The sequence below is a fragment of the Camellia sinensis genome, chromosome 1 (genome assembly GCF_055761805.1).
Source record: "Camellia sinensis isolate YWXY chromosome 1, ASM5576180v1, whole genome shotgun sequence".
Classification (NCBI taxonomy): Eukaryota; Viridiplantae; Streptophyta; class Magnoliopsida; order Ericales; family Theaceae; genus Camellia; species Camellia sinensis.
The window spans coordinates 77,973,059-78,034,203 of NC_138961.1; the positions used below are offsets into that span (position 1 = coordinate 77,973,059).

Sequence of the window (61,145 nt, forward strand, 5' to 3'; positions counted from 1 at the left end):
AATGGCGCGAAATCCATTTTGTTCATTAAGCTACTACAATTTGAACTCAATGTCACAGTTCTGAATCTAATCTCGCAAAGTGCAATGCAAGACCAATAAATCACCAAAGAGTGCAAATCCGGCAAATCGTTTTGGAAAATTGATTTTTATAAAGAAGTGCCAAACATGGACTGCTTTTCCAGATACAAAGTCGCCACCTAAATGTTTTATTTTGGGAAATTTAAGAAACCCTGACTCGTGCCTATGGCCACGTGTCAGACATCACCAAAGTTGCCTCAGCTTGAGAACTTGGGTACGAGAGGGGAAGGTCATGCAATGAGCACACCCGCTCGCCCGATCAAAGATCGACTTTTACTAACATGATATATTGTTTTTGAAAATACATATGTTATTATTCCGGTTTATTAATCTATCATTACTACGTGATGCGCACAGCATACAAGTATAGACTAAATCGCCTAAGTTGGAACAAAACATCTCATGTTTGTTTGAAAATGGTTTGAAGGTGCTACTCGCAAGTAGGCTAACACGTGGATTTGTCACCCTCGAGTGGGCTTAGAAAACATTATTTTGCCACCTCAAGTGGGCTTAAAACTCGCATTTCGATGAATTGTTCCAATTCAAGCAATCCAATCTTCATCCATAGGCATTCATGCAATTAAACACTTAAGCAGTTAGCCTCATGGAAAAAATGCTATCATGGCAACACTCACATTCATGCAAGATGCTAAAGCATAAACACTTACAGTGTACTCCGAGCCAAAACAGAGAACTAGTTAGAAATCATGCATGATCCTAGTTCATGTTAAGATGGCTAATGCAACACATGCAAAATGCAACTAGAAATAGGCTCGGCTATTCTAAGATGGCATATGAGATACAACTTGATAACATGCTGTTGAACACGTATTCAAGTAAATGTATTAAAATACAATGCGGTTTGTATGATGCGCCGAGCCCGGTGCATGCAAGGCAGATGAATGGATGCACGCATGCGAAGGATAGAGATGCTAATTGAAATATGCCCTAAACTAACCATCAAAAGCTGGTAAATAAAAGGGAGAAAGACGTGGGGTTGGAAGACATTCACACACTCATGCACACTTATTACAAAATTCGCCCTCTCGACGGAGGGTCCGAATAAATCAACTAGCTAGCTACACTACACTAATTAATTTTTACAAAACCTTAACTAATTAAGCAAATTAATTAAGTTACAAAACCAACTAAGTAAGAAAAGAAAGAAGTTGAATCAAGCTGCCATAGCTCTGCCTCGAAATGATGAATGATGCATGCTCGGTCGCGTCCTCCCGGAAATCCGTTACCATGCCTCATGTTGCCTCTGTTTGCACTGTTTTAGACTTCTAAAAATTGTGCAAATCTCCAAAACACCTCTGCTCCACTCCATGGACATGCTGAGAGGTCATCAGCTAAGAGGTATGGCCATCGGCCAAGGGATAGAGGTCATCGACCAATTTTGAGGCTATCGGCCAAATATTTATAGCCGATCGGCACACCAGATAGCCGATCGGCCATCTCTTCCTACAAACTCTCCTTTCTGCTACAACAGATCACAAACAAAGGCATGGCAATGTATTTGCAAGAAATGTTGTGCTACTACACCCCTTATCATGTCTAAGGCTCAAAGGTGTATAGTGCTCGGCTCTCAAGCCATCAATCACGTATCTCGATGCATGATAGCCAAAGAGGCCGAGTCGGACAAGTCAATAGCAAATGAATGCACAGAAACACATAAATGCCTTAACCTCTATCATGCATGCTCAAGAGGGTCGGCGGCAGAGGATTGAGGCACGTTTCATCACTTCAAGTATGAAACGTCCCTCGTTCCTCGTGTTTGGACTAACACTATATCCAAACAAAATGCAATGTAATGCATGCATAGCTTAACAAAGCTAATGGCAAGCAAACGATGCTAATGCAATATGAGCATGCAAGTACCATGCAATGCAACATGATTGACTTATCAAAGCGAAAGGCATGCCAACTCAATGCAATGCGACCTAAGCATGCTAACTAAGCTAATGCAACATGAGCATGCCAACAACTATGTAAATAGAAGGTATGCAAACAACATGTAATGCCAGCAAGCATGCAAGATGGACTTAAACTGGATATGGACAGACCTCAGCCATGCCCAAAACAGTGGCCAAAATGTTGAAATGATGGCATGAAATGCAAGACAATGCATCCGCATGCTCTAGCCCACCAACCAAGCATAACTTTCAAAAGTGCTCAAGGAGTGACAAATGTAAGAGTATAGCAACACTATAAGCACTGAAATAAGGTATGAAATGATGCCAAATCATTCAATCAATACAAGCATGGCATGCCAGGGTCCTTAAAGCATAAAACTACCAAAGGGGACTACAAAGAGGCATGCAATACATGGTACAAAGGCATGAACCAAACATGGACAGAGTTCAAATAGGTCTAAGCAAAGACCAAAATATGCTAAGATTGAGGCACAAATGCCTAGGCATGCATGCATACACACTAAGCCACAAACAAGGTAACAAATGCACAACCCTTAGAGGCACTCAAAGGGTGAATGAAGTGGGAACATGGCAATGCCACATGCACCGAAATGTCACGTGGAATGATGCCAAATCATGTACATGATACAAATGAAGCATGCTAAGGTGCCCAAAGCTTAAGCCTAGCAAGGCACTTGCACTACAACTATGCAAAACATGAAGCATATGGAAAGGGTAACCCAAAACAGTCCTAAAACATGTTAAAATGAGTCTAAAACATGCATGGAAGGAAGCCAAAATATGTAGCATGAAGGGCATAAGGCATGATGGATGCAACGCAAATAAGGTGGATTACACTACACCTATCAAGGCCAAGCATGAGATGGCTTTGCCAACAAAAATCAGAGTTATATCATGGCAAAATAACCCCAAATACACATTGAAATGATAGCTCGCAAGCTTAGGCATGAAGGCATACGCAAAGGCTCATGTTCAAGGCATAAAGGACCAACCCTTCAACGCATTGAAAATGTAAAAGATGTGAGTGCATGGCAATGAAACATGCTCTGAAATCACATAACAAATGATGCCACATCATTCAAATAGGTCAAGCAATGCATGCTAGTGGACTTGATGCACAAAGCTAACAAGCTAGGATGAACCATAGCTACACAAATCATGGCATGCATGGCCAAAACAACAAAAATTAGAGCTTAAGCATGCTAAAACATGACCAAAAGCTTCTTAGAGTTAAGCCAAAATCATGCTAGAATGACATGTTAAAGCATGATACACATTAGGCTAATTCATGGAATTGTACTACAAGTACATGGAGAGTGCAAGGGCCAACCAAACCAAACCTTAATAGAGGTATGACATGGAAAAAATCACGAAAAATATGCTGAAATAGAATCAAATCATGCTAGAAAGACATGCTACTTCATGAAGCATACAAGACTAGTTTGTGAGAAATACACTACAAGTGTATAAACCATGCAAGGAGCGAGTCCGCCAATCAAAATCAGAGTTATAACATGTCAAAATAACGCCAAAAACATGCTTGAACTAAGCTAATTCGAACCACAAAAGCATGCTACTTTGTAAGGCTAACAAGGTTAGCAAAGAGGATTTACACTACAAGTGCAATAAGCATGCAAGAGGTGACCAAGACAACCAAAAACAGAGTTATGTAAGGTCTGATAAGTCACAAAAATGAGCCTAAACAAAGCCATAAAGAAGTAAAAACACATGCTCATTTGGTTGGCCATCAACACTAGCAAGCAAGACAAGAGGAGAAGGGACCACCCTCTCCTATTTGGGCCCTCAAAACAGGGTTTTTACCACTGAAAATCCTCTAGATTTCAGTGGTTCTAAGGCCAAAAATAATTTGATTGAAAAGTTTGAAAGTTAGCTCACAAGGCCTTACAAGCCAAGGAGCAAAAGGGAGGACAACCCCCTAGCCAACCAAGGCACAAACCAAGACTTTTAGGACTGAAAAATTGAGGAAAAAACAGAGTTTTTTGTAGTTCAACACCACCCCAAAAAACAGCCCCAAAGTAGTTGAAAACTATGGCAAAGCTAGTATGCAAAACAAGCTAAAAGGGGTGGGTGATTACCTTTGGAGCACAGCAGCAAAATGGCCTCTTTCTTAGCTCAAATGACCTTTTATCAGCCCAAAAATAAGCTCCAAGGGACCTCAGCCCATAGATATGCAACTTTGATGAAGGATGCCTAGGCAAAATAGAAGTATTTCTCTACTTCTATGCACTTCTATACACCAAACTCTACTTCTATGCACTTCTATACACCAAACTCTACTTCTATGCACTTCTATGCACCAAAGAGCAAGAGAGAGAGGAAACTAGAGAGAGGCAGGGATTTAGCTCTGGAAATTCTAGAGAGAGAGAGAGATTTTTGTGTGAGAAGCTCCCAAACTTGTTCAAGAAGTTCTAACCCTTTGAATATGTGATATAAGGCTTCATATATAGCAAAATAAGAGCTTTTGGTCGAAAATATCTAAGTTGGGACAATTGGAGCATGCTGGAAACAGCAGGAGATGAAATATCTTCAAAAAATATGAGTTTGGGTCACTCTTGGCCGATCGGCCATCTTTTGTGCCGATCTACTACTTATCTGTTACTTTTTTGGCCGATCGGCCAACAAAATCTGCTTTTCAGGCCCAACTTCAAATGGGCATAACTCCTTCATATGAACTCCTTTTTAGTCATTCTTTTCTCCAAATTGAAGCCTCGGAAGTAAGATTTCAAATGGCGGAATCCTTGCATCAAAATTCCAACTGTGCAAAAAGTTATTTATGTTTTCGTGAAGCTGCTCAGTTTCGGTCCAATTAGAATGATGCCCAACTTCAACCAACCATATCTCCCCCATCCAGACTCGGCTTTAGGAGATTCTTGAGTGAAAAATGAAGCCCCGGAAGTCTTCTTTCCAACAGTGGTGGCCTCATAGATTAAATCCAAGTATTCAAAAGGATAGGCCTGATTTAGTGAGGGCTGCTCGACTCTCTCTTAGCGATTCATGCCCATCTTCTTCTCCAACTTGGTTTCTTCCCTCTTCTCCTCTTTTCTTCAACTCCAAACCCCTAAACAAGGTTTTTTGAAAGATTTTTCAATGATTTCATCTCTCTTTCATTCATTTCCACTTTTTTCTTGCTCGGTTTACCGAAAAGCACAACATTTAACGAAATACGAGCCTCAAAACATCGTAGGAACTTTATTTCAAAAATATTTTGAAAAAGAGGGTTTTAAGGTCTAAAATCTTTTGATCAAGATTGTTTTGGTCCAAAAGGGGTATGAAGTTGGGATTTGACTCTCCTCTTGCCGAAGAAATCAAACCTTTGCCCTTCACATTTTTCATCACCAAAGAAACCATCAGTAGCGCCCAAGTTTTAAGGGCGGTCAAAAATTGGGTGTCTACACTACGCCGTAATTGTGAGAAGTGGAATACACTCTAACCATGCTGAAATCATGAGAGAAGGAAAAACACATTCCAAACACGCTAGAATCGTGTAAGAAAGGACACGCTCTAACCACACTATAATAGTGAGAAGAGGAACACACTCCAACCACGTTGAAATCATGAGAGGAGGAATAGACTCCAACCATGCTGTGATCATGAGAAAAGGAACTGTGATGACCAAATAGTGACAAGCTTGAACATGTTTCACGTGTAAAGGATACATACAAAGGGAATGTGATGTAACAAATGCACAAGAACAATGTGATGATGAGATGGATATACGAGGATCTGTGTGATTATGCGATAGATGCAAAGAGTATAATGAAAATGCACGATAGATGCACATGAACGATCAAATTATACAATCAATGCATATGAACGGTCTGATTGTGCGATCGATTCACAAAGATGGTTTGATGGATGCAACGAAATTATGTCCATTTTCTTTTCTTCTTTTTGAAATTATTTTGTATTATTTTGTATTTTTATTTTTTACATTTTTGAAAGCTTCTTTTTGATTTTTTTTTCTTTTGATTTTTTTTTATTTTTCTTTTTTTTGTATATACATATACATACAAACGATATACAAAATAAACATTACATACATATACATATACATACAAAATATATAATACATATAGATATACGAATACATTATACAACCAGACATACAAATACACATACTATATACATACGATATACATATACATACATCTATACTTATATACACAGAGACATATACATATTATATACATACGATATACATGTACTCTCTCCCTCATTCGTCTCCTTCGAACGCCGCGTCTGGCGCGCAATTTAACAATCACAACGCCTCACTGATATAGCCAAACCAACCCTTGATTCGTCAACAATCGCCTCGGCCTTCCCCCTCATTTGGCTTCTTCACCTCCTTCATCTCCTCCATTCTCTTCTTAATGATGGTCTGCAAGAGAGAAGTAGAGTAGAAAAAAAAAAAACTGCAAAAAATCACTCTACAAACTCTCTTTATGGCATTATAGATGGCCTATTCTCGTCGTCCTCTTACTTTCTTTCCTGACCTCAATGATTCCCCTACTGAGATTGTTGATACCAGCTCTGTTGAGCCTTGACAAAGAACCTTTGCCCTGCCCCGATTTTTAGTTTTCCAGTGATGTGAATCGAGCAGCTGATGGCAGCGCAATCTGACATTGAGGCCAACTCTTAGATATTGAAGTCTTGTGTAGAGACCGTGACCGTAATCTCCAATTTGTCTCGTCGGCTGCAGAGCAGGACAAATGAGGTACATCGGTTAAATGGACAACTCTCTCTATTCCAGCGTATGTACCAAGATGCCCAAAAGGAGATTAGCCAACTGAAAAAATGAAATACAGAGCTAAAAAAGAAGATGACCTCCGTAGCCTGATTTGAAGCTCCTTGGTGCTCTTTATTTGATGGATGGCAGAGAGTAATCTCTTTTGGAAGTTTTGCAAATATTGAGGCAAAGTCTGCAAGGGCTTCCCGAGAGTAAAGATGTGGCGAGGAACAATGGAAGCAGGTGGTGAAACTAAGGCGTCAGCCTAAATTTTTTGCTGCTAGAAACACAAGTTGCCAAAACCGAGAAAAATGCTTGCATTCTCCTTTTTTTTTTCATTGTATTTTTGTTTTCGCTTATGAAGGAGCACCAATGCTTCAAATTTCTCTTTTGTTTTTGAAATTTTCTTCTCTTTGAAGCTGTAATCGGGACTTCATCCCAAATTTTAACAAAATGAGTTTTCTCTGCATATCATGGCTTGAATGAAGCATCACTTTGAGAATGAAAATATTTTTTATGAACTTGATTGAATTTCAATGAGTTCTGAATTGGACATTAAGCCCTCAACTGACCAGAAATCAAAAATGACTCAATTGAAGAAAAAAACAATGTAAAAACAATCCAAACACACCTATTGACACTTGTTGGAATAGAAAGGACACAAAATTTCAATGTAGGCGCCATTATAAACACCATAGGAGCGATCAAGTAGAACAATTGCGGGCGTGATTTATAATATCGCAGGTACGAAAATTGCGAGCACAGTTTAGAATATCATGGACGCAAACAAAAAGACACCGCCGGGCCAACGGGTCGACTAAAGGGTTCTGTTACATTGTCGGAGACAACTATTACACACTTTCTAGCAAGTGATTGACAATGTAAATGAAGGCTTTTGAGAATACAGGGAAAATATAAAAAACTTGACTCGACTGTGCCCCTAGTTCATCGCTTTGGCTATTTTTTTATGCCAAAAAGATTTTGATCAATATAAGAGTTAGATTAGCATGCTTATTCCACTGTCTGTTTTGAAATCATGTAAGTCCAGGTGTGAGCTCTGAATTTTTTTCCTTTTTTTGGGTCTAATGAATGGTCTGGTTTTGCCAAAAATTTTGAGAAAATTAGTCGACTTTATTAAAAGTCCTCAAAACCTATTTTTGCAAATGGCCACTACCCGACCAACATAGAATCAACCCCTGAGATGTACAACCTCAAAATCAAATAGCTCAAGCATGATGCATCACTTGATCTATCTTGCAACTAAGCCTTCCATGAAGAAGAGATAAAACAATTGAATTAGATGAAGATAACTCAATTGAACATGGATAGGATAACCAAATTTAATAAGGATAAACCAATCCAACATTGATGAGACAAGCAAGTTGCAAATGGTTGGGACCAAACTTTAGGATGAACCTGCCTACGTATCCTAAATATAGGAACCAAGCCTTACGTAGTTCTCGGGGATAAGGCTCACTCAGGTATTAACACTCTTCTTTTGTGCTCTAACTTTTGCCAAAGCCACCTTCTGGGCTTTCGACCATGCGAGCTTTTTTCATTTTTCATTTTTTTTTTCATTTTTTTTTTCATTTTTCATTTTTTTTTAAATTTTTCCTTCATTTCTTTTATTCATGCTCCAACTTTTGCTTAGGTTGCCCTTTTTGATTTTCGGCTCAACGAGCCCTTCATGGATAGTATTTTTTTAACTTGTCCATGTTGATTGGTTGTGAGATCTCTAGGCCATCTAAATCCACGAAAATGATTGCTCCTTCTGACTAGATAAACTTGATGATGTAGGAACCCGTCTAATTGGGTGTGAATTTTCCCCTAGGGTTGTGGATAGGAACTTGATTACCCTTCAGCATTAAATCTTCTTCTCTCGAATTTTGAGATTTGACTTTCTTTTCGGTCTCCATTGGCTTGAGAAGCTATCCAATTTGAATCTGTGATCACATCCAATCTTATTGCCCCTGGTTCTAAGGTTGTTTCCAATTAAGCTATGCAAGCTTTATACTCTGGCTGATTATCCAACACTCAGAATCAAAGTTTGAAAGCAAGGGCGGTCAGGCCTCAGGTTGAGAGGGATTCTATGTTGTACAATCTCATAATCAATTCCAGGCATATCTTCGTAAGACAACGCACAAATCTGGACCAAGCAAGGATCCTTCTTAGTACCCACATTAACAGAAATGATCTTATCCATTAAGGACTTAGCACACTTCTATTCCTCCCAGTTGATCAAATTTTGCAAAGCCCAAGGAATTTCTTCCTCTTCATTTTTATCAAAGTTTTGAAAATTTTGGTCAATGCAATGAACTAATGGCACAAAGAAGTAGGTGGAATCTATGACACTTTTATTCAAAAGAAACTCTAACTCAGTGATGACAACAAACTCAAAAGAAAACAATAAAGAAGACCTAGACAGGACAGAGATGTCTGGGTTAGCACTCCTGAAATCAATAGACTTTAACTGACTAGATTGACTTGAGTCTGATTCCGACTCTACATACTCAGTGGAATCAGACTTCGACTTAACATCCTACTCATCGAAATGAAACCATTCTCAAATTGCCGGTTTAAGTGCGGGCTATCCACCGCGTTCAAAATAAAGCTCGTGCACTCAACATGTGGTCAGTTCCCCATCATAGAAATGGTTTAATATCTTGCAAGTTCTAGGGATTTACACTGGTAGACTTTATGGGATATCAGACTTTTCTAAAACTATGGTGCTACAATGGCTTAGCAAAAAAAAAAAAAAAAACCCAAAAACAAAACCCCCAATTAGAATTTTGGTAGCCCTTCAGCTCAATTCGCACAACCGATCACTATCTGCCCCACTGAAAAACTGAACTCGACCTCACAAACCTCCTCAAACTAATATGCTTGAACCACTTATCTAAATTTGAGAACCTCTATAAAGATCCCATGCATAGCACATAACAAGAAAGAGAACAAACACCCCTATGGAGGGTAGGGTGATCCTGTCCTAACTTTGAAATGATTTAGGTTTTCATTATTCAAACAAGCGGTATCATACATCCTACAAATGGGAGAGCATCATATCCTAAGTTGGGAAGATACTATAGCTCACTATATATACAAGGTCAGCTTTACTGTAACGCCCTGATGTCCATACCATATAATTTGTTACCAAGCCATTATTATTGTCCAATTTCATGACATTCATATAAACAATAAATAAACGTAAATGATTCAACAAATTGAAATCTGCCATACTCTCATAGATCTCCTTTCAAGTTCATTGTAATAATTTACAACGCATTGTAATATTAAATACAAATAAAAAATTTCTATAAGGGCTTACACCTTTCAAGACTAACAGTCTTGATTTCAACCAATAAAATCCTTACTCGACAAATAAGCTCAGTAACTGTAGGCAAACGACATCAAAAAGAAGCTTCAGTGCTCCATGTTGAAGTCCATCCACTTTTCAACAATATCAAGGTTCATCTTCATCACTTGGAATTTTAGGATGTCCAGCCCATAAAAAGGGAGTGAGCTTTTATGCCCAGTAGGAAGTAAACTTAACATAACCAAATGTGATTAATAGGCGTATGATCAATATGATTATGCTATGCAATCTCATGCCATGCTTATGACTTAACTCTCTTTGGAAATCAAATTCTAAAATACATGATTTGTAACCCATGTTGACTTACCCCAATGGGAAACCCTCGAGTATTTGGTGATACTTCATATTCAAAATAAGTTAACCACTTTATGCTCTTCCACAAACAACAAAATATATCGATAGTATCATCTACCAAATGTAAATAAGACACAAAGACATTATTCCCTCCCATCACGAAGTCATCCAGCAATGCCCTCTCCTTAGCCATGTCAATATATAGATAGTGACATTTTTTTAAGCTTCAATATTGTTCCTATATCAGTTTATATGGAAAAAAAAAAAAAAAAAATTGACAGGAAGCCATCATGTGAAAGGCATACAATGTTCAAACTAATGTATTATTTATTTTTAAAATTTTGATAACATTTTCACTCTCTAAATTTTATTCATGTTTCACTTGCTTTCTAGTTTCATTTTGACTTCTAAATCATTGATACAAAATTTTAAATCAAGGGGAACAAAATTGCACTGTATTAAGCATTTTCAACACTTTGTGATAAGTTAGTTATAGTGGAAAAATTATTTAGTAAGAATTGATCCCTTAACCTCTTACATTGATGGAAAAAATTGAAACATGAGAAATGTAAATTAGATCTATTTCGAGGGTAACCCACACCACCCAGAAAAAAAAAACTTACTCCATGCATTTGCATTTTGAACATTTATTGAATATTTTTTCAAAGTATATAACATTTAGGCTTTGAAAAGCTTAGTGGAAAATGTGGCTAAAAAATGAGTCTTTTGGCTAACATATAATAAAAATGCCACACTTCCCAAAGTATTTTTGGTAAAATAATGGAATTTTTTTTTTTATTTGCAGTTTGAAAATATCTAAAATTTTATGTTTTATAAGAGACTTCACAAAATTGAACCTTGATAAAAAATAAAAAATAAAAAATAAAAATTGATTGTGGTTTCTCATTTGGAATAGAAAAGAAAAGAAAATATTATATTTCCTTACTATCACGTTTGGATGGATAAGAAAGTAAAACATGTGAGAGAGGGATATGAGGAAATAAAAAATAAAAAATTCTTATTTGTATTTTAATGGGCAATCTCAGTATTATGAGAATTTTATAACCAGTCAATTTTTTTTCCACCAAAACTCACCACTTTTGGTGAGAAATTAAATATAAAAACTAAGAGAGTTCTCTTTCTCACAATTTCTAGTCATTTCTCACAAAATTTATAACCGAACATGAGAAAGAAATCTCTTTCTTTTCATTTCTCGCCAAATCAACCCATCCAAATAGACTGCATGTACTGAAAGAAGAGCAATTGATGAATAAAGATAGGAAGGAAAACATTTGAAATAACAGAAAACATTTCTCACGGCAAACTAGAAAATAAACTAATTTGGACAAAAAACGTTTTCCACTTTTAAAATATAGAATACGTTTTATAGGCTAGCGTTCTACAAACACAACCACCCCATCACCAACACTGCCGCCACAACCACAGCCACCATCACCACCACTACCATCATCACTACCACAACCACCATCATCACCACTACCACCATCACTCCACTACTGCCACTGTCACCGCCACCATTGCTGCCACACCATCACCACTCTATCACCCACCACCAACACCATTGCCTATCACCGCCACTACCACCCTGCACGCACATTAATTTTTGAGGTCATAAACCAACAAAAGAAAATTTCTATTGAAAACTCATTTTGAAGACATTTTGTTCTGTAGGAAAATGTTTTCCGCTGAAACAACAGAGCATTAAGTAATTAATGGTCTGAAACAGTCTAATTAGAAGTCAGACAGATCAATGTGAGTCCAGTTCCTATGACTGGTCTCTGCTTTAATTTTATAGTATCTAGCATGAAATATATCCAAAAAGAACGAATAAGAACCAAAGTAAAGGAAAGTAGCATAGAGTTTTCATCCATAAATAGTTTCCAAATTGGTTGATCAAACACCCAAAACATTCAACAGATCCACATAAAGAAAAGCAATATTAGGTTCAAACTCCAAACAAAGATAATAAAATAGGTTTATCTCAAATTCAGCTGCAAACCAGTCTTTATTTATTCCATTGTCTCTCACTCTCTCTCTCTCTCTCTCTCTCTCTCTCTCTCTCTCTCTTCTCCACAAGGCATCATTGAAGGACTAAACGATTGATTCCTGAAACTGAAGTTGTTCTGCTCCAAGCACCACTACCTCATGCTGCAGAATGTGCCCTAGAAAGATGAGATAATTAGAACACAGAGAAATCTATAAGTACATCTTATAACAGTTTTTGAAATTAAATATTTTCAAACATCCAACCAATATAACAGATTAAAATGTGACATAGTAATATGCTTGGAAGAAAAATGAGAATGAATAATTGATACGATACTCGGTATATATTCTTGCTAGTGGTCCAGATTATATGTGATCTGCAAAACCAACTGAAGAAATTTTCAAGAAGGAACATTGTGAAAAGAACAATCAGGAGCACTCAGAAAACGCCATTGCGGACCAAGAAAAACATAAAAAACACAAAAACAAAAACAAAAACAAAAGCTAAAGCTAAAAAATTTGAATATAAACTTCAATTTAAATGGCCAAACACCAGCTATAATGGGAAACAGATCAGTTTTTCCGCTAGTTGAAACAAAAAGCCACCAATAGCAACAAAAATTTTAAAAATAATATGCCGCACTTCTGTAGATTGCAAATGAAAAGGCCACAAAATGGCCAAGAAAATGCATTAGTTGTTCCAACTGGGTTCACTCAAACAATGTTGTGTAGGCAATCAGGCAAACATTTTTTCCTCTGAAAACAAAATAAAGTAAATAAGCTATCAACATCTAATAAACAATTATCACATGTCTACCCTGTTAACTCTGCTACTTTTACATGTGGGCAATAAACCATAGATGAATTAAAGAGATAAGACTTGTTGAAATTTCATTTATAAGATGGTTTTCTGGGTGAAAAAAGAATAAAATCGAAAATAATTTAGGACTTTGTATATTTAGCCCAAAAATAAATAAATAAAATTGGACTTTATTGGGATTGTAGAATTTTGAAAGCTCTTGGCATCATGAACATTTCATTGCAAGATCACTTTTTTTTCTTTTTCTTTTTCCAAGTTCCTTAAGAAGGGTCAGAATACAAACCTATACTACTGGGTAGTCCCCTTAGGGACCATTGAAAGATATGAATGGGATATGAAAAAAGTGAAAAAGGTATGGGACCAGTCACAAGAAGATTTAGGGGCAGTGGTGCTTAAGCACTAGTATGATGGACAAAATCCTTAGAGAACTAGTGACTTGAATAATCACAAAAGAACCTAAAACCTTGGTGTAGCTACCGTAGTAAAGTTATAACTTATAACCACTTAGACATAAGCTGGGAGTTCACCAAACTTTGGAATAATGACACATCTGTAGAAGATTTAAGCTTAGTGATCCCACTTCAATCCTAATTTGAATATCACAACCTAGATCAAGCTTGAGGTGAAATTATTGGCAAACCTAGAACCATGGTTACCAACGGTTGCACACAAAGAGAGAGAGTTATGTTTCATTATACAAACTCTGCATATGTCTATTAATGCAATTCTAGATATTAATTGATCTAATAGATTCATCATTACCCTTCATAGTATTTTCATACCTGATCCAAAAACCAATAATCTTTTAATGTTTCATCTTGACAAAATGTAAAATTCAGTCTATCAACATCGTTTCCCAACTTAGGAATGATGAAGATTAATTACCATTTGATTGGACTGATGCCCATGCCTATGAACCAGATTGGACTTGGTAGAGATCCCTATGAAGAACTTTCAAAATCCATGCCAAAACAAACCAAGAGGAATGACAACAATTAGAAATAACTAATCACAAATAAACAATTTACACCATTCAGAAACAGGGAGCCTATAGGCATGCGCAAGATAGATTATGAAAAAATCCATTACATTATACAAGATAGGGAACAATTGGTAAAGGGCATATGCCAGTCCAAATACTTTGCAATAGTTGTGACAAACCAAGTTGTGCATAACATTCATGCATCCATTCATGTTAAGAAATTCTTTGATTTAATTGCATTATACATGTGATACGTTTTGCTAGAAAGCAACATAGAATTGTTGTGCATGAAGAGAAGTCTAAGCGAAAAAGTTCCTTTTTATGCTTCATAGCCTGAAAAAAAATTCAACCAAAATAAAAAGAAAGAAAAAGAAGACATACATACACCAATTCAAGGTGGAGAAAAACTTGCACAACATCACGTAAATATCAAAATGACACTAATGTTAAGAAATTCACATTACTGACACCACCAAATAGCATGGAGTAACATCAACCCAACAAAAATATAGAAGTCACTCAAGCCTATTCAACTAAACCATCATCCTTTCCACATGCATCTTGATAAATACCTACTGCCATTCAGGATCTCAAATAGCCTGGTGGCTGTCTGTCCATGCCATTCTACAGGATGAAACTATCACTCTTGGAACTGGATGGCTCACTCATCCAACCTATATCTCTTTGCCTTTGACAAATCCGCTTTATTCTTGGCTTCACATGCTTCCATCTGTGCTTGGAGGGACCTAATAGGAACAAAAGAAACACTTTCATTCAGGAAACAAAATGAAAAAGGAAATTCACAATGATTCGGGTAAGTTGCAGATTTTTTTTTTTTTTTAAATTATGCTTAGTTACTTGCATGTATCCCTATGGTTAGTTTGCTTCAAAAAATGTATAACTGGAAGAATAAATGAAAGTGCAAATGAAATCATAACAAAATGTCATAATGGATTTTTATTCAAGAAAAAATAAATAAATAAATAATTATGCGTATAAACGTTCACAACTTTGCAAAAAAAAAAATATATATATATATATAAAACATGTTGTCTCAACTCCACCACGAGCCTTTGGGCATCTGTAGTTTTCAATGAATTCAAGAACCAACAAAAAAAAAAAAAAATCATTTTTCTTTTTTTTAATCACCTTCAGGAAACTTTCCCGGAAAATATTGATGTAGTGTCTTTGTCACATCGTTACTGTTTTCAAAAGCCTTTAAAGCATCACATCCTGACCAACAGAATCATATAGGACATATATTATTGGGAGAAATGCCAAACAGTGATTCTTTGGAAAAAAAAATTACAAAATCATAAAAAAGTTTAAAATTTTAATTGTTAACATTTATAAGATTTACCATTGATTTGTAATAATTCTTTGAAAACACCACTGATGTGATATTTCCCGTATATTATTTGAAGTTAGAAAGAATTTATTTTTTTATTTTTTTTTTTTTGATAAATAGGTGTTAGAAAGAAATATATGAGATGAAAAGAAAGACTAACAAAATGAAGAATGATAATATCAATCATCTTAAGAAACTAAACAACTATGCCACATGGTATGACAGATTCATTTGCAATTGACCAAAAACAAATAACAAAATGGACCTTAGAGGTTACCCAAGCAATCAAACAAAAAAGAGAGAACAATGCAGTGAGATAGACATATAGAAGTAAAATGGAATGATAAAAAATAGGTTATGCTCATTTCAATCATGTTACCTATCCAGGAGTAATCTTTTATGCGATGATTGGTATTAGTATTATTACCACTTGATCATATTGCTGCAATTGGGTGAAACAAGGCTCTCCACATAAGTTCCTGCTTCAAATTGAGATGGACTGCTTCGAACCACTAGCTCCCTACGTTTTTCTTCTTGAGGATCAAAGAGCATTAGCTTATTTCTTCTCCTGTCGAAACAAAACTTGGCTAGTCCTTGAAAAACACAAGGATTTTGAATGATAAGAACAAGTATAACCGATTGTGATTTTGGTCTAGGAATGTCTCACACCATACTCTTTCATCACCCAAACATCTTGGCAACCATTACTGAGAGGAACAAGCACACAAAGGCACCCACCAAGGGCACCAAGCCGAAGCTTATGACGGTGAGCATACTGCAGAGTTGGCAATGGCATAATCTGGAAATTTTCATCTGCCAAATGAAATGTAGCAATAACATCCAACTTATTCGAATCCGTGGTTAACCAATGGACAGAGCCACTAACAAAAATAACCGATGGGCATTCAAATATAAAAGGGTTACCCAGATAAGAATAATCCTCAATCCTTCTCCATGAATTGGTACTTTTTGTATACACACTGACTATAATACTATCAGTACAATCAGATATACAGAAATAATAAGAAATTCTCGCAACTTTGTAGTCATCATTGGGTGAATCATAGCCAAGTCCATAACTATCACAAAAAAAATTTATAAAAAATATGAAGACTTTTTAGAAAAAGGTGAATTAGGTATATTTCTAGACTGTCTAGTAGATGGGTTAATTAAAAAGCAACAGCGATTGTTATGGAGCATCAGCGATTGTTATGGAGCATCAGTAACAAGCCATTACACGAAACACGCAAAGACCATCGACCATGATTAGGGTATTGATTTGGTGGGAATTTTAGGTGCAGAGCAGCCAATGAATAGTGACTGAATTGGGATGATTTGAGAAGGACGAAGTAGAAATCGAGAGAGCTGGATAGGAGGATGAGTTGGTCGTGTTCAATGGTGTTGCGATTCAGGTGGGTTTTGATGAAGTGAGGGTTGGAGATTAGAGAAACCATGGTTTCGAAACAAACCTGAATTGGCAGAGAGTGGTGATAGGGAGTTTGAGAGTATTTCGATGATAATCTCTTCGGAAAGGTTCGCCATTGTCGTATTGTGAGAGCTTCAGAGGTGTTGAGAGACATGATAGTCTGTTTCCTTCCCAATTGTTCAATCTTGTACATGCATTTAAGTCAAGGTTATTGCATTGTCCTCCTCAATCTGAGACTCTGGGAGCCACGAGATTGGGATGAAGCTAACGGGTAATTTTGGGTAATTTAAATAAATATATTTTTAAATTTTTTATATAAAAAAAATTGTGTTCAAAAGTAGAGAGATGATATGTGTATTTATCTAATAGCATCCTCACCAGCTTACCTAAATTTCATCCTAAAATATTATTAAAAAATGCGTTTCTTATTTTAAGAATCACTTTTTCATCTACCTTCCCAACAAACTCCCTATCGTTTTTCTATTCTATTAAAATAATATTTTTAGTTGTTTTTAAATTTGAATATTTTTTTAATAATAAAATAATTAAACATTATAAAATAAAGTAAAAAATGGAGGCTCAAAGGCAACTCCATGTTTCTTGCTATAAAGTCAAATAATTACAGAAGAAAGCAACAGAAGCCATGGGCTGGACGTTCTGGAGATCGACCGGCCAGATGTTCGGTTGGACGACCGGCGAAGCAAGTTTTGCCCAGATCATTTCATCTAGGACATCCGAGTGGACGACCACTGTCAGATATAAGGGGGCTACAGTGACTGTAGCAACCCTAAATTTAAAAGGTTGTGTAAGGGATCTGGTGGAGAAGGATTTTTAAAGAATCAACCTCCCACCACTTTCCTGCAGTCATGACCGGGCTAGCATCAGGTTCTATCTGAAGCATGTTAACATCAAGCACCCCATCATCATACCATTTTTCCTTCACCACAGTCTTGGTTTCTGCATCTCGATATTTTTTGAGCTTTCTTAGCATCATTTTCCGGTCACTGGGCTCTTATTCGACCTTTTTGGTAGTTTGGACATCATCCATTATTTTCTCGGGTTCTTCTTTCTCTTTTCCTTTTCCCTGTTCTAGAGCTATCTTCGTCTGGATCTCTTCTATCCTTTCCCTTTGAAATTGTTCCAGTGCTTGTTCTTTCTAGTCAGAGGTGCAACCTCAGCCTTGCCACTAGCACCAATTTCTTCTTCATTCCTAGTCTCCCCCATTTGTTCCTCCATATTAGACTCCTTATCACTTAACCACACATTGCTTGTTTCCGACTGGATCGGATCCCACCATCCCAGTTGCACACAGCTTGTATCCTCTTCTTCAAAGAAGTAGAGATTATCTAGATCCTCTTCCAACTCGGTCAGGTCTTATTCCTGTTCGGCCAAATCATTTAGGCGCTGTTCTTGCCAATCATTCTGATTCTGCCCTAACTAGCCTTTCCCAATAACGTTAATGCTGAGAAAGTCTGGCAATATGACTACTAGCTTTGGTTGATCGACGGCCAAGATGTATAAGCTAGGGTCGTGCTCCTCTACGAGTGAGGCCCATTTTTCTATGACTTGGGCATTAGGCAAGCCCTTATCTAGTGCATTCTCCTCTTTCTCCATTTTTACTGCCATGAGCCTGGATTGGGTTTGGGGTGTTTGATCCATCATGCACATGTCTGTGCCTTCTAGAATAACCACCTCTGATTTTTGTAGGTGTTGATGTTGGTTTGGTTGTAATATGTTGGTGGGTGAGTGTTGTGTGGGATGTATGCAGTTGCTGGGTGTGGGATGTGGGATAGGAGTGTGCGTCATTGGGGATTGGCACGTGTTTGGTAATTTGTATGTTAGTAGTATGTATCGTCAAATGTGGTGTGTTGATAGGTGATGTCGTTGGGGGTATTGTTTGGTGTGGGTTATATGATAGATGGAGTTGTAGCAAGTGTGGGGTACGATGTGAAGTGGTGGTGGGCTGGTAATGATGTGCATGTTTCTGGGGGGGAGGCGAAGGGGATGTGTGTGTGTGGTTGTGTTGGACATCAGAGTGATGTGGTGGTTATGTTGTTGTTAGTGGCTGTTTGATGCCGCGTTGCACGCGTTTGTGGTGTAGGCAATTTAGTTTTGAGACGTGGGTGTCTGGTAGTATTTATTTAGGTTTATTTGTATTTTGTGGAGGTATAAAGGGCGGTTGACATGAAGGGGGTAGTTTGGTAGGATGTATTGATTGAATCGTGGTAATTTGGGTGTAGGTATAACATGTCCGGCGCGAAGTGTATGTGTTATTTTTCGACAATTATAAACTGTACATGCTAGTGTGTTATGTTACGATGTTTGCCATGTAGCGTGCATATTAAGTAAGAGCTTGGGGGATTAGGAACAAAAAAATGTGGGTCGTATCCAACTGTTGTTGGGGTTAATGTATCAGTGTTTTCAGCTTGCATAGATTGTGATTGATGGGGCTCTGAATATGGGCTTTGATGTATTTTGTGTTGATGTTTGGTTTGATTATAATGTGTTGGTGGGTGAGTGTTGTGCGGGTTGTATGCACAATTCTATCGTGGCAACACGTGATGTGGCCGGGTGTGAGATGTAGGATATGGTAGTCATCATTTGGTTGGCGCTTGTTTGGAAATTTTTGTAGCAGCAGTATGTATCGTTGAATGCGGTGTGGTAATGGGTGATGTTGTCAGGGGTATTTGTATAGTGGGGTTTGTGTGACAGTTGGGGTTGTCGTCGGTGTGGAAATGTTGCTTGTTGTGATTGGAAGTGGTGTGTTGTTTGTTCAATAGTGATTGGAGAGTGGTGTGCTATTTGTAACTTTATTTTCTTTTACCCTCTTCGAGGACGTATTGTCTTTGCTTATACTTTCTTTTTTCGTTTTGGTTAATATTAATTTATTTCATTGTTGATAAAAAGTATAAATTTAACTATTAAAATTCGTTCAATCAAACTAGTTTGCTTGATTTTTTTGTCCACTTCATGCGATATTGTACAATGACATGACAATTTTGGTTTTGGTGGAACCTAGTATAGTAGAGAGAAACTATACAGGACCCAAGCCAACTCACACATGGGTGTCAATATGACATGAGTTACAGGTGGATGTTTGCTCAACAAACAACTAATCCCTAAACCTGATTGGCTACTTCCAGGTGTCATCCTTTGGCAATTGCTACCGTAGGATTTAAGCCAATGTCACCCAGTTAGATTCCCACTTTCCTTTTCGCTACCAATTCTTTCCCTTTATATTCGAGATTTCAAAATAAAACCCCAAATCCGAAAACCTAGATCACTTTCACCCATCGCCATTGCCATCGCAATCGCATTTAACCCAACAATCACCTAAAGGAACTCAAGAAAAACAACTAGTAATCACTCTAGATGGAAATTCACTCAAATTGCCTAAACTCCCTCTAGAACTCATCCTTGAAATTCTATTACGATTACCTGTCAAGTCTTTGCTTCGGTTCAGAAGTGCATCCAAGTCTTGGTGCACCATGATATCTGGGCCACAATTTGTGAAAAAACACCTCAGTCTCGTAACTAAGGATGACACCATCAATCCATTAAGGATCATGATTTGATATCTGTTTCATAAGATAAAATCATGTTCTCTGGACTCATTTTTAGACGGGCCATATGGCTATGCAGTGAATCTCAATTATCCATTAAAGACTCGACGCCTAAATGTTGGGATTGTGGGCTCATGTGATGGGTTGGTATGTGTTTAGTTTGTCAAAAATTGTGATGACATCATTTATATATGGAATACAATAACTGGAAAACGCAAAATTTTGCCAACTTTTGGGAAAGGATTTATTCTTGCCACTTCTTATGGGTTTGGATATGACTCCTCCAATGATGATTACAAGGTGGTTAGGATCAGTAATTTTAATGATTCACTTGAAGTTAAGATTTATTCCTTAAAGAGTGAATCATGGAGGAAGATTCAAGATTTCCTTAGCAATATAATTGGTTTTCATTCTATGGATTCAGTTAAGCTTGTGAATGGATCACTCAATTGGGTTGGAATCAATCCTAGTGATCACTCTTGGGTTATCATAGCTCTTGATTTAGCGGAGGAGACATAAAGAGAAATTCCACAACCTAATTATGGGAAGGAGTTTTCTAGGTTATTAGTTTGGGCTTTGAAAGGAAATCTCTGTGTTGTTTGTGAGGAAACTTTTACTTTTTCTAATGTGTGGGTAATGAATGAATATGGAAGAAAGAGTCATGGACTAAACTGCTCAGTATGACATACTTGCCACAACAAAGGCCTGTTATGCGGTCACAACCTTTGTGGTATTTGAAGTGTCACGCCCCTGAACCCGCCCCTAAAAGTTTGGGCATGACCACTTCGGAAACAGACCAAAGACCCGATATGTATAACTTATGGGGCCTGAATGGAAGCATTAAACAACACAAAATAACATCCATTGAGCTAATACTACATGCCAGGATCATACACATAATATCGATAGTTCATCACATAATAATCACACACATAGCTATATATATATATATATATATATAAACAGATATACAGACCCATCCCCGAGTCTGGGGATGTAACAAAATTAGGTTAAGAGAAGTTAATCATGTTTTACAAAGTCCGACAAAAGGTTCAGTACACGAAACCAAAAGCTCTGCAAGGATTCCACAAAATGAATGAGCCTCGTCTAAGGGTTTGGTTGTGGTGTAATAGCAAAAGACAAGTGATCCAAGTTGGATTAGGACTGACTCCAAACTGAGTACCTACAGAACAGACATAACACAGAGTGAGCGAAGCTCAGCAAATAATAATACGTAGACAATTCAATGATTAGCTTGAACTACCATGTATAAAAGTGCAGAGAACTTATGGTTAACCTTATCCTGTAATTATTCCCAAAACGGCCTTGGACCCAGTCTTTAAACAGAGTGGCTTTAAGCCCAACAATATACAAAATGGCCTTATGCCTAATAGATTTTACAGATCGGCCTCTGGCCTAACAGACTTTACAGATTGGCCTCTGGCCAGATATTAACAGAGTAGAGTAATTCCAGAGTGATGCGGATGTACACTGTTATCCCAGATAGGCAACCCAAGAGGGGGTGAATTGGGTTATTAAAAATTTCACAATATTAAAAATAACACAATATTCAGAATTTTAATAAATAAAAAAAACAGAATAATAATTATCAATATAAAAGTAGAAGAGATAGAGAGAGAAAATCAAACACTGCGATTTATAGTGGTTCGGCACGCCAGGCCTACGTCCACTCCCCAAGGAACCTCCTTGAGAATTTCTTTACTATCAATTGAATAAATACACCACCAAGCTTGTGGATTTGGCACAAGACTTACTCTTATCTATTGAGCCTCACTCAACAATAAATGCCTTACCCTTACAAAATCTCTCACAAAAATAAGGAATAAGAATAAGTGGTAATTGAACCCACTTTTACAATAATTCTCTCACAAAGAGTAGATATGAAAGTGTAAGAACAAAAGCTAGACTTAGATCTGAAAGTGAAAGAGCAGAATACTCAGAATTTTGGAGCTCACAGAAATATTTTCTCTTCAAGTTCTTGATTTTTTCTCCACATCCAACACCTCTATTTATACACAAAAATATACCCGTTGGACGCTCCTTGCTGACGTCATGGCTTACATAAGCACGCTCCTGACGTCATCGCTTACATAAGCACGCTCCTGATGTCATCGCTTACATAAGCAGGCTCTTGATGTCATTACTTACATAAGCACACTCCTTAAATTTAAATAGTCAGCAAATGATAAGAATTAAAAAAATAAAAATAAGATTGATTTTTTTCTTCTTGTTTTTTTTCAAACATGGAGCCACCGTTTTTGTAGACAATTTAATACAAAGTTCACAACTTTCAAACAAACAAATAATTTTCTCCATCTAGTTTATAATATATATATATATATATATATACATATATACATAACTCCATCTTTTTCTTCTTGTTTGATTATAATATAATATAATCAATGTAGTGTAAAAAATTTAATAGCGCACGTGATGTATTCTGCATATAATGTTATATAAGTTCTAATCAAAATTTTGCATACAGAAAAATCTCTATAAATAATATTTATGATGGATCTGAAAATATATGTCCTCTTTAAAATATTGTATATGTTGTAAAGATTTTATACTAAATATTTTACCACTCCATATTAATTTTGTCAAAATAAGACAACCCATAAATATCAAATTTGTCAAAATAATACAACCAATCAATCATTTTTGTCAAAATAATATAATTAATCGATTTGTCAAAAGATGAATAGTAATTAACCCTATTTTTCAAAAAGTGAATAGTAAAGTTTTTGAAAATATTTAAAATAATCATTTTTGTCAAAATAATATAATTAATCGATTTGTCAAAAGATGAATAGTAATTAACCCTATTTTTCAAAAAGTGAATAGTAAAGTTTTTGAAAATATTTAAAATAATATTTAACATATATATTTTTAAAAGATAATATTATTTTATTTAAATAATATTTAACAAATATATATATTTTAAAAAGATAATAATTTGTGTCAAATAATATGTATATTAACTAATATATTTTAGACATCATCAAAATTAAATAATATGATTAGCAATCTCCCCCTTTTTGATGATGGCAATATTTGTATGGATTTGACACAAAATAAATTTGACAAAATATTTGACAACCCTGCGGCATATAATTTTGATAATGGTAACCCTGCAACATATAATTTTCAAAATCATATTTTTTCTCCCCCTTTGACATCATCAAAATAAAGATGAAGATAAGAAACAAACATAGTGGATACAATAATTTGGGTGGCCAAAAATAAAATAAGGGGCCGGCTGTCTTGTCGGAATCATTGTGGGGATTTTGGAGCATCTCGAGCGCAGGAAGTATGGACAAACAAAAGATTTGAGCAGAGATAGCAGATATGCATCGAGGAATGGAGCAATGGAGTGTATAAAAAGTGACACAGATCAGAGGCAAAGATACAAAATCATCAAGTGTTTTGAGAGAAAAATTTGTTTTAGCTTCTTTTGTAATCATGTCATTCCTTACCTTGGCTATCAATGAGTCGGACCTGCATGAGGTGCCTGTAATGCAGGCAAATGAGAGAGTACCAGTGACGCAGGCACATGCTATGCCTGTAAATGAGGGTTCTAGTGGTATTGGCAATCGAAATGATTTCGATGCTATTAATCACACTGTGGCTCTTAGTACACAGGCCATGACTGCAGTTTCCAATATGGTGCGACGATTACAAGCAAGAGTACAAGAAAATCAGCAATGGAGAGATGAGGTGTGCTTGTTAAAACAACAAGTAGTGAATATGTGTAAGGAGAAGAAAGAGCTAAAAAGAAAAAATGCACAGTTGGAGAATGCAGTGCAGTATTATGCAACGGTGATAATGCCAAGACTCACAGAAATCGAAAATAGAGAGAGGCATGTAACAGAGGCTCATGAAAAATTGTTGAGAGAAGTGAAAAAGAAAAAATCTGTGAAACCTTCTGAAAATTTACCTGTAATCGAGTAATATTTTCTTTTTCTGAAATAAAATTGTGAGCATTTCTTCCTTTATTTATTTATTATTATTCTTATTATTATTTTTTTTTTAAATTTTGACTTTGCACAAAAAAATTGTTTGTTGGTGCAGATAAGGAGTATGGCAGATAAGAAAAAAAAAATGTATATATATACTCCTCCTAAAATTATGCACAGAATATACACATGCCCTTTTTTATATATATATATATATATATATTTTTATAATGATTGTTAATCTCAAAATATGAGTCTCCCCCTGAGTTAATGCACTAGAAATTTCATAAAATTGAAGAAATAAATTACCAATCTATGACACCAAAGGCCCTTAAGATCTGGCCATAAACAACTACACCAAGTGCACTAGCAAAAAAGGAGAAAATAAAAATAAAAACAAATACTTCAATCAAGGTAGAAGCAACCAATATTAAATCCAAGAAAATTTGGAGCACATATAACAAGTAAAAAAATACAACACAGTGCAACAAAAATTTTAACATGTTGATCGGTGATAACCTTGATGAACGGAAGAAATTGAGACGATTGGGTAGATCGGTGACGAATTTTTGTAGATCGGCAATGGATCTTGATGGATCAGTCACGGATCTTGATGGATCGGTGATGGAACTTGATGAATCGGTGAAGATGGTGATGCAGATTTCGGGTGGAGAAGTGATGGAGTTTGGAAGATTAGTGAGGGATTTGGATGGATGGTGATAGTGATGAAAGTGATCGATGATTTTGTGGATGGTGGAGTTGGTTGTAGGCTATGGTGATGGTGGAGATGGAGTCGGCTAAGGGTAGAGGAAGAAGGGGAGAGCGAGACAGCAAGAGAAGGAGAAAAAGAAAGAGTAAGGGAGAGAGTGGGTGAGAGATAGAGACGGAACGGAAGAGAGAGAGAGAAAAATTATATATATAAATATATGTATATTATTATTATGGTTATTATTTTTTATAATAATAATTATTATTACAATATTTATTTTATTTAATTATTAAAAAATTATTTTTTAATATAAACATTATATTGGAGTATTCATCATACCAAGTTCTGTTCTAATATAACAAAATTGTTCTTCATTTAGAGGCTTAGTAAATATGTCAGCTAATTGACAATTTGTAGGCACAAATTCGAGTTCAATGTCACCTTTGAGTACATGATCTCTCAGAAAATGATGCCTTATTTCAATGTGTTTAGTGCGTGAGTGCTGAATAGGATTTTTTGAAAGGTTAATGGCACTTGTGTTGTCACATTTTATAGGAATATGATCATAGTGAAGTCCAAAATCTTGAAGTTGTTGTTTCATCCAAAGCAATTATGCACAACACCCAGCGGCGGCAATGTATTCTGCTTCAGCAGTTGACAAAGCCACTGAGTTTTGTTTTTTTGCAAAACCAAGAGGTGAGTGAGTGTCCAAGAAAATGACAAGTGCCACTAGTGCTTTTTCGGTCAAGTCTACATCCCGCAAAGTCGGCATCTGAGTAACCAAAAATTTCAAAGGTGGTTCCCTTAGGATACCATAATCCCAAATTTTGAGTGCCGACAAGATATCTGAAAATGCGTTTGACTGCGATGATGTGTGACTCTTTCGGTGCGGATTGAAAACGTGCACACATACAAACACTAAACATTATGTCGGGCCTACTTGCAGTAAGATAAAGTAAAGAACCAATCATACCTCGATATTTCTTCTCATCTACGGGTTTACCTTGCTCATCTTTGTCGATTTTTATTGATGTGCTCATTGGAGTTGCTGCAGGCTTTGATGATTCCATTTCAAACCTTTTGAGTAGATCTTTGATATATTTCGTTTGATTTAAATGGATTCCATCATTAGTTTGTTTAATTTGTAGACCAAGGAAGTAATTTAATTCCCCCATCATACTCATTTCAAACTCACTCTGCATGTCTTTAGCAAACTCTTTGCACAAATTTTCATTAGTAGCACCAAAAATGATATCATCAACATAAATTTGAACGATTAGCATATCTTCCTTTTTGATTTTTATAAAAAGTGTTGTATCAATTTTTCCTCTACAAAAACCTTTGTCAAGTAGAAAATTACTCAATCTTTCATACCATGCTCTAGGAGCTTGTTTCAAGCCATATAAGGCTTTTGAAAGTTTGAAAACATGATCCGGGTATTTATGATTTTCAAAACCGGGAGGTTGTTCAACATAGACTTCCTCCGAAATGTACCCATTTAAAAAAGCACTTTTAACATCCATTTGATATAATTTAAAATCTTTAAAACACGCAAAAGCAAGTAACATTCTAATAGCTTCAAGTCTAGCAACTGGTGCAAAAGTTTCATCAAAATCAATTCCCTCTTCTTGATTATAGCCTTGAGCTACTAATCTAGCTTTATTTCTAGTAACAACTCCAGATTCGTCCATTTTATTTCGAAAAACCCATTTTGTACCAATAACGGGATGATCCTTAGGTCGAGGGGTCAAAAACCAAACTTCATTTCTTTCAAATTGATTTAATTCTTCTTGCATTGCTAAAATCCAGTTTTCATCATTTTCAGCTTCTAAAAATGATTTTGGTTCAATTTGTGAAACAAATGCCAAGTTACCACAAATATTTCTAACAGAGGAACGAGTTTTTATACCTTCCGCCGCATCACCTATGATGAGGTCTTTGGGGTGGCCATGAGCATACTTCCATTCTTTTGGTAGATTTGAGTCATTTTCTGGAAGAGCATATATTTCTTGAAGATTCTCCATTGTCATTTCTTCGTCATGTTTGCGTAATGGATTTTCTTCATTTTCCTTTTTATAAATACTCTCCATGCTTGGTTGATTTTCTACAATATCATTACTTAAAAGATTCTTGGAAATAATATCGTTAGATTCATCAAAAACAACATGCACAGATTCTTCAACAAGTAGAGTTCTTTTATTAAATACTCTATAAGCTTTACTAGACATAGAATAACCAAGAAATATAGTTTCATCCGATTTAGCATCAAATTTTCCTAAATTATCTTTATTGTTATTTAATACAAAGCATTTACAACCAAAAGCACGCAAGTGACTAATATTAGGTTTTCTACCTTTCCAAAGTTCGTAAGGAGTTTTCTTAAGAATAGGTCTAATCATGGCACGGTTTATAACATAGCATGCAGTGTTTACAGCTTCCGCCCAAAAATATTTAGGCAAATTATTTTCACAATAGTACGAGCCATTTCTTCAAGAGTTCTATTTTTTCTTTCAACCACACCGTTTTGTTGAGGAGTCCTAGGGGCTGAGAAATTATGATCTATTCCTAAGTCATCACAAAACTTAATAAAATCATCATTTTCAAATTCTCTACCATGGTCACTTCTAATACTACAAATATTAAGATTTTTCTCATTTTGAATTCTTTTACAAAGTTTTGAGAAATTATAAAAAGCTTCATTTTTGTGTGTTAAAAATAATACCCATGTATATCTAGTGTAATCATCAACACAAACAAGGGCATAAGATTTTCCTCCTAAACTTAATGTTCTAGATGGTCCGAATAGATCAATATGCAAGAGTTGAAGCGGTCTAGTAGTTGAAACGATATTTTTGGATTTAAAAGAAATTCTAGTTTGTTTTCCAAATTGACATGCATCACAAAGTTTATCTTTTTCAAAAACAATTTTTGGTAAACCTATGACTAACTCATTTTTTGAAAGTTTGGAAATTAAATCAAAATGAGCATGTCCTAATCTTCTATGCCAAAGCCAACCATTATCATTTATAGCAGATAAACATTTAATGTTAAAATGAGAAGATAAATCATGTAAATCAAACACATATACATTCTCATGTCTATAACCTACAAATAAAGTTTTGTTTTCTAAGGTATTTTCAATAGTGCAATGAGTTTTCTCAAAAATAACTCTATAACCTTTATCACATAATTGACTAATACTAAGCAAGTTATGTTTTAAACCTTCAACAAATAAAACATTTTCAATAATAGGAGAGGGATTTTTACCAATACTTCCTACACCAATGATTTTACCCTTGCTATTGTCGCCAAAAGTCACATATCCGCCATCCTTTGGTTGGAGTGTGGCGAACATAGCTTTATTTCCAGTCATGTGCCTCGAACATGCACTGTCGAGATACCATCTATCGTTACTGGATTTTGTCTTGAAACATACCTACAAAAATTTGATTTATCTATTGGTACCCATTTTTTCTTGGGTCCATAAAAGTTAGAATTTGATATCCTTGAGATATCCTTAGGAACCCACATCTTTTTTATTTTAGCAAAAGGATTTCTTTTAATAGGACATGAAGGTGAAATATGACCTTTTGTTCCACAAAAATGACATGTGAGATGAGAGTGATTAGAAGATGCATATACAAAACCATTTTTGGCAGTTTTTACTTTTGAAAAAGGTTTATATCCAATTCCGGCTCTACCAAAAGTACGGTTTTGATTTTTAAGAATTTTATCTAAAGTCTCTCTACCTTGAGTGAACTTTGAAAGAGTAGTTTTCAAGTCTTCAATATTTTCTTTTAAAATAATTTGCTCATTTTTTAAAGACTCGTTTTCTTTTTGCAATACAACTAAATGTTTTTCAGAAATTGAAGACTCTTTTTGAGTTAAAATCGCATTTTCCTTTTTCATTTTCATGGCTTCATTTTCTAAAACATTTATCTTGGAAGTCAATGATTCATTTTCTTTTGATAAACTTGAAATTACTTTCTTTTGACAATTATTTTTCAAACTAAGTTTCTTAAATTCTGCATGTAATTCATCAAAAGCTAATTGTAATTCATCAAATGTAAAGGATTCGTCATTTACCTCATTTTCATTTCCAAGTGCCATTAAACATAGGTTAGCAACCTCGTTTTTGCAAACTTCGGTTTCTGTGTCGCTTTCATCACTATCTTCTCCCCATGCTGCAATCATAGCTTTCTTTTTGTCCTTCTTGAATTTTTTCTTAAGTTCTGGACATTCTGATTTGTAGTGTCCAGGTTTGTTGCATTCATAGCAGGTTACTTCAGATTTTTTGTGATTTTCTCCTCTTTGAAAATCCCTGTTGTTGAAGTCTTTTCTGAAAAAATTTCGTACACCTTGTTTCTTTCTCACAAACCTTTGGAACTTTCTAGTGATGAATGCCATTTCCTCATCCTCATCTGAATCATCTTCCTTATCCTCTTGATGTTTCGAGGTGGATTTGAAAGCTATTCCTTTCTTCTTGTTGTTGTCATCCTCTTCCTTCCCTTCTTGCATTATGAGCTCATGAGTTAATAGAGATCCCATTAACTCATCTAGACTTAGCTTTGATAAATCCTTGGCTTCGGTAATGGCAATGACTTTTGTCTCCCAACTTTTTGGCAATGACCTAAGCACTTTTCTTACAATTTCAGCATTAGTATATATTTTGCCAAGAGAAGTTAAACCATTAATAATATCAGTAAAACGAGTAAACATTTGAGGAATAGTTTCATCAGGCTTCATTTTAAAAAGTTCATAATTATGGACTAGCAAACTGACTCTAGATTCTTTAACTTGTTCGGTTCCCTCATGAGTCACTATAAGCTTGTCCCAAATTTCTTTAGCGGTTTTACATGTGGAAATTCTATTGAACTCGTTGGCATCTAAAGCACAGTACAACATGTTTGTAGCTTTGACATTAATTTGGGCCATTCTAGTATCTGATTCATCCCACTCATCTTCAGGTTTTGGTACCCTAAGTCCATCTATAGTTTTGGTAGGAATTTTTGGACCATTACAAATAATTTTCCAACATTCATAATCATTAGATTGAATATGTATGGTCATCCTAGTTTTCCAATAACTAAAATTTGTGCCGCTAAATAGAGGTGGCCTATTAGATGCTTGTCCCTCGGGTAAGGAATAACTAGGGGTTGCCATGATCTACTCTGAGACGGTTAAGTCACAAAAACTAGAGTCTAGGCTCTGATACCAATTGTTATCCCAGATAGGCAACCCAAGAGGGGGGGTGAATTGGGTTATTAAAAATTTCACAATATTAAAAATAACACAATATTCAGAATTTTAATAAATAAAAAAAACAGAATAATAATTATCGATATAAAAGTAGAAGAGATAGAGAGAGAAAATCAAACACTGCGATTTATAGTGGTTCGGCACGCCAGGCCTACGTCCACTCCCCAAGGAACCTCCTTGAGAATTTCTTTACTATCAATTGAATAAATACACCACCAAGCTTGTGGATTTGGCACAAGACTTACTCTTATCTATTGAGCCTCACTCAACAATAAATGCCTTACCCTTACAAAATCTCTCACAAAAATAAGGAATAAGAATAAGTGGTAATTGAACCCACTTTTATAATAATTCTCTCACAAAGAGTAGATATGAAAGTGTAAGAACAAAAGCTAGACTTAGATCTGAAAGTGAAAGAGCAGAATACTCAGAATTTTGGAGCTCACAGAAATATTTTCTCTTCAAGTTCTTGATTTTTTCTCCACATCCAACACCTCTATTTATACACAAAAATATACCCGTTGGACGCTCCTTGCTGACGTCATGGCTTACATAAGCACGCTCCTGACGTCATCGCTTACATAAGCATGCTCCTGTTGTCATCGCTTACATAAGCAGGCTCTTGATGTCATTGCTTACATAAGCACACTCCTTAAATTTAAATAGTCAGCAAATGATAAGAATTAAAAAGATAAAAATAAGATTGATTTTTTTCTTCTTGTTTTTTTTCAAACATGGAGCCACCGTTTTTGTAGACAATTTAATACAAAGTTCACAACTTTCAAACAAACAAATAATTTTCTCCATCTAGTTTATAATATATATATATATATATACATATATACATAACTCCATCTTTTTCTTCTTGTTTGATTATAATATAATATAATCAATGTAGTGTAAAAAATTTAATAGCGCACGTGATGTATTCTGCATATAATGTTATATAAGTTCTAATCAAAATTTTGCATACAGAAAAATCTCTATAAATAATATTTATGATGGATCTGAAAATATATGTCCTCTTTAAAATATTGTATATGTTGTAAAGATTTTATACTAAATATTTTACCACTCCATATTAATTTTGTCAAAATAAGACAACCCATAAATATCAAATTTGTCAAAATAATACAACCAATCAATCATTTTTGTCAAAATAATATAATTAATCGATTTGTCAAAAGATGAATAGTAATTAACCCTATTTTTCAAAAAGTGAATAGTAAAGTTTTTGAAAATATTTAAAATAATCATTTTTGTCAAAATAATATAATTAATCGATTTGTCAAAAGATGAATAGTAATTAACCCTATTTTTCAAAAAGTGAATAGTAAAGTTTTTGAAAATATTTAAAATAATATTTAACATATATATTTTTAAAAGATAATATTATTTTATTTAAATAATATTTAACAAATATATATATTTTAAAAAGATAATAATTTGTGTCAAATAATATGTATATTAACTAATATATTTTAGACATCATCAAAATTAAATAATATGATTAACATACACAAATTCTTTCAACGTTCACATAAGTTCACATCGATTTCCAATCAATATAAATGTTAACGTTATTACTTGCGACGCACTGAGCGTTAATAATAATGATTATTAATGGTAAGTAAATGTACATCTACGGTACTATTACTCACAGTGTTGTGGTGGAGCGACAGCCCCTTCCGGTATATTCCCTACATACACGCACAGTTCAGAGATTAGTTTATTTTTTGTTTAAAACAATATATGATTCGTTGAACTTCAACCGAATTTATAAACATTGAGGAGGCATCAAATACTGATTTTAATAATACTAGAGGGCTAAACAGATAAAACGGAGCAGACAAAAATTTCTAGCATGGGCCGCACGTGCGGCTGTGAGCCCCGTACGTGTGGCAGTAAAGCTCGCACGTGCCTTTTTTCCAGTAGCCAATGACCCAAAATGCTATGTTTTCCGCACGTGTGGCCATGACCCCCGCACGTGCAGTTGCCCTGTTTTGTGCAGTCCAAAATACAACACATCCCCACCAAGGCTAATGCAATACAAAGTCTAAATTGGAGGAATTTGGGACATTATGAAGGCATAACATTATTTTTAACATGAATCAAACACAACCAACTCTTTCCTCCTTCAAAGTTACAATTACAACTCAATTCTCTTTAACATATCACATTATATATATGCAAAATTATGTGGCTCAACATACAAACCAAACAATAGGATGTAGTCCCTTTGTATAACGCCAAACTAGTTCCCAACACACTCAAGTAATAAAATATATTCCAAGTTAAGTAGTGATCACACACTAAATTGCCATTACAATCCCTAAGTCACATGATTGTGAGGAAAACTCACTCAAATTCAAAAGAAGAGTTGTAGGAGATGAATAAATTTACATCAAGCTTAAGTCTCTCAAATTCCCAACCTTCTTCTTGAAGAACTTCTCCCCCTTCCTCTCAAACCCTCCTCTTATCTAATCCTTTCTCTCAGGAGATATTTTTAAGTAAGGCTTCTAAGTCAAATATGTAAGGAACATAAATATATATATATATATATATATCTAAAGGTGAATAAAGACAAAATTTAATTAGTTTAATCATTCTGAATCAAAATTTTACAGAAAAGCATACTATGGTCTAAAAATTATGCTGACCTCAAATATAAGGTCAATTTTAGATAATTAAGCTTCTAAGGTTTCCAATTTCTGATCCAAACATTATAATTGTAACAGATTTTTCTCTTATGTAATAGATATGATTCTCTAATCATAAAATTCACCCACTTAAATTAAATTTCACATAAAATTTCACAATAAGCATATCAATGCACAGGGTAAGGGACTAAAAGCATACCAGAAAACATATACGAGGGTCGGGTTATTACATGAAGGATGGTGAAATTTTGGTGAATTTTGGTGGGGCACTGTTCTTTTATTACACTCTCCCCCCCCCCCCCCCCCTAAATAAGTTTGGTCCCTCAAACTTGTTTTACCTTAGGATAGGAACAGATGCAGATACTGGTGTTGCATTTCCCCTTCTTTTTCCCAAGTAGCTTTGGTTCCGTAATGTTCTTGCCACTCAACTTTTACCATTGGAATCTCTCGACTCCGTAACTGTTTCACTTGTCGATCCAGAATCTGAATTGGTTTCTCATCATATGTCAACTTATCATCCAGAATGATTTGGTGGTAATCAGTGACACGAGACGGATCCGGGAGATACCCTCGAAGCATAGACACATGGAATACATTATGCACTTGGCTCATACTTGGTGAAAGAGCAACTCGGTAAGCTACCGAACCCACTTTTTCCAGAACTTGGAATGGGCCAACATATCAGGGTGTTAACTTACCCCTTTTGCCGAACCTTGGATGCCCCTTCATCGGAGTAACTTTCACAAAAATATGATTACCAACTTCAAATTCCAAATATCTTCGTCGGTTGTCCGCATAACTCTTTTGTCTACTTTGGGTGGTTTTCAGTCTTTCTCGAATAGTCTTAATCTTTTCAGTTGTCAGTTGGATAAGTTCAGGCCCTAATAGTGTTCTATCTCCAACTTCAGCCCAGTATACGGGGAAACGACATGGTCTGCCATATAGAGCTTCGTAGGGTGCCATCCCAATACTCGAATGGTAACTATTATTGTACATGAACTCTACCAACGGTAGATGAGCTTCCCAACTTTCCTGATAATCTAAAACATACATTCGGAGCATATCTTCCAATGTCTGTATCGTTCTCTCGGATTGTCCGTCTGTCTGAGGGTGGAAAGCTGTGCTAAACTTTAATTTTGTACCCATTGCTTCCTGCAGACTTTGCCCGAATCTCGAAACAAATTTTGGATCCCCGTCTGACACAATTGAGACCGAAACACCATGGAGTCTTACAATTTCATTCACATAAATTGCAGCAAGTTTATCTGCATTATACTGAGTCTTCACATGTAGGAAGTGAGCGGACTTAGTTAATCGGTCCACAATAACCCATATAGAATTCATACCCCGAGGAATCCGTGGTAACCCTACAACAAAATCCATGGTCAGATGTTCCCATTTCCATTCTGGGATTGGAAAGGGTTGCAACAATCCTGCTGGTCTCTGATGCTCCGCCTTTACTTGCTGACATTGCAAACATGTAGAGACGAACTCCGCGATCTCCTTTTTCATACTTGGCCACCATAAATTCTGTTTCAAATCCTGGTACATTTTAGCACTTACCGAATGCATTGAAAATCTCGAGGCATGTGCTTCTTCCATCAATTTTCGTTTAAGTTCCAACACATTGGGGACACATATTCAGTTTTCAAATTTGAGTACTGAATCCACCAAATTGAATCCCGGTTTCGGTTTTGTCTCTAACTCATCACATATCTTCCTTAAAGTTTCATTTTCCATTTGACGTAGTTTGATCTCTTCAAGTAATGTCGGTTGGGCCATTACTGCTGCTACCATGGCCTCTTGTCCATACATCACAAGGTCTACCTTTATTTTATCCAATTCAATCACTAACCCTTTTTTCCCCGTAAACAAATTCGCCAAATTTCCCATATTTTTCCGACTAAATGCATCTAAAACCGTATTGGCTTTACCAAGATGGTAATGGATCTGCAAATCATAGTCTTTAATAAGCTCTAACCATTGCCACTGTCGCATATTCAACTCTTTCTGGGTGAAAAGATACTTGAGGCTCTTTTGGTCTGTGTAGGCTTCGCAAGTAGTGCCATACAGATAGTGTCGCCATATCTTCAAAGCGAAAACTACTGCTGCTAGCTCAAGATCATGTGTGGGATAATTCTTTTCATGGGGTTTAAGTTGTCCGGAAGCATAAGCAATAACTCTTCCATTTTGCATAAGTACACATCTAAGTCCTTTATGAGATGCATCACTGTAGATCACAAATCCTTCAGTACCAGATGGCAAGTTAAGGACTGGAGCTGTAGTTAACTTCATTTTTAATTCCCGAAAAGCAGATTCTCGCTGGTCTGACCATTCAAATACGACTCCCTTTTGAGTCAGTTGAGTAAGCGGTACAGCGATTTTGGAGAAATCTTGAACAAACCTCCTATAGTACCCTGGCTAACCCCAAGAAACAATGCACTTCAATTACATTAGTAGGAGTCGGCCAACGTATAATTGCCTTAATCTTATACGAATCCACAGATACACCTTCCTTCGTTATCACATGCCCCAAGAACGCTACTTCATGTAGCCAGAATTCACGTTTCTTCAGCTTTGCATACAACTTCTTTTCTCGGAGTGTTTGAAGGATTAAACGAAGATGATTCTCATGAGCTTTTGCATTCTTCGAGTAAATAAGGATGTCATCGATAAATACCACCACAAACTCATCCAGATAGGGCTTGAAGACACAATTCATCAAATCCATAAATACTGCTGGTGCGTTAGTAACTCCAAAGGGCATAACCAAAAATTGATAATGACCGTATCAAGTTCGGAAAGTCGTTTTCTCAACATCATCAGTTTTGACCTTTAGTTGATGGTATCCGGACCGTAGATCAATATTTGAAAAGACCTGTGCCCCTTGTAGCTGGTCAAACAAATCATCAATCCGAGGCAATGGGTATTTATTCTTGATTGTCACCTTATTAAGTTCCCTGTAATCTATACACAATCAGAGTGTTGTCGTCTTTCTTTTTCACAAACAGAATTGGTGCACCCCAAGGAGAGACACTTGGGCAAATGAATCCCTTATCAAGTAAATCTTGCAACTGAACCTTTAATTCCTTTATCTCAACCAGTGACATTCTATACGGAGTCTTAGAAATGGGTTGAGTTCCCGGCACCACTTCAATTGTAAACTCAATTTCATGGTCTACTAACTCCCCCGGTAATTCTTCCGGAAAAACATCCGAAAACTCACAGACAACTAGAATCATGTCAGTACGCCCATACATCACTTGCCCCTCCGAAACATTGCATTAATACCCCTGACACCCCTTCTGAATTAATTTATGGGCTTTGACCGCAGAAATCAAATAAGGTGGAGAAGTCACTCCACATCGCTGAAAGGTAGATTCCAATTGTCCTGTAGGGTGGAAACTGATTTGCTTAGTCAAACAGTTAATAGTTGCACAATATTCACTCAGCCAGTCCATTCCCAGAATAACATCGAAGTGAGTCATGTTAAGAGGCAATAAGTTGGCATATACCCAGATATCCCCAATTAGGAGTTCACAAGCAAAATATACAGAAGTACAGATCATAGAATCCCCCAAAGGTGAGGACACACATAACATATAGGATAATACTTCTTCGGGTCTATCTAAATTTTGAGCAAATAGTTTTGTCACAAAAGAATGGGTAGAGCCAGAATCAAACAATACATGAGCAAAATGACCGTGAACAATAAATGTACCTGACACCACTGTTGCAGCGTTTTGCACATCTCCCGGGACCAATGCAAACACCCTGCCTTGTCTTGTGGTGTCTTTATTGTTAACAGGCTTAGCAGCTGACTTGGTGTTAGGTGCTGGTGTAGACCCTGCTGAACTTGTGGCAACCTTATTACCATTTTATTGATTCCATTGAGGACAATCCTTTACCAGATGACCCGTTTTACCACACCTAAAACATGCTCCAGACAACCGATAATAAGTCCCACGGTGCTTCTTTCCACATTCTGAACAAACGGGAGTTAAATCTGAAGCAAAGGTGGAAGTACTAAAAGCCCATGAATTCTGTTTCTTGTTTGGTGGAGTGATTGACCCTTTTGACAATTGATTGTTTTGCCTTTTCCCTTTCCACTCGGAAATCCGATTTTGAGCAGCAATGTTTCCCTCTGTTATAACAGCTCTTTCCAACACATCAACATAGGTGGGTAGCTTCAACATGTTGACTCAGTCAAGGATGGCATTCCGAAGTCCGCCCTCAAATTTTTGCGCTTTCTTGTAGTCCGTATCCACCATATGAGGTGCAAACCGAGCTAGTTCTGCTAATTGGGCATCATATTCCGTAACGGTTTTGTTTCCTTGCCTGAGGGTTTCAAATTCTGTCACCTTTTTGTCTCGCATACTTTGAGGAAAGTACTTGTCATAAAACAGTTCCAAAAATCTATCCCATGTTAAGCCATGATGCACAGTTCTCGTAAGCATCCACCACCTTCGTGCTTCGTTTTCAAGAGTGAAGGCAGCAAGTTGCACTTTCTGGGCTTTGGTACAAGGAAATACTTCGAACAGCTTTTCTATCCCTAACACCCATGTTTTAGCTTTCATCGGTTCCATTCCTCCCTTGAATGAGGGTGGCTTCATCTTCTTAAATTCCCTCGTAAGCGTGATAGTTCGGTCCTCAGCATTAAAATCTTGTCCCACAGGTGGAGGTACCGGTGGCGGTGATGGTTGTGGTTATGGCTGCTGCTGTTGTTGCCGTAAAGTCTCCGCCATTTCCATGATCATTCTTTCCACTCTGTCCAACCGTACAGAAGTAGCATCTTCCGGGTCTTCTGTCCTTGTTCTCACCATATTCTACATAACAATCAATTACAACGTACACAAGGAATATACAATAAACATGGATCATAATCGTTAACGTTAGCAGATTACAGTTAACGTTGCCATCAATCTTTCCATATGCATTCAGAATATTATGCATGATGCCTTAGTCTTTTCTAGACATCCTAAGGCTCAATGGATTCGTGTGTGAGATAGCAACTCGTGCTCTAATACCACTTGTCACACCCTTGAACACGCTCCTAAAACTTTGGGCATGACCACTTCGGAAACAGGCATAAGACCCGATATATATAACTTATGGGGCCTGAACGGAAGCATTAAACAACAGAAAATAACATCCATTGAGCTAATACTAACATGCCAAGATCATACACTTAATATCGATAGTTCATCGCATAATAATCACACACATAGCTATATATATATATATAAACAGATATACAGACCCATCCCCGAGTCTGGGGATGTAACAAAATTAGGTTAAGAGAAGTTAATCATGTTTTACAAAATCCGAAAAAAGGTTCAGTACACGAAGCCAAAAGCTCTGCAAGGATTCCACAAAATGAATGAGCTTCGTCTAAGGGTTTGGTTGTGGTGTAATAGCAAAAGACAAGTGATCCAGGTTGCACTAGGACTGACCTCGAGATTGAGTACCTACAGAACAGACATAACACAGAGTGAGCGAAGCTTAGTGAATAATAATACGTAGATAATTCAATGATTAGCTTGAACTACAATGTATAAAAGTGCAGAGAACTTATGGTTAACCTTATCATGTAATTATTCCCAGAACGGCCTTGGGCCCAGTCTTTAAACAGAGTGGCTTTAAGCCCAGTAATATACAGAATGACCTTAGGCCTAATAGATTTTACCGATCGGCCTCTGGCCTAACAGACTTTACAAGTCGGCCTCTGGCCTAACAGACTTTACAGATTGGCCTCTGGCCAGATATTAGCAGAGTAGAGTAATTCCAGAGTGATACGAATGTACACAGATTCTTTCAACGTTCAGATAAGTTCACACCGATTTCCAATCAATATAAATGTTAACGTTATTACTTGCGAAGAACAGAGCGTTAATAACAATGATTATTAACGGTAAGTAAATGTACATCTACGGTACTATTACTCACAATGTTGTGGTGGAGCGACAGTCCCTTCTGGTATATTCCCTACATACACGCACAGTTCAGACATTAGTTTATTTTTCGTTTAAAACAATATCTGATTCGTTGAACTTCAACCGAATTTATAAACATTGAGGAGGCATCAAATACGGATTTTAATATTACCAGAGGGCTAAACAGATAAAACGGAGTAGACAAAAATTTCCAACATGGGCCGCATGTGCAGCTGTGAGCCCCTCACGTGCGGTAGTTGGTCTTGCACGTGCGGCAATGAAGCCCCGCACGTGCTTTTTTTCCAATAGCCAAAGACCCAAAATGATCCGTTTTCCGCACGTGCGGCCATGACCGCCGCACGTGTGGCAATTTGCCCTGTTTTCTGCAGTCCAAAATACAACACATCCCCACCAAGGCTAATGCAATACAAAGTCTAAATTGGAGGAATTTGGGACATTATGAAGGCATAACATTACTTTTAACATGAATCAAACACAACCAACTCTTTCCTCCTTCAAAGTTACAATTACAACTCAATTCTCTTTAACATATCACATTATATATATGCAAAATTATGTGGCTCAACATACAAACCAAACAATAGGATGTAGTCCTTTTGTATAACGCCAAACTAGTTCCCAACACACTCAAGTAATAAAATATATTCCAAGTTAAGTAGTGATCACACACTAAATTGCCATTACAATCCCTAAGTCACATGATTGTGAGGAAAACTCACTCAAATTCAAAAGAAGAGTTGTAGGAGATGAATAAATTTACCTTAAGCTCAAGTCTCAAATTTCCAACCTTCTTCTTGAAGAACTTCTCCCCCTTCCACTCAAACCCTCCTCTTATCTAATCCTTTCTCTCAGGAGATATTTTTAAGTAAGGCTTCTAAGTCAAATATGTAAGGAACATAAATATATATATATATATATATATCTAAAGGTGAATAAAGACAAAATTTAATCAGTTTAATCGTTCTGAATCAAAATTTTACAAAAAAGCATACTATGGTCTAAAAATTATGCTGACCTCAAATATAAGGTCAATTTCAGATAATTAAGCTTCTAAGGCTTCCAATTTCTGATCCAAACATTATAATTGTAATAGATTTTTTTCTCTTATGTAACAGATATGATTCTTTAATCATAAAATTCACCCAGTTAAATTTAATTTCACATAAAATTTCACAATAAGCATATCAATACACAGGGTAAGGGACTGAAAGCATACCAGAAAACATATACGAGGGTCGGGTTATGACATGAAGGATGGTGAAATTTTGGTAAATTTTGGTGGGCATTGTTCCTTTATGATCTCATAAAACATACACTCACGTATCGTTCCATTTATGGCGTTCCTGATTTTCCCGAAGTGGAGATCTATCAAAAGAGCTTAGTTTGACCTGATGATTTTATGAAGGTGCCAATTGACCTTAATAATTAAGGAATGAGAAGAAAAGGTAATACAAATTCCAATTATATCTTTTGCTATTTCAAAGTTTCTTTCTTTTATATACAATATCTTTAATTATTTCCATGTTCATTGTGCTCTTCTATTCATTGAAGTTGGAACTATAATTCGAAGCGCACTAATCTATGTTCTTTAAGCTTTCCGAAGTTTGTCTTTCTATAGAATACTTTGTCAAATTTCAAACGATAAAAGAGTTAGTAATCAATAGTATTGAACTTGCCAAAAAAAGTAATCAATAGTAATATATTTCATTCACATATGTTTTGAATAATGCGTTATAACACAAAAGCCATAAATAAAAAAATAAAAAAAAAGAAATATGAAAAAACTAGAAAAAAAAAACACTATCAATTTGCTAGAAAATTCCATATGCTTTCTTTTCCCTTCATCTTCTAGGTATTTAAGTGGAACATAATAAAAACCAAATAAGTGGGAAGGGAAACTACTAAACACGGATTTGATGGCTCACATAACAAGAGATTAATTTATGGTTCCTTAAAGTGTACCTTTCACATCTTAGAATAAAGAACTAGGGCTTCAGTTTCTATGATTGTGTTTATCTAGAAAAATTTTCCTTTGAACCATAAAGTGCATGTGTAGACACCCCATTTTTGACCGCCTTTAAGACTTAGGTGCAACTGATGGTTTTGGAAGTTGCGCAGGGGAAAGGTTCAGTTTCTTCGGCAAGGAGAGAGTCAAATCTCAACTTCATACCCCTTTTGGACCAAAACACTCTTGATCAAAAGATTTTAGACCTTAAAACCCTCTCTTTCAAAACATTTTTGAAATAAAGTTTTTACGATATTCCGAGGCTCGCATTTTGTCAAATGTTGCGCTTTTCGGTAAATCGAGCAAGGACAAAGTGGAAATGAATGAAAGAGAGATGAAATCTTTGAAAAAAATTTCAAAACACCTTGTCTAGGGGCTTGGAGTTGAAGAAAAGAGGAGAAGAGAGAGGAAAACTAGTTTGGGAGAAGTTCAGCATAAATCCGGGTAGGACTGAAACTGCGCGACTCCACCGAAACGGGCATAACTCTTTGCACAGGGGAAATTTTGATGCATGGTTGGTGCCATTGGAAAGCTAAATTCTGAGGCTTCAATGTGGCCACATGGCTGACCAGAAAATCTGATGGAAGGCCAGAAAAATCAGGTGGTCAAAAGTGGTTCGCCATGAATCCGGGAGGACCAAAACTGCGCGGCTTCACCGAAATGGGCATAACTCTTCGTACAGGAGGAATTCAGATGTAAGGCCATTTCCATTGGAAAGGATACTTCCGGGGCTTCATTTTGCACTCAAAAATCTCCTAAAGCCAAGTCCAGGTGGGGGAGATATGGTTGGTTGAAGTCTGGTTGGACTGAATCTGCGCGGCTTCACCAAAACTGGCATAACTTTTTGCACAGGAGGAATTTTAATGCAAGGTTTGTGGTATTGGAAAGCTAAGGGATTCCTGGCTGACCAGTTTTAGGCCTTGAACCTTTTGAACCCTGGTTGGCCGACCAGGGCAAGTGTTCGGATGACCACTTGAATTGGTCGGCCAGCTACCCTCTGTTTTGTCTCTCTGAGTGTGTTCCAGCTGTGCCAGCTGTGAAGCAATTGACCCACTGTCCGAGATTTGAGCCCTTTGTTTCTCTTCTTAAGAAAGCTTTGGTCCCTTTGCTTAGCTTCTAAGAGAAGCTTGACCCTTTGGCCAAGCTTGTTGAGGAAGCTTGACCCTTTTGGTTAGCTTCCTTTAGAAGCTTGCACCCTTTACTTGAGGCTTCCTAGAGAAGCCATGGCCCTTTGTCTTCTATAAGACAAGCTCTCAACTCCATTTTGCAGGGTTAGAAAGTTTTGGCTGGAGCATACATACAACTCCCTCTATCTCTATACTTCAAGCCTCCAAACCCTAATATTCTTGGCCATTTTACACTACACCTCATAGCCTACCACCTCCACTATCCATTCTAGCACCTTGGAGGTCATTTGTAGAGGTGAAGAGCTCACATTCTTGGTCCAGAAGTTGCTGCATTGCTATGCTATAAGGATAAGTCTTCATTTATGCCTTTTTTGCACTATTTTGCTCTGTACTTTAGCTCCATTTGAAAGCATTTTCGAGCTTTGGAATGAGCTGAAAAGTGTCTTATTTTGAGTCCCTCTTGAACTTTGTTTCAGGACACTTTTCTGTTTGAGGCCATCTACCTTCTTGTTTGCTCCATCTCTCTTTTAAGGCTTATTTTGCTTCAAATCTTAGCCCTATTTGTGAGCATTTTTGGACTTCAACCTAAACTGAAGAAAGTCTTGTTTTGACCTCCTCTTTAAGTTTGATTAGTTCATTTTTCTGTTTGGAGTCATCTTCTTCCTTGCATGCTTCATTTCCTCATGCTTTGAGCCATGCATTTGAGCATTTGCATTGGCCTTGTTTTGGCCTCTTAGCCACTGAAATCCAGTGGATTTTCAGTGGCTTTGACGTGTCTTTGAGCTCCAAAATCATAGAGGGGTGACCCTCTCACCCCTCATTCTTTTTACTAGCTTTGTTGGCCTTCCAAAGGAGCTCCATTTTGCATATTGTGAAGCCACATTCCAAGACTTATTTTGTGAGTTTTATGGTCTGCATTAGCTCTGTCCGGAGCCCATTTTTCCATATTTTATGTCTATGACGTATGTGTAGAGCAATCCTATTCAAGGCCTTTCAAAGGGACCTTTCATTGCATGCTTCCTAGACCAATTCTGGGGCCTATTTAGTGAGTTTTAAGGTTGTCATAACTCATTTCTAGAGGTGGTTTTGACCTTTTATGTGTCCATCATATAGGTGTAGAGTAACCCCTTGCATGGCCTCCCAAAAGAGCTCATCATTTTTGCATACATTGACTGAGTTTCAGTGGTTATTTGGGCATATTTTGGCATGGCATACATCTTTTTTTCACTGGTTTAATGAGCTTTCATATGCTTTATATAGTTGTAGAACAACTCATGGTTCACTAGCTTTGTTTGCATGCTTTGTGGGCCCTTGATTTTAGCACTTTTTGGCCATGTCATAAACTGATATTATGCTTATTTTGGACTTCCCTAGCTCTGTTTTTGGGTCTCATGATTGAATGATGTTTGTTTTGCATGCTTGTAGTTCAATACCCATGCTTAACTTTGAGATTTGAGGTCCATTGCATGCATGTGCTGAGGCGTGTTCATGTTTTGAGGCCATTTTACATCACATTTCAGAGCCTATATGAATGCCATATTGCTATGTTTTCATCTCTTTAAGTGTGCTTGAGAGTTGGGCTTGAATGCCTTGTATACCGACCATTGAATGAGCTTCATTTTCAAGCTTGTTGAGCCATCATTTTAGGCCAATTTTCCACTGTTTCAGACCTACCTAGGGTCTGTTTGGGGTTGGTTTTGCCTTTGGCGCATTGGTTTGGGTACCTCTAGTGTAACACACTTCACTAGTTTCGGTACCCGGGCCCCCTAGCTTGTATTGTGCGCCATGTTTGCATGATTCGAGACCATTGAGCGTCATATTTCAGAGCTGTAAATTGTATGTTTGTATGCCATCTTTCATCCCTTGCCATGCTTTGGTAGAGTGGTATTTCATGCCTTAGGTTCGGTCCTAGGCATTCGTGCATGTGTGCATGCATTTCGATTCTCTCATTTTCATCACATGGCCACTGATATGAGTGTGGTTGAGGTCCACTCACATTGGTATAAGTCCATCTTGCATCGAGCATGCCATGTAGTTCATGTTGTTGCATGTTTAGCTTTTGCATTGCGTATGCTAGGTTGTTAGGAGCATTGTGCATGCCATGATATGTCATTCCTCGCATTGTGTATGCTAGGTTGATAGTCGCATTGAGTATGCCTTAGTTCACGAGCATTGTGCATGCCATGCAGTGTTAGCATTGTATATACTAGGTGCATGTTTGCATTTTATGCCTTGCATGCTTGCATCACTTGGTTGCATTACACTTAGGATTGCATGCTAGTCGCATTTGCACGTGCCATGCATTGCTTGTTGCATTGTGCTGGGTGTAGGGTTTAGTCCAAGCATGGGAAACGAGGGATGTTTCGTACTCCAAGTGAAGAAACGTGCCTCGATTCTCAGTCGCCAACATTCCGAATTTCCCATGATGGAGTTTAGGCCTTAAGTGTATATTTGTGCATTCATGTCACATTAAAACGTGCAATTCGACTCCTCGGCCATCATGCATTGAGATGCGTGGTTGATGGCCCGAGGACCGAGGGCCACACTCCCTAGAGCTTGTGCAAGGACGGGGAGGAGTGGTCGCGCACACATATGTTGAAAATACCTTGCTTTCTCTCCTTCTTGCCTTTGTTGTAGAAGAACCAGAGTCCAGGGGCAGAAAGTGGTCGGCCGACCAGGTTTCCTGGTAGGCTGACCACCTTTTTTGGTTTCCACCAAAAGGGGTGGTCGGCAAGGGTTTTCCAAGCCAATACCTGGTCGGTGGCTTTCCCAAGGTGGAGTTTCAGCCTTCTGGAGCTTTGTGTAAGTTTCTGAAATCAGCTGGAAACAAAGGCGAGACGAGGCATCGCAATGGAATTTACCGACAAAGTGCATCGAGCATGCATGCATCCATTATCATCCAAAACAGAGCCGAGGCGGCCACATTCATTTAATTTATTTGCTTACTTAGCTCATTTGTTAATTAGTTGGTGGTTGTGTAATAATTAATTGTAATTTGTTATTCATTCGGACTGTATATTATTTATTCGGACCCTCCGAGCGAGGGCAATGTTGTAATAAGTGTGCGTGCGTGTGATGTATGTCTTCCAACCCCACGTCTTTCTCCCTTTTATTTACCAGCTTATGATGGTTAGATTAGGGCATGTTTCAATTAGCATACTTATGCTCGCATGTTTGCATTCATTCATCTATGTTGCATGCACCGGGCTCGGCGCATCATACTAACTGCATTTGTATTTCAATTCCAAATTGAATACGTGTTAGCTGTAGCATCATCATATGCCATGTTTGGAATAGCCGAGCCTATTGTAGTTGCATTTTTGCATGTGTTGCATTAGGCATTTCTGTATAGTTAGGATCATGCATGGATTTCTAACATAGCTTCTGTTTTGGCTTGGAGTACTCGGTAAGTGTTTATGCTTTAGCATCCTTACATGTGTGTGAGTGACTACCATGATAGCATGCTTACCATAAGGCTAATTGCTTATGTGATATAACTGCTTGAACGCCTGTGGGTGAAGGTTGGGTTATTTGGATTGGAACAATTCATTAAATTTGAGTTTTAAGCCCACTTGAGAGTGGCAAAATTATTTTTTCTAAGCCCACCTGGGGGTGGCAAATCCACGTCTTAGCCTATTTACGAGTAGCACCATCAGACCATTTTCAAATAAACAAACATGAGATGTTTTGTTCCAATTCAAGCGATTCAGTCTATACTTGTATGCTGTGCGCATCACATAGTAAATCTAGGCTAATAACCGGAATAAGAACGCATAATATTTTCAAAACTAGATATCATGGTTAGTAGAGGCCGATCTTTGATCGGGCGAGCGGGGGTGCTCACGAAGTGACCTTCCCCAATCGTACCCAAGTTCTCGAGCCGAGACAACTTTGGTGATGACGGACACGTGGCCTTAGGCAACGAGTCAGGATTTCCTAAATTCCCCTAAAATAAATATTTAGGTGGCGACTCTGTATCTGGCAAAGCAGTCCATGTTTGGCACTTCTTTCAAAAAATCTGTTCTAAAAAATGATTTGTCGGATTTGGACTCTTTGGTGATTTATCAATCTCACATTGCACATTGTGAGATCAGATTAAGAACTGACACAAATCGAGTCCGAACTGTAGCATGGGGCCCGAGGGCGCGTCTACAGTTTCTGGCGACTCTGCTGGGGAGTTAGAGAACTTGACTCAAACTCATGATATCTTGTTTTGACTACACTTATGTGTTTCTTTGCATTGCATTTGCATTGGTGCGCCTAGGACACCGTGTTTGCCGTATGCTATTCCTGAACGATTTACCGGAGGTTCGCTTTGAGAAGCGTGCCATAAGGCTGACCGGTTGCGGGCTCTGCCACGACGTGAACACAAACCCCAGGTTTCACCGGGGCCCCCCCTTTTGACCATTCGGCCTAGTGCATATCGAAATCCGTAGTGACCATTCCAAACTTGGATAGGTTGCTTACCCGATTTTAGGTTGTTTGAAACCGCTGCGTGCGTAGTGAAACCCTAGCTCCTGACAAAATAGGACAGGGAAACCCTACCCCAACATAGGGGTGTATTGGCTCTCACTTGCTTGTTATGTGCTGTTAGAGTGTGCCTCTACAGGAATGCATGTATCAGTTTGCAAGTCTAGGTATCAGGCCTGCAGGCATCAGTATGTGGAGAATCAGTTTTACCTGAGGGTATCAGTTTATAGGCGGACTTTTGAGCAGAATTTGGTAGAGAGCACGGTCATTCAGCTACGCTCATATCTGTTTTGGCGAATTGGACTAAGATGCTGCCTATTTTCTCTTTTGCTAGGTAGTCTTGGAATCATAACTTCAGAAGGTTCCAATATCCCCTGGGTACACTGGACTTGTATTAATAGACTTTTTCAGGTCAGAGATTCAGTTGAAGGGAAAATCAGTGTTCCTTCGCCAGAGACAGGGTAAAAAGGCCAGTCAAGCACAGATCACCAGTTCAACAGTGTCCAGCTCAACGATCATTATCCACCTCACCTGTGCGCAGTTGGGGCTGAGATATCTGCTTCCACTTCAGAGAGGGAATACAAACCTGTCCAGCAAAATCCGCAGTTTTCACTTAATATGGAGGACATGATGCGTCAGCTCCAAGAAACCATGCAGGCTATGCAACAGGATGCTGCCCGCCAGGCTGAAGTGGCTGCACGTCAAGCAGAAGTAGTGGCCCAACAGGCAGAGTTAATTGCCAGGCTGCAACAGCAAACCAGAGCATCTGCTTCGCACCAAGCCCCTCCCCCACCAGGAGTTCCAGCACCGAGGAGACAGCAAATGTCCAGGAAGATACGGACATTCCAACAGGGCCAGCTCCGTCCCCGATCCCACCTCAGCTATCCAAGGCATAGATCAACCCACCGAATTCTCCCTTTGAGTTCGAGATGGACGCCACGGCACTAAAAGTAAGCAAGCTTGAAAAGTTATTCAAGAAATCTCAGGGTGTGAAGTTCATTCCGGACATTGAGGATGGGTATACCGATTCGGTCGTGACTCTGCCGAACCGATTCAAAATGCCGCATATCGACCACTTCGACAGCTTTGGAGACCCAAGGGTACACCTCCACCTGTTTTTTGATATCTTGAGGCCAATGGGTTTGACCACAACTCAGAAGTTGTCTCTCTTTGGCCGAACCATGTCTGGGATAGTCGCAATCTAGTTTACGAAATTAGAGGACTCCGTGAAATGGAACTGGGAAGAGCTGGCTGAGGCCTTTATTGCTCAATACTCGTACAACACACAGGTCGAGGTCACAACTCGTGATCTCGAAGTCACCCGCCAAGAACCAAAGGAGGGTTTCTCAGAATTCGTGACGAGATAGAGAGCAAAGGCCTCAATGATGACTACAAGGCCTTCCAAAAAAGATTAGATCAGGATGATTGTTCGGAATTTACATGGCATGTTATTGCAGAAAATGATCGTTCTACCACTGTTTACCTTTCCAGACCTTCGGAATGGGGGTTCAGATCGAGGATGCCCATCCGACAAGGGATCTTTGCAGAAGATAATGAGCCGTTGAAGAGAAATGTTGTTCACAATTCCAATGCTACTACTAAAGGTAGCGCAGCTGTGAAATGCTCAAAAGTAGACACTATCACCACTTCTCTCAATGGCCAAAAACCAACCACCTCAAATCGGCCCCAAGCCCGAAAGTTCAATCCTCTTTATATGAGTCTCTCCCAAGCTTTGAAGAAGCTGCAAGAAGAAGGGCACCTAGAACTACTAGGACCCCAACCCCTTCCAAATCTTCTTCCATCAAGGTATGAGCCAGCTAAATATTGTGCCTATCATCAACAACACGGTCATGATATGAACCGTTGCATCCGCCTCCGTCATAAGATTCAGGATCTTATTGATGAATGGACCCTAGCTCCACTCAAAGGACCTCAGGTTAGTACTAACTCATCACCTCCCCACCTCAACCATATCCATACACTACCATCCACCTTCGACCCCAGCATATACATCACCACAGCCCACCTACCTAAGCCTGAGGTGTTCATTCTAGAAAGCACGGACTTATGCATGATGGATGCACCTGGACCCCAATCATCTCAAACCCGTGAGCCCACTACTTCTGAGCTGAAGAGAATGATCGAAGATCTTCAGAGAATTGTGAGAGATCTGGCCTCTGGGACATTGGCTCCGTTATCAACCACATCACATACTAGGGAGTTCATGTCAAAAGGCTCCCCAGTCTTGGAACGAGCTGCATTGGAGGAATGCCAATCCCTTGGCAAAGTGGAGGCGAGTGGAAAGAACAAGATAGGGGTGGACATGGATCCCCATGAACATCTTCTGTTGGCTGTTGAGGCTTTGAAAGCCGAGGGACTGAACAAAGAGCAAGTGCTCGCAATTGTTGCAAAAACTGTGGACGACATTTTCAACACTCAAGTTGGGGGTAGTTTGAATCAAGGGGCAAACCGAGAGAAGGGCCGTTGTACCAAGAATGTTCCTTTCAGCTCTAATCCCATGCTCGGAAGAAATCAGCAAACCCAGTCAGCGCCTGCCAATCCCTTTACTGGTGCGTCCAGCAAAAATCCACAAACCTTGAAGTATCTACCCCGAGGACAGTGGGTCTTCCATGCCCTCTATATGCCTTTGTACAAAGCTCTCCAAATCCTTATTGAACAAGGCCATCTCAAACCCCTTGAGCCTCGGCCTTTCCCGAACCCTCTTTCGGCTACGCATGATGCTACCCAGTACTGCGCGTACCATCAGTAAATTGGCCATACTACCGACAACTGCTTCCATCTTCGCCATGAAGTACAGGATCTATTTGACAATGGGGTCATCCTCCCGCTGAGCTCAGCAAAGTCTATCGGCACTGGATCGGTGAACTTGGGGGATAATGTGATGTGATCGGGGGATGAACCAGCTGCGGGTGGCGCTCGATTAACTCTAGACGTAGGAATGGCACGCACTGTTCTGAGCAATATGCAAACACCAGTTTTTGTGCTTTCTGACTTGGGTATTGAGTCAGTCTTGTTGTTTTGTATAGAGTCAGTCTTTTCTTACTGAGTCAGTTGGGTCTGTCTTGTTGTACCGAGTCAGTCTTGTTTTGTTGGAGTCTCGTGATTTTGGGGGTGTTACCTCGGACATCACTTGCTTGTTTTGTGTTTGTCTTTTCATTTTCTTTTGAGTCTGTTTCTGCCGAGGAGCCAGTTGTGCCAACAAATCTATATGAACAACAGTGATTTTCACACTCTCGTGTTTGCTTCTGCCTTGTGCCAGTTGTGCCAGAAGTTCTGAATGAAATAGCAGTGCTTTTCACCTACTTTTCTGTGCCTTGAAATCATTGCATTGACCTAAGTTTTTCAAAACTTTTTTTAACACTGCGGTGAAAACAAAGAGGGAAGAATTCCTCGGGTTTTGCAAAATTTGATCAATTGAGAGGAAGAGAGACATGCTAAGCCCTTAATGAATGAAATCATGCTTGTTAATGTGAGTACTGAGAAGAATCCTGGCTTGATCCAGATTGGTTCTACATTGTCTTCCGCGCGAGCGATTAGTCGGTTTCTTAAAAGATTTCAAAACAAAAATGTTTTGCGCAGTCCTGCGAAGACCTGTGTGGAATCGCTCTTGAGATTATGCAGCTTAGGATCACTCTCAGCCTTGAGACTCGACCCCCCCCTTTGCTTTCCGACCTTGAGCCTTAACTCAGAATGTTCAATGGTCAACCGCAATGTGAGGCCTGTGTGGCCAGATTCGAAGCAGCCCTTGACCTAGAGGCAGAAAAATGTCCGATTGTGCTCGAAGAGCCGAAGATGGATCATTTCACAAATCAATGAAGATCGGCAAGAATGCCAAATCCCAGAAGGAAGGAAAGAAGAAAATACTGTTGAAGGACAACTGAGTTCCTATCCACAACACTAGGGGCAAATTCAGCCCCCACTGGATGGACTCCTGCATCGTCAACGAACGGCAGCCATTCTCTTGGATTCAGATGACTTCAGGATCTCAAAACCATTCGACATGGACAAAGCTACACTTTTACCCTTGAGAGGCTCGTTGGGCCGAAAACTCGGAAGGGCAACCCAGGCAAAAGTTAGAGCAAGAAAAAAAGAAGAAAAAGAACAAAAAAAAAAAGAAAAAATGCAAAAAAAAAAGAAGAAAAAAAAAGAAAAATGAAGAAAATGAAAGGAAAAGATGAAAAAACAAAAAACAAAAAAAAGAAATGAAAAGAATTGAAAAGAAAAGAAGAACATAGCTCGCAAGGTTGAAAACCCGGAAGGGCGACCTTGGCAAAAGTTAGAGCGCAAAATGAGAGGTTAATACACGAGTGTACCTTAAACCCCGAACTACGTAAGGCTTGATTCCCATCTTTGGGATACGTAGGCAACTTCATTTCGAAGTCCAGCCATAAAACACTTCAAATTCGACTGTGTCCATGTAGTGGTTTTGATCATCTTTGCCTTCTCTGTATCCGAGAGTTCAGTTGTGATCGTCACTCTGAGGACTGATTACAATGCACTGTGGCACCATTCAAGCAAGGGGCAACTTTTCGTTGCCATACAGTGCGCTGCGGCACCATTCAAACAAGGGGCAACTTTCGTTGCCATACAGTGTGCTGTGGTGCTGTTCAAACAAGGGGCAATTTCCCATTGCCATACGGTGCCGTTCAGACAAAGGGCAATTTTCCTTCGGATCTGAGGTTGTGCATCTCAAGAGTAAGGTTCCATGCTCGTTGAGCGGTGGCCATTTGCAAAAACAGTTTTTGAGAATTTTTACCGAGGTTGACTAATTTTCTTGAAAAGTATTCCATTTTTCAAAACTGGACCATTTCTTGGAACCAAAAAAGGAAAACTTTCAGTGCTCACAGCCTGACTTGCATGATTTTCAAAATAAAAAAGTTGAACAAGCATGTTAATCTAACTTTCATGTTGGTCAAAATTGTTTTAAAACCAAAACAAAAAATGGTCAAAATGATGAACTAGGGGCACAGTTGAGTCAGGTGTTCTATCTTTGCCCCATTGTCAACATACTTGCCAGAAAGGGCACCCTATTCGCCAAGAAGGGCACACCGGAAGCTAACAGAAAAGGGCTGAAAGCTCTCATATCCTCCAAGCAACGAGGTATCAAGCCAAGTGCGAAGCACGAACTGGAATGGGGCAGGATATTCCATTCCCTCATCTGGACAAATCTAATCACGTCCAAACTCCCCAGTAGTGCATCGTCAACCAATGTCAATTGCAGATCCACTGCACATCCAGCCGCATCACAATCCCTCTGTGGGAGGAACTAACTAGCTGTGCATAGAAGAAAAAGAATCTAGTAGAATGCTAGGGGCAGGAGCCCGCAATTTTTTGTTTATCCATCAACCACCCAGAGGAAGGATAAAAAATGAGAGATTAAAGAATAGAGAGATGTGCGCTGAGAGAAAAAGTGAGGAAAAGGGTTTTGTGAGAAAAACAGAGTCTGAGGGCCGAGTGATGTGAGATCACAAATGAGAAAGGATGGGAAACAATACCCGGAGAAACTGGCTCCTCGCGAACTAAGAGGTCTCTCATCTTTGTAACATGTCTGTGTGTCGTGTCTTTTGTTTTGCTTGTCTCGATTCTTGCTTTGAGTCGTTCCGAGTGTGTCTCGATGTGTTTAGGTTGTTTACCTTTTGCTTTCCGTTGTTTAGTCTTTTTCGCTGTGTTCAGTCGTAGGCTCAATACCCGATTAAGAATTCATTTCTCAATTTCAAAATGATTCGTTTTGCGCTCAGGAGTGCCGTGTCGTTCTCCACATTTGTGCAAAACAAGATTTGTTCTTTCACAAAACTGCAGGGTTCAACCTAGATCGTGTGAAAACAGTAAAACCAGGACCTATTTGAAGCTATGAAAGTTTCGGGCTGCAAAGCAAAAGAAAAGAGGGAAAATTTGGAGCATTCGAGTTTGTTTCAACTTCTGCAGGTTTCGTTTTTGCATCCCATCTTTTCAGATCGGACTGTCTGTTCAGACTGAGCTGTGTGTCGAGTAAACCGAATACTGTGTTATGAGCTGCGTGTTCAGAATGGGCAGTGTGCTGATACAAGCTGTGTATTCAAAGTGAACAGAATACTGTGTTAACTGTTTCACTGTTTCAAGCCAGAATGGCGATCAGAAGTACTCTCCTTGAATACCATTCCCCGTCAGAGTAAAGGGGTTTACCACCACTCACTCCATGAGGTGCTTTCTAAAGTGCCACTTTGTTTGTTTATTGCATTCCCTAAATGTCATGCTCTACATCGCTTGTAACATGTACTGCATCATCGCACTTGTTGCATTCATTTGCATCTTGTATTATCTCTTATTGTTTATCCTTTTACGCCGGGCAGCGTTTAGGATCGTGGTCCCCCGGGACTTAACTTAGGATGCGTGGAATGCGCTCCTGAGTTACCTGACCTCTTCTCACGATTTCAACGTGGTTAGAGTGTTCCTTTCCTCACACGATTTCAGCGTGTTTGGAATTTATCTCAGGTTGCGTTGTGTATGCACCTGGGCGGTTGTTTTCGGACCTCTTCTCACGATTTTAGCGTGGCTTGAGTGCCCGTTTCCTCACACGATTTCAACGTGTTTGGAATTTATCTCAGGTTGCGTTGTGTACGCACCTAAGCGGTTGTTTTCAGACCTCTTCTCACGATTTCAGCGTGGTTAGAGTGTTCTTTTCCTCACACAATTTTAGCGTGTTTGGAATTTATCCCAGGTTGCGTTGTAGACGCGTTGGGCGGGTTGTTTTTGGACCTCCTCTCACGATTTCAGCGTGGTTTGAGTGCCCGTTTCCTCACACGATTTCAACGTGTTTGGAATTTATCTTAGGTTGCGTTGTGTACGCACCTGGGCGGTTGTTTTCAGACCTCTTCTCACGATTTCAGGGTGGTTTGAGTGCCCGTTTCCTCACACGATTTCGGCGTGTTTGGAATTTATCTCAGGTTGTGTTGTGTACGCACCTGAGCGGTTGTTTTCAGACCTCTTCTCACGATTTCAGCGTGGTTAGAGTGTTCTTTTCCTCACACGATTTCAGTGTGTTTGGAATTTATCCTAGGTTGCGTTGTAGATGCTCTGGGCAGGTTGTTTTTGAACCTCCTCTCACGATTTCAGCGTGGTTTGAGTGTCCCATTCCTTACGCGGTTTCAGCGTGTTTGGAATTTATCCCAAGTTGCGTTGTAGACGCACTGGGCGGGTTGTTGGACCTCCTCTCATGATTTCGGCGTGGTTTGAGTGTCCCGTTCCTCACACGATTTCAGCGTGTTTGGATCTTATCTCAGGTTGCGTTGTGCGCGCACTTGAGCGGTTGTTTTCAGACCTCTTCTCACGATTTTAGCGTGGTTAGAGTGTTCTTTTCCTCACACGATTTCAGCGTGTTTGGAATTTATCCCAGGTTGCGTTGTAGACACGCTGGGCAGGTTGTTTTTGGACCTCCTCTCACGATTTCAGCGTGATTGGAGCCTCCCCTTCCTCACATGATTTCAGCGTGTTTGGAATTTATCTTAGGTTGCGTGGAACGCGCTCCTGATTGATTTTCTTTGTTTTGCCTCCACTTTCGAGTCCAGCGTGGTTGAAGTATGCCACCCTTTGCATCTATTGTACTCTCTGTTGCATCGCATCTATTATCTATTGCATCATATCTGTTTTATCGTTTGGTCTAAGGAGACCTTAAATCTTGCATCATCATTTGCGCTATTTTGCGCTTCGTACTTGCATTTTACTTGCATTTCATCGCACTATCTTGTGCACTCTCCGGTCTAGGAGACCTTAAATCCTCTAAAGGTGCAATTCCTTTGGTGTTTGTCGTGCCCGAACGACTTCCGGTGGTCTGGTATAGCCACCTGCTTGTGTTTGCGGTGAGTTCCTAGGAGACCAACTGAGACGGTGGAAACTAGAGTTCAAATGGCTTATGCCTAGAATGCAAAGGTTTGGGATTTCTGAGATTAAAGTCTGGTTTAAATACCCAGAGATATATCCTCGGCTTGAAATCTGTATGGCAGCCCCATAGATTGAGATAGCATATGTATGCGCCTCAATTCTAGATACTGAACCAACCTAGTCTGTCACCCTGTTGGAGAATAGGGAAAGCTGCGACCATGGCCAGGGAGAAAAGTAGTACCTGTGGTTTAATTAAGAAGAAGAGGAAGATTCCTACATTAGCATGAGGTAGGACATTGCCGAGGTAAGTCATTGCCAATTGCCCCTGTAAGGTACCTCCCTTTTCCTAGCTATCACATTGCATTTTAGTCATTACAGTGCATTGCATAAATCCTGAATTTTCAAACCGGCTTCGCGTAGCGTATAAGTCCAACTTTCAAATTGGCTTCGCCCGGCATATAAGTCCAATTATCAAAATCTTCCCGCATATCATTTTGCATCTTGTCCCTGAACTATGCTGGTTTGATTCCTTGCAAAGGAATACGTAGGCAGCCTGCGGGCACAACCATTTATTTATCTATATTTTGTTTGTTTGTCCAAGTCTTCAGCCTTGTAAAAAATGGGTCGTCTCTAGGCTTTGATACTCACTCCCGTCACTTCTTGACTTCCGAGTTCTGTCAAAAAGGGGCAACTGTAGACACCCCATTTTTGACCGCCTTTAAGACTTGGACGCGACTGATGGTTTTGGAAGTTGTGCAGGGGAAAGGTTCAGCTTCTTTGGCAATGAGAGAGTCAAATCTCAACTTCATACCCCTTTTTGGACAAAAACACTTTTGATCAAAAGATTTTAGACCTTAAAACCCTCTCTTTCAAAACGTTTATGAAATAAATTTTTACGACATTCCGAGGCTTGCATTTTGTCAAATGTTGCGCATTTCGGTAAACAGAGCAAGGACAAAGTGGAAATGAATGAAAGAGAGATGAAATATTTGCAAAAAATTTCAAAAAACCTTGTCTAGGGGTTTGGAGTTGAAGAAAAGAGGAGAAGAGAGAGGAAAACTAGTTTGGGAGAAGTTCGGCATGAATCTGGGTAGAACCGAAACTGCGCGACTCCACCGAAACGGGCATAACTCTTTGCACAGGGGGAATTTTGATGCAAGGTTGGTGCCATTGGAAATATAACTTTTGGGGCTTCAATGTGGCCACATGGCCGACCAGAAAATATGATGGCAGACCAGAAAAATCAGGTGGTCAAAAGTGGTTCGGCATGAATCCGGGAGGACCAAAACCGCGTGGCTTCACCGAAATGGCATAAATCTTTGCACAGGAGGAATTTAGATGTGAGGCCATTTCCATTGGAAAGGAGACTTCTGGGGCTTCATTTTTCACTCAAAAATCTCCTAAAGCCAAGTCCGGGTGGGGGAGATATGGTTGGTTGAAGTCCGGTTGGACCGAATCTGCGCAGCTTCACCAAAACTAGCATAACTTTTTGCACAGGAGGAATTTTAATGCAAGGTTTGCGGCATTGGAAAGCTAACTTCAAGGGATTCATGGCCGACCAGATTTAGGCCTTGAACCTTTTGAACCCTGGTTGGCCGACCACTTGAACTGGTCGGCCAGCTACTCTCTGTTTTGTCTCTCTGAGTGTGTTCCAGCTGTGCCAGCTGTGAAGCAATTGACCCACTGTTCAAGATTTGAGCCCTTTGTTTCTCTTTTTAAGCAAATTTTGGTCCCTTTGCTTAGCTTCTAAGAGAAGCTTGACCCTTTGGCCAAGCTTGTTGAGGAAGCTTGACCCTTTTGGTTAGCTTCCTTTAGAAGCTTGCACCCTTTACTTGAGGCTTCCTAGAAAAGCCATGGCCCTTTGTCTTCTATAAGACAAGCTCTCAACTCCATTTTCCAGGGTTAGAAAGTTTTGGTTAGAGCATACATACAACTCCCTCTATCTCTATACTTCAAGCCTCCAAACCCTAATATTCTTGGCCATTTTACACTACACCACATAGCCTACCACCTCCACCATCCATTCTAGCACCTTGGAGGTCATTTGTAGAGGTTGAAAGCTCACATTCTTGGTCCAGAAGTTACTGCATTGCTGTGCTACAAGGGTAAGTCTTCATTTACCCTTTTTTTGCACTATTTTGCTCTATACTTTAGCTCCATTTGCAAGCATTTTCAAGTTTTAGAATGAACTGAAAAGTGTCTTATTTTGAGCCCCTCTTGAACTTTGTTTAAGGATACTTTTCTGTTTGAGGCCATCTACCTCCTTGTTTGCTCCATCTCTCTTTTAAGGCTTATTTTGCTTCAAATCTTAGCCCTATTTGTGGGCATTTTTGGACTTCGACCTAAATTGAAGAAAGTCTTGTTTGGACCTCCTCTTTAAGTTTGATCAGGTCACTTTTCTGTTTGGAGTCATCTTCTTCCTTGCATGCTTCATTTCCTCATGCTTTGAGCCATGCATTTGAGCATTTGCATTGGCCTTGTTTTGGCCTCTTAGCCATTGAAATCTAGTGGATTTTCAGTGGCTTTGATGTGTCTTTGAGCTCCAAAATCATATAGGGGTGACCCTCTCACCCCTCATTCTCTTTACTAGCTTTGTTGGCCTTCCAAAGGAGCTCCATTTTGCATGTTGTGAAGTCATATTCCAGGACTTATTTTGTGAGTTTTATGGTCTGCATTAGCTCTATTCGTAGCCCATTTTGCCATATTTTATGTCTATGATGCATGTGTAGAGCAATCCTATTCAAGGCCTTTCAAAGGGACCTTTCATTGCATGCTTCCTAGACCAATTCCAGGGCCTATTTGGTGAGTTTTAAGGTTGTCATAACTCATTTCCAAAGGTGGTTTTGACCTTTTATGTGTCCATCATATAGGTGTAGAGTAATCCCTTGCATGGCCTTCCAAAGGAGCTCATCATTTTTGCATACATTGATTGATTTTCAGTGGTTATTTGGGCATATTTTGGCATGGCATACATCTATTTTTGTTTGGTTTAACGAGCTGTCATATGCTTCATATAGTTGTAGAACAACTCATGGTTCACTAGCTTTCTTTGCATGCTTTATGGGCCCTTGATTTTAGCACTTTTGGGCCATGTCATAAACTGATATTGTGCTTATTTTGGACTTCCCTAGCTCTGTTTTTGGGTCTCATGATTGAATGATGTTTGTTTTGCATGCTTGTAGTTCAATACCCATACTTAACTTTGAGATTTGAGGTCCATTGCATACATGTGCTGAGCTGTGTTCATGTTTTAAGGCCATTTTACATCACATTTTAAAGCCTATATGAATGCCATATTGCCATGTTTTCATCTCTTTAAGTGTGCTTGAGAGTCGGGCTTGAATGCCTTGTTTACCGACCATTGAATGAGCTTCATTTTCATGCTTGTTGAGCCATCATTTTAGGCCAATTTTCCACTGTTTTAGACCTGTATAGGGTCCGTTTGGGGTTGGTTTTGCCTTTGGTGCATTGCTTTGGGTACCTCTAGTGTAACGCACTTCACTAGTTTCGGTACCCGGGCCCCCTAGCTTGCATTGTACGCCATGTTTGCATGATTCGGGACCATTGAGCATCATATTTCAGAGCTGTAAATTGCATGTTTGTATGCCATCTTTCACACCTTGCCATGCTTTGGTAGAGTGGTATTTCATGCCTTAGGTTCGTTCCTTAGCATTCGTGCATGTGTGCATGCATTTCGATTCTCTCATTTTCATCACATGGCCACTGATGTGAGTGTGGCTGAGGTCCACTCACATTGGTATAAGCCCATCCTGCATCGAGCATGCCATGTAGTTCATGTTGTTGCATGTTTAGCCTTTGCATTGCGTATGCTAGGTTGTTAGGAGCATTGTGCATGCCATGATATGTCATTCCTCGCATTGTGTATGCTAGGTTGATAGTCGCATTGAGCATGCCTTAGTTCACAAGCATTGCGCATGCCATGTAGTGTTAGCATTGTATATGCTAGGTGCATGTTTGCATTTTATCCCTTGCATGCTTGCATCACTTGGTTGCATTACACTTAGGATTGCATGCTACTCGTATTTGCACATGCCATGCATTGCTTGTTGCATTGTGCTTGGAGTAGGGTTTAGTCTAAGCACGGGAAACGAGGGACGTTTCGTACTCTAAGTGACGAAACGTGCCTCGATTCTCGGTCGCCAACATTCCGGATTTCCCATGATGGAGTTTAGGCCTTAAGTGTGTATTTGTGCATTCATGTCACATTAAAACGTGCAATTCGACTCCTCGACCATCATGCATTGAGATGCGTGGTTGATGGCCCGAGGACCGAGGGCCACACTCCCTAGAGCTTGTGCAAGGACGGGGAAGAGTGGTCGCACACACATATGTTGAAAATACCTTGCTTTCTCTCCTTCTGGCCTTTGTTATAGAAGAACCAGAGTCCATGGGCAGAAAGTGGTTGGCCGACCCGGTTTCCTGGTAGGCCGACCACCTATTTTGGTTTCCACCATAAGGGGTGGTCGGCAAGGGTTTTCCAAGCCAATACCTGGTCGGTGGCTTTCCCATGGTGGAGTTTCAGCCTTCTGGAGCTTTGTGTAAGTTTCTGAAATTAGCTGCAAACAAAGGCGAGACAAGGCATCGCGATGGAATTTATCGACAAAGTGCATCGAGCATGCATGCATCCATTATCATCCAAAACAGAGCCGAGGCAGCCACATTCATTTAATTTATTTTCTTACTTAGCTAATTTGTTAATTAGTTAGTGGTTGTGTAATAATTAATTGTAATTCGTTATTCATTCGGACTGTATTACTTTCGGACTGTATGTTATTTATTCGGACCCTCCGAGCGAGGGAAAATGTTGTAATAAGTGTGCGTGCATGTGATGTATGTCTTCCAACCCCACGTCTTTCTCCCTTTTATTTACCATCTTATGATGGTTAGATTAGGGCATGTTTCAATTAGCATACTTATGCTCGCATGTTTGCATTCATTCATCTGTATTGCATGCACCGGGCTCGGCGCATCATACTAACTGCATTTGTATTTCAATTCCAAATTGAATACGTGTTAGCTGTAGCATCATCATATGCCATTTTAGAATAGCCGAGCCTATTGTAGTTACATTTTTGCATGTGTTGCATTAGGCATTTCTGTATAGTTAGGATCATGCATGGATTTCTAACATAGCTTCTGTTTTGGCTTGGAGTACTTGGTAAGTGTTTATGATTTAGCATCCTTGCATGTGTGTGAGTGACTGCCATGATAGCATGCTTACCATGAGGCTAATTGCTTATGTGATATAACTGCCTGAATGCCTGTGGGTGAAGGTTGGGTTATTTGGATTGGAACAATTCATTAAATGCGAGTTTTAAGCCCACTTGAGAGTGGCAAAATCATTTTTTCTAAGCCCACTCGAGGGTGGCAAATCCACGTCTTAGCCTATTTACGAGTAGCACCATCAAACCATTTTCAAATAAACAAACATGAGATGTTTTGTTCCAATTCAGGCGATTCAGTCTATACTTGTATGTTGTGCGCATCACATAGTAAATCTAGGCTAATAACCGGAATAAGAACGCATAATGTTTTCAAAACTAGATATCATGGTTAGTAGAGGCCGATCTTTGATTGGGCGAGCGGGGGTGCTCACGAAGTGACCTTCCCCAATCGTACCCAAGTTCACGAGCAAAACTTTGGTGATGACGGACACGTGGCCTTAGGCAACGAGTCAGGGTTTCCTAAATTCCCCCAAAATAAATATTTAGGTGGCAACTCTGTATCTGGAAAAGTAGTCCATGTTTGGCACTTCTTTCAAAAAAATTGTTTTCAAAAACGATTTGCCGGATTTGGACTCTTTGGTGATTTATCAATCTCACATTGCACATTGTGAGATCAGATTAAGAACCGACACAAATCGAGTCCGAACTGTAGCATGGGGCCCGAGGGTGCGTCTACAGCATGCTTCGAGTTAGGATAGTCAATCGAGTACAACTATTGTAGAGTATTTGGCCTGGCATATGCCTCTGCTATTTCCTATTTGTTCTTGGGTTTGGTCTGAAGTTTTATGATAATGGTAAGTAACTAGTTGAGTAACTAATACAGGATATTAACAGAGAACTTGAGACTTGATAGAGTTGTGGAAGAAAGAAAGGGTTATGAGTTTGGTATCAATAATTGTTCCATATCTTGTGAAATGTAAATGGATTTTTTCACAATCTATCTTGCCCATGCTTATATGCCCTTGTTTGTGAACGGTGTAAATTGCTTATTTGTGATTAGTTATTTCAAATTGTTTTCATTCCTTTTGGTTTATTTCTTTGTGGATTTTGAAAGTTCTTTGTTGGGATGTCTACCAATCACCAACTGGCTCATAGGCTTAGATGTTAGCCTAATCACATGGTATTTGATCTTCAATATGTTTCCTAGGTGGGAAACAATGTTGATATACTAAATTTCACATTTTGTCAAGATGAAACAAGGAAAATTGAGTGGTACTTGGCACAAGTATGAGAAGTATGAAGGGTAGTGATGAATCTATTAGATTAGTGGCTATCTAGACTT

General features: G+C 38.6%; 2 protein-coding genes and 1 non-coding gene across 5 annotated transcripts; 1 reads left to right on the forward strand and 2 right to left on the reverse strand.

Moving 5' to 3' along the window:
* Positions 1-12,320: 12,320 nt before the first annotated feature.
* LOC114296382 (uncharacterized) lies at positions 12,321-17,248 on the reverse strand. 3 transcript variants are annotated; one of them, XR_014336503.1, is made up of 4 exons: positions 16,014-17,248; positions 14,811-14,984; positions 14,142-14,207; positions 12,321-12,612 (listed from the first exon to the last, which is right to left on the reverse strand). It is a non-coding gene; the product is annotated as an uncharacterized LOC114296382 (transcript). The 3 variants fall into 3 exon arrangements; XR_014336504.1 differs by lacking the exon at positions 14,142-14,207; XR_014336495.1 differs by having other exon boundaries at positions 14,142-14,984.
* A 1,642-nt stretch (positions 17,249-18,890) lies between these two features.
* LOC145803373 (F-box/kelch-repeat protein At3g23880-like) lies at positions 18,891-21,094 on the forward strand. The gene is made up of 3 exons (XM_082896634.1): positions 18,891-18,978; positions 20,352-20,542; positions 20,735-21,094. The coding sequence occupies exons 1-3, from the start codon at positions 18,891-18,893 to the stop codon at positions 21,092-21,094; spliced, it is 639 nt and encodes a 212-aa protein (XP_082752760.1).
* Positions 21,095-37,385: 16,291 nt separating this feature from the next.
* LOC145803502 (uncharacterized) lies at positions 37,386-37,796 on the reverse strand. The gene has a single exon (XM_082896810.1). The coding sequence runs from the start codon at positions 37,794-37,796 to the stop codon at positions 37,386-37,388; it is 411 nt and encodes a 136-aa protein (XP_082752936.1).
* Between the last annotated feature and the right edge of the window lie 23,349 nt (positions 37,797-61,145).

Coding starts and splice junctions, on each gene's coding strand:
- LOC145803373 (XM_082896634.1), top strand. CDS start 18,891: ATGTCGTTGGGGGTATTGTTTGGTGTGGGTTATATGATAGATGGAGTT. Junction 18,979..20,351: donor TGTGAAGTGGTGGTGGGCTG/GTAATGATGTGC, acceptor AATCACCTAAAG/GAACTCAAGAAAAACAACTA. Junction 20,543..20,734: donor TGAAAAAACACCTCAGTCTC/GTAACTAAGGAT, acceptor GTATGTGTTTAG/TTTGTCAAAAATTGTGATGA.
- LOC145803502 (XM_082896810.1), bottom strand. CDS start 37,796: ATGAAGCCACCCTCATTCAAGGGAGGAATGGAACCGATGAAAGCTAAA.